Raw genomic sequence first — 72,089 nt, 5'->3', positions numbered from 1 at the left:
CTCTATCTGCAGGAATCCTTGCAAACATTAGGAGACAGTGTAAAGTGAAAAAGAAGCCTATATCAGTCTGTAAACGTCACAGGTCAAAACAAGTCTAAATTTGGCTGATTTATAAAAACCCATAATGGTACCGGAAGAAGAGCTGTTTAAGAGATGGAAGAATTAAAAAAGAAAAAAAAAAGTTTGAATTTCCATCAGTAGCCGAGCAAATATTTGTTATTATTTGGCTGCTAGTTGTGCTTGCTGGTGATACCTTGTTTGTGTGATCCTCATATTACACATACTCTGTCTGCACAGCAATCACCACTCAAGTGCAATGCAGAGCACAGTTCTAGTCTGTCTACAGCGTGTCCCAGATTTGTTTGAGTTACAGGTCGGGTTTATTCATGATGCCAGCTGCTGCAAAAAATGTGTCAATTCACACAGAACAGATTTATCCAAACAGGATGAAAAATATGAAGAGCAATGAGTTAATAGCTGGGTTTCAGTCACGTGATTATGATGACGCTTGAAGAGGGCCAGTTTCAGATGGAGGGCAGGAAGTAAAAATGGAGAACACGTCTATGGAGGAAGCCGTTGCTGAGAGTCTGTATTGTACTGATTTAGATCCAGTTTCAAGTCAGAGATACAAGCAATGAATTAACAAATATGTTGGGCGTGACCCGTATCTCATGAAGATGAGTGAGTTTTCAGCAGAACCTAAAGATTTGCCAACAGTCGAGGCTGTTGATATCACAAACTATCTGGTCCTGCAGACATCCTACTACACCAAACAGCAGATGAAAGCCTATAAAAGTATGGAGGCATATAACTTTTTTGTCAGTGGGTGGGTCCACAACCTCGGTACCAAACGGCTCCACGATGATTATTGTTTGGTATTCGCCAGGGTGAGTGTTTTTTCTTATATTGTTTTATGTGTAAAGATGCTAGCAGCTAGCAGTAGCAGCTATAATGTAAACAAACGTGCAACACATCTTTACGACGACGTTAGCCTGACAGTCAAGGATACAAGGAGGTTAATTTGTCACATACATAGAAATACTAGTGTATGGCATGTAGTGAAATAGCATTTGGGTGTTCAGCTTTTACCGTGCAGGTGTGAAATAAAGAAGGAGCAGGAAGTAGTTTCACCCAAAGCGCTAGGGCAGCCTAAAAAGTCCCAATGAAGTCCATACTAGACTACCAGTAACTTAATAATCATTACTAAGTAAATTAGCATTTAACGACAACCTAATGCTATAGAAACACAGCCACAAAAACCAAGTTAGCTAGCAAACATACCTCTGATGAAGTGGTCGCTGCAGACACGGGCATTAGCAGACTCTGCTCCTCTCGACTGCAGACGTACGTTTAAAATCCACTTTTTACGGTGTTGTTCTGTCAGCTTTTTGCATTTCTCACCTTTGTGAACGACAATTTTCGGTACCCTAAAAAAACCCTTCTCCTTTTCTCGGTTAGAACGATTGGAGCAGCCGTAAACCACACAAAACGAGGGCATTTTGATTTTTTTCATACTACAGATTCTCAAGCTACTTCACTTCCTGCCCTCCATCTGAATTTCGCGCTCTCGCGATACAGCAATGTGACGTCACATGAAAGCAAGCGATTTAAGAAATAAAACACGATGCACTGACTCCTGAGACTAAACCTCATCACCATATAAACATTAAGTCTCATCCTGTGACACAAGTCAAAGGCCATCTGTGGGTCAGAGAGTCGCTGAGGTAACACGACGCCATGGATGAAGACCAGCTAACTTTGGTGGTGGAAAACCACCAAATTTAAATGAAAGCACACATTTTCACTTTTTCTCACTTCCTTATGTACTCACCCGTGGCAGGAACCAAAAATCATGGGGTAGTATCAAAGTGAACAGCGAACCAACCTTAGAAGGGCAGAGTAATCTGGTTGCATACTAGTCCTTTGTGACTTTGATATCTTGTACCCGGTCATGCTGCGCATCCAGAAATCTAGTGGGCAAAGTTAGAGCAAACAGCAGGAGTGGAATGTGATGCAAGCAGAGAATGTGGAATTAGAGGGTGCAAACGGGACAGAAGATCTGACTTGAACATCCACTTGACGTCATCCTCTAAGACTTCAGCAGCATTAGTCGCAGTCTTTACTGACTACATTCACACAGTGTAAGCAGCAGGCCTGCCCACAAAAATGGCTAGTTCCCAGAAAACCCAATGTTCAGGACTACAGTGGGCCCTATTTTTGCACATTGTTGCTTCTATCACTTTTTACCATTTTTGCCTTTTTCTGCACATTTTTTGCTACTTTTAACCCAATTTTTCCCTCTTAAACCCTCTTCTCCCCATTTTGTGTTTATTTAACCCTTTTTGCCTCGATTTATTGGTTGGTCTAAATGATTCTAGCTCAGTTTTTTAACTTTAAACCCCTTTTTTGCCCATTTTCTCTTCTGTCACAAGATTTGTGCATCTTTTAACAAATTTTGCCACTTTTTAACAGCTTTTCACCACTTTTTCCACACATATTTTACACTCCACAGCCACTTATGCCACTTTTCACCTATTTTTCCCTTTTTTTTCCACGGTGACTACATAATTTTCTTTAAACTTGTCTCAGATTCTTCTACTTTATTTTCTGGCATTTGTGCACATTATGGCCTAGCCACGAAGTCTGACATTACTTTCCTAATGGATTAGTTGGAAAGCTGCAAAAATGCGGAGAAGAAGTGGCACTAAAGGGTATAAAGTGGAAATAAAGGGCAGAAAGTGGCAAAAGTGGGGAGATAAAGTGGTGAAAACAGTCAAAAAGCAGCGGCAAAGAGTGGTAAAATTGGGAATAAAAGTGGCGAAAAATGTCAAGAAAGGGAAAAAAATTGCAAATAACAAAAAGCAGGATAAAAGTGGCAAAAGTAGTGGAAAAATGGCAAAAAGAAGGGAAAAATGGGCTCAAAGCAGCAAAAATGTATCAAAAGTAGCAAAAAAATGTATAAAGTGAGATAATAGTGGTTATTATTCATATTAAAAATAAAACATGGATATCACAGTTTAACTCTACCGTGGACATGGTTTTGCTGACCTCTATGGGCCCCAGAAAGATCTCCCCTTTATCCCCCCTTATGTGCAGCCTTGGTAAGCAGATAAATATTGGGCACTGGTCTTGTTTCATAAATTCAGTCACAGTTTCAGCTGACAGTTGACATTTATCTTCCAAACAAAGACAAGTTTAAGAAAAAAAACTCGGTGAATGAGGCCTATTGATGATGGAATCAGAGAGAGAGAATCCAAATCAGCATTTCTAGACTTTTTTTTCCTTTAAAGGAGAATCACGGTCCACTGCAGGTCTTTGTCGTGGTTTTCAGACCTATACATCAGAGTCCTGGACCGTTTTCTTAATCCTGCTCCTGCTGGATGTCCGACCATTACCGCTCCCTCCTGGTGTGCATGTCACCCACTCCTGACTGCACCCACAGCATGCACGTCCAATCCCACACATCTAGACATAAATGTCAGAATAAGAAGCATGGCATCCAGTTAAATAAGTGAGAATGTTAAATAAAAAAAAGATAAATACTGTAAGGAGTAAAGGTGTTGAAAGTCAGACTTTTAGCTCGCCCTTGGCCTGGGATAAACCCACAGCTACATGACTAATTGAAAATAAAAGTCAGTAGGGTCCTTGAGTCTTTCCTGTTGTTGTTGGATGTGGACTGAGATTAGTGAGAAGCTTTTACGCACCATTAAAACTCAGAGAACAGATCACTGTTTGTTGTTCTTTGTTGGAGTCCTTCCCCTTAAAAACCCTCAGCATTCCTTTCATAAAGACGTCTTCTCTCTAAAACTTTTACTCTGTGATATATTCCCAGCAGAGAAAAGGACTCTGGGCCCTAACCTTATGTCAGAGTTTACCAAGGAAGTTTTCGGGGGGGTTCAGGTGTCGGCTGAGTGGGAACAAGCTCTAAACCCGAGGAAATGAGGAATAATTAATCTTACTCTGCTGCTGCTTGTACCCTGCAGTGAAGGTCAAAGGTCGGGCTCATTCAGGGATCCTGTAACGCTGTGTTTACTGGGTCGCCATGGTAACACAGCGACCAGACCAAAACAGACTGTCAGAATGTATGTTTAAAACAACCACAGATAATGATTTGTGGAGCGTTTGTTTAGTTTTCCAAAAAAAGAATAATCATGTTTTTAACAGCTGGACAGCAGATGGAAAAATGTCAAGTGGATATTTGGTTTTATGGAATACTAACAATTCAGTTTGATGCTTTTTTGCTGCTACAGCATTTTTTGTTTTTTTACTTTATTATTTATTAGTGATGATTTGGTTATTAATCCTCGCTCCCTTGTAATTTTGAGCATGGTTGAGACCAGTATGTCCAGAAATCGGACATGCAGATAAGTGTTAATAAAATAATCATTTTTCAACTTTTTTTTTTTTTTTTACTTTCACTGCTTCAAACCTCTTCAACAACTTCAACCCTGACTATAAAAAAAAAATTTAAAAATTCAATGTTACACCCTTTTTATGCCAGTTATTGTACACTATGCCTATGACTTGGATTCAGTGAGATAGCGTCCATGCTAAACAGATGAGTCTATCAGAGCCAAAAACACGCCAGTTTTACCATCCTTTTCTCGCGCCTCCTCCTCTACCAAATCATATGCGAGCGAATGCATTTGTTCATGTTAGGTTTATTTTATGTACAGGCGTAAAAAATCAGAGGAAATATGTAGGATATGAATCACGAACATGCGCATTTCCACCTCTAACTTTACTGCATATTTGAGATATGATATATTCTTACCTATTGATTGAAAGGACCCGTGCATCCTCATGCATGTCCATCCACTTGCTATGAAGTGAGGGCAAAGTTGAAATTGTCCAAGTGTCCCCCTTTCTTAGTCCCAGACTGCAGAACTCAGAAGTTGCATTTTCAACTGTAAACACTCCACTTACGGCATGTCCAGCTGTAAACATAGATGCAGATTCACGTAGGAGCACACAAACTTTTCCTTAGACATCCATATCTAGTGGTGTGAATTGGTTCATTTAATTCTGATGATGTTTAGTGGATGAAATAGCGCTTCAAACACTCTGAGTCCATGGAAGAAATTCTGCATGTGCGTTAAAGAAGGGGTTAAAATGGTGCGCTGGCACTATGTGCTGGATCACTGTGGAATGGTGAAATATAGATCCCTGGTGATCGAGTGACTGCATAGAAAAGGTTGCTATATGTTGTTTTGGTGCCATAGACACACGTTAAAAAAAAACATGTTTTTAATGGAAGTCTATTGTCCAGATTTTGGACAAACAAGGATAGAAGGAGCTATCTGGCGTCAGTAGAGTTCTATAGGCAACACTTTTTTTTTTTCAATATGAAGAAAAATAATAACTTTGGCCAAATGTGATGCCTCAATCTATAAAAATGTGACTATCAACTAAAAAAAAATGATGATAAAAATGATGAATGTCCTCCAAATGGACATAGTAGGATCCAAGGGTTAAAACTCTTTTGAACGAGGGATATCTGGAGGTACTGTATCAAGCACCCTTTGAAAACTTCCAAAAATCCTCAGAAGTGCTTTTATTACACTCTTTGCTAGTCATGCATCCATTTTTCTCATTCTGCCTGGGCACTTGTGTGTTTCCTCCACTTGCATCCTCTGTTTGTGTTAATGTCCAGGTGTGTGTTTGCTCAGGTCCCATGTCTCTTTCTGTCATGTGTTTGCATCCATTTGTGCAGGCAGGTCCTTCTGCAGTGTTAACAGAGACCAGCCAGTCTGTCATCACGACAACACCTTCCCATAACCTCACCGAGTTCGAGGCGTGTCAAAACTGGTCACAGTGCCCTGCTGGCCAGTCATGCAGGAGAGCTTCTTAACTCTGAGAGTAGACACACAGACACCACAGTACTGGCCTCCAATCAGCTCTTTAATACAGAGAAGCTTCTCCTGGACAGAAAAGCCTGGTGTGGGATTGTTCTCTGGATTTCTTTGATTTATGTGGGATGGTGTCACTTAGGTTGAATTAAATCAACATCTTGTGTTAAACGCCATCCTTTCCCCATTCTTGAACACATCCTCTCCAGTGGAAGTGTTGTCCCCCAGGGAGCTGCTTCTAGCCTAGAGTTACAGACAGGATGTGTCCCGTCTGTTCCTTTCTTCTGGAAGCACTTTACAGGATGTGCTGCAGGATTTCAACAAAAGTTACAGGGAAGTTTGCTCATGTCTGACATAGCTTTAATTCCTAGCAGTTAAAGCAACAATTTGTAACTTTTAACACCCCAAATCTTTGTGTTGAAGTTTAATAGAACAGGCACTTTCACCAGGGAGAATGGAGTCTATTCAATTTCCAGACAACACTTTGGTTGCCTGCTTTCAGTTCGATGTTACTTTTGCAACGGGCCATGGTTCTCTGATGAGAAGTGCTGTTTACAGCCCTGGTTTACACACCAGCTAAAAAGAAGCCAGTTAGCACAGCTCAGTACTGTTTGATCCAACAGCTGAAGTTAAGAGACAGAAGAGGATGGTGCAAAAAAGAGGAGCAAGAAGCCAGAACAGCGTATACATAGGTAGAGGCGACATCCAATTATCGTTGAGGACAATGCTTCCATGCAGACAAATAGGCAACTGCTTAGAGTAGCAAAATATGCATGAGAAAATGGCCAATTCCGAGTCTGCCCACTTGGTAGGCCATGCATCCTGAAAGCTCAATGAACAGCTGATAAATATGTCAATCAAGACATTTTTGCAGCCTTATCTGACCTTGCAGCACCAACTGCACTGAGCCAATGACAGCCCAGTCTACTGACACAGCCTTGGTTTGCATACCTGTTATTCTTATATTCATTATTTTGATATGCAGCTGCAAAGGCCTGCAAGGCGACTCATGCAGAATATAAAATTATTAACAATATATACACAGCTGCGTTCCACGTGCTCAAACCAGTCTGCACGCAGGGGTTCCTGTAACTTTACTGCAACTTGTCAATCTACTTATTTTTGGCTTCTCACAATTTTCTTTGATCTGTGGTTATATCTCAATTAGGCAATATGCCTGGACTAGTGCCCTCATCCCAGTATTTATGCACATAAATACTGGGACCCCTAAAATAAAGGTGCCAGAGACCGGGGACCACCACTGAACCTGAAGGTGTTTGAACACAGCCATGAACATTCAAGAACAGTCATGTGCAGATAAGGCCATCCATAAAGGGGGATAAATGAGAGAGCTATCTGGTGCCCAGCCCAACTGGGGGCCCAAGGAGGTCAGCAAAATCGTGGTCCATTGAGTTAAGCTGTGATACCAATAATTTCTATCAACCTGAAAACAATAACCACTCTTATCAAAGTAACAAATATCTTTTTTTAATCATTTGTGTACTAAATAACCATCTTAAAAAATCCCCTTTTGTTGAAAAAAGAATTAACAGGGGTGGAAAAAAAAGCTCAAATGGGTTAACAATGGCAAAAACAGTGGAAAAGGTGGTGAAATTGCATTTTTAAAGTAGCAGAAGTAAGTTAGAAGTGGCAAAAATAAGATAAAAATGGCAAAAACAGGCAAAAATGACTTAGAGTGGCAAAAATGGGCATAAATAGTGATAAAAAGGGAGTTAAAATGGTTCAAGTGGCTTGCAGTTGGCAAAAATGGGTGGAAAGTTGGTGAAATGGGATGAAAGATTGATATAAATTGGCAGAAAAGGATTAACTGAGTAAGAAAAAATAGGCAGATATTGGCAGAAATTGATTGAACTGGAAAGAATTAGCATATCAAGTAGGGAAATTTGGTCAAAATGGGGAAAAATGGGTGTTAGAAGTGGTTAACAGTGGCAATAATAGGTTAACAGAGGCAACTTTAGGCTTAAGTGGCAAGAATTGGTTTACACATAGCAAAAACAGGCAGAAAAAAAGTGGTGGAAAGTGTTTAAAATTGGCAAAATAGGTGTTAAATGGCAACAATGTGTTATAATTGGTGGGAAATAATACTGATAAGGTGTTCAAATTTGGCAAAATTGGTGCAACGGGGCAACTGTGTAATTTAAAAAATATTTATAGTTTTTTTTAATGCATCTGGAGACCCCATCTTGGTGTCTCGTGACCCCCAAGAGGGTCCCAACCCCAAGGTTGAGAACCACTTAGTTAAGGGAGTGGGTCTTTCTCCACTATGGTTGGTGGCGATGTGCCCCCTTTCAGATGTTTATCATGGACTTTCCTTCTTTCTCTCTTGTGCGAGTAAGTGGTTTACTGGTTGCATATCACAAATTTAAAATCTGCACAAAAGCAATGCATTATGTCCTCTATTTAAGGTGATATTTAAAGGCAGACAACAAGAAAACTTCTGCTATGTTCTGCATTTGTGCTCCTGTTCTGGGTCAAAGTTGAGCGTGAAAGCTGTGGAGCATGTGCAGAACGGAAAGGCCAGTTCAAGCCTAATTGAACTGTATGCATGCAAGAGTACAAGTTAATTTGGACAAACATGTTCACGTGCATTTAAAAGTCCTATTTCAGCACCAATTGTACAATAATTTGACTTTTTTTTACTAGATATAATATTATTATAACATTTATGTGTTCTTTCAGTTGCTCTGGACCTTCAGAGGATGCTAAAGTGTGCCAGACTGATTCCTAAATATTGTTGCTTTAATATGGGAATAACAGGACTCTGTATCAGTGAGTATCATTGTTAATAGCAGCACTTCACTCCCCCTTGTGTCTGTGAAGTTCAACAAAAGAGCAACAGATGTCTGGTAGCATTTACTTCACATGATTTGTCAAAGATATTACATGAGACACAAGAAAAAGCAAATAAAATTCCTCAGACGTCCTGCCCCGTGGGGAAGCATCCACTCTTTTATAATGTAATCATTAGTATCTGAATTATTTTCCTTGATCCAGATCTCCAGAACAGCCAGCGCATGCCGATGAGTTTTGCTGGTGGTAGGTCAAGCAGTAATAATGCAGCTTAGTGCTGAGTCTACAGAGTCCTTCCCAGCAGCTGGCTTATTTGGCCTCGATTGCTGTGATATGACCAAAAAAGGGCCTTTCAAAGCTGGCTGCTACTGCAGATCCGGCCTTTATCTCTCACCCACATGCTAGAGCTAGATTGTTGCAAAATGTTGCTGAAGGTCAGCGCAGGAGCTTTGGAAAAACTGTGACACATGAGGGATACGGGACGGGTGGGGCAGAGAGTGGCGGTCCCATTAAAGTACATGAGGGAATGTGACCTTTGAGAGCAGGTAAACGATGGGATCTCTGAAACAGGTGAGGGAATCATTAACTGATCCACCTGATACTGTGCAGGAATGTGGGAACAGAAAACACAGGGAGAGGAGTTATTTTATCAGGCCTGGAGAACATTTACAGCCCTGAAGATTACCTCGACAGGAAAGCAAGAGCAGATAGAGCCGTAGAGTTCTGAGCTTATTCGAGATAACAGCAGAACCAATGCCTTCTGTAATCGCTCTGAGCAAACACGTCCTTAAAATAATGAGGAACAACTTCAAACAAGTGTGAAGGATTTACAGAAAGTGAGAGCAAACCGGTTCAAATGACAGAAGACAGCTCGCCTCTCTGAGAGCGTCAAACTTTCACTCCTGGCAGAAAAAGCCGTCCTCTTACGTAAGCGAGGCTAAAGAGTGCTCCGGTCTTCCTGTGGGGCCAATATCGTGCTTCTGGACAGAGAAACCCTGAGGTTGTCCAAGGGAGACTCCTGCAGTGATCTCATGTAAATGGCACCTTGTTTTTCTTCTGGTCATGAGCTCACTGTTTGACCCCCTTATGTTCATCCTGACATCACCTAATCTGGAGCGCCTCGGGGCGGCTGGCTCACCCCTGTGTAGCCTCGACCCACAGATCATCAAATCGACGTGTTCAATTTAGGACGAAGGCTAAGCTAACTTCAAGGCTTCCTTATAAGAGCAGAGAGGAGAGCCCAGCTCAGCGACGCTTCCAACTGGGGGAGAGTGAGAGATAAAACTTTGTTTTAAGATTGCATCTGATGCAACAGCTGATGCTGTTTGTGTAACGAATATGACAGCATCGACATTTTAAACTTGGCGTTTCAGTGCATTATCACATGTGACCTATTTAAAACTAGAAGCAGATATGTGCAACAAGAAACAGAGAAAGTCAAAAACAATTTCCCACTGATTAATATTATGCTTTCTATTTCTTTACAGCATCAATAAAATTCAAAAAAGATTAAATATAAACAAATACACATTGATGTAAACTGACAAAACTTAGGAAAGCTCATGGTTCAAAAAGAATAATTTATGAAAACTTTTTTATGCACCCCATCTTTCATGAAGTTTCAACAGAATAGTAGGGTTGACCTGGAATAGTCGGTGATTCAACGATTTGATTCGGAGGAGTCTGATTCGACTATGAACCTCATAGTCAAATGTTGTTATGTAACCAAGATTGTACTATTCTAACTACATGGGGCTGCTAAGCCTGAGTTTCCGTTAGCCGGCATTTGCCAGTCATTGGCCGGTAAAAAGGGTGGAAGTTCGGCAGATTGAAATATAACCGCTCACAATGTCCGGCAGAAAACATGCAAATGACCAGGTAAGTAAATATTGAAAACTTGCATATTATATTTTGTGTAACCTAGAACATAATTTGCGAGAATGCATTAATATAAACTAAAAGTTTCCTAATCTTACTACATGTACTGTCTTGCGGTGCTGGGGTTGTTTATCTCCTCAGATAAGCACATGGCTAATTATGTATGCACGATGATGTCAAAGCAAATCTATATCTCTGCATATGCTCAGTATTGCTGGGGACTATGCAGGGAAAGTGGGAAAGTTTGACCAGAGCTTTCTCGTAAAGCAGAATTTTAATCTAAGTGAGGTTTTCCTGGTTAACCAAAGGCTTAATGTCATCAGCAGTATGGAGGGATTTTGTGTCATCACTGCGAGTAATGGAGAGGCTGAAACAAAGGGAACTGTATAGCTGAGTGGCTGAAACACCGATGCTGCAGAGAGAGAGAAGCCTACGCCGAGCAGAATTGTAGTGGACTTCGATAAACTACCTATGACCAATGGCTCAGCTTGGAGCTGATAACGAAGGCTCTGTCTCTCTTCAGAGAGGTTACAGTTCTATCATCATGAAGACTGATATTAGCAGCTGATGGTAAGACTCATTTTTCATTTGAAATGAAGAGTTCTAACGCAGTGTCCAGTTAACAGCACTTTTGTTATGTGTTTGGATGCTTCGTTGTTGTCAGTGGAGGATGGTGTTTGGCTGTTGTAAGCTGCAAAGTTATAGTAGCAGCTAATGTGCTAACAGGCTAACGGAGCTGATGTGAAGCCAACTGTTTTTTATGTGTTTAACGTGGGCGTATATTGTGTAACTGACTGCGTGTGTAAGGAAAAGCGCGCAGCTTTCATTTTGATACTTTAAACCATTTACACAAAAACATAAGAGAGATTTATGCGTTTTGCCGCTGTTAATGCTGCAAAATAATGTTAAAGCAAATGTCCGGTAGTTGTTCTAAATGGCCCGAATTCTTGAGGACTTCTGGTCATTTTGACTGGAGACAAAAAAACGTCTAGCCAAAATCTAAAGGCAAAATCTGACGAATCAGATTTGACTATGAAAATCCTTAGTCAAAAACACCTCTACAGAATAGAGCATAATTTCTTGTGTTTGCATGTGTAAATACAGTGCCCATATAAAGTATTTACCTCCTTGGATGTTTCACCCTTTTATTGGTTTATAAATAAATCATGGTCAATATAATTTGGCTTTATTTACACTAAACACTTACAAAAAAAATCCTTAATGTCAAAGTAAAAACCGATTTCTACAAAGCAATGTCAATTAAACAAAAAAAAAAAAAAAAAGATGTAACGTAAAATAAGTGACTGCATAAATATTCGCCCTATTTAAAGTGACTGACCTAAATCAACAAAGACCAAGCCAATTGGCGCTAGTAGTCTCACATTGAATGAAATGGGGATCACCAGACTGCAGTGAATATGTCTGTGTGATTGTAGTCCAGAGGGTCCAGTCACTGGGTGATAAGTATTCCTGGCCACCATTACACTACAAAGACAAAGAACACTCCAAGCAACTCAGAGAAAATGATATTGAAAAGTTTAAGTCAGGTGATGGAGACAAAATAATTTCCAAGGCTCTGAACATCCCCCAGAGTTCAGTTAAATCCATCATAAAGAAATGAAGGAATATTTCATGTGTAAATGTGCCTAGATCAGGCCATCCTCACAAACTGAGTGAGCGTGCAAGAAGACTAGTGAGAGAGGACACCAAGACACCTATGACTACTCTGAAGGAGTTCCAAGCTTCAGCAGCTGAGATGGGAGAGACTCTGCAGACAACAACTGTTGGCTGGATTCTCCACCAGTCAAAGCTTAATGGGAGAGTGGCAAAGAGAAAGACACTGTTGAAGAAAACTCAGATTCAATCTGGACTAGAGTTCACCAAAAGGCATGTGGGAGACTCCATGGTCAAGTGGGAGAAAGTTCTTTGGTGTGATGAGACATCACCAAAATCACACCATCCCCACTGTGAAGCATGGTGGTGGCAGCATCATCATGTGGGGATGCTTCTCAGCAGCCAGCCCTGGAAGGCTTGTAAGATAGAAGGTAAAACAAATGAAGCAAAACAGGAAAATCATGGAGGACAATCTTAATCAGTCTGCAAGAGAACTACAGCTTTGGAGAATATGTATTTTCCAGCAAGACACTGAGCCGAAGCCGACAGAGAAAGCTACAAAGAAATGGTTTAAAGACGACAAGGAGAATGTTCTGGGTTTGTGGAGTCAAAGCTCAGACCTCAATCCAATAGAGAATCTGTGGCTGATCTTGAAACGGACTGTTTATACCTGATCCATGTGCAACCGGACAGAGCTTGAGCAGTTTTGCAAAGAATTGCCTCCCTTTTGCCACTCAGTCTTTTTGTTTGGTAGCCTTTAATTTCAACCATAACTAACAGCCATATACCTGTCACTAAGAGGCAAACAGTGCATGTCATTGCTGTTGTCTGAAAGCATGATGTGCTCGCATTATTTCTGCTATTATTACAGACAAGAAAGAGGTTATTAGCACCTATAAAATTATCTGATTAAATTCAATCCCAGAGTGAGAACAGCAGCATAGACATCTCCCTGATCATCATTTTTACTGAGTTTTGCAGAGTAAAACAAGCACTTCTGATGTAGAATATACCCACTGATGACTCCCTTGTGTAGACGAGGGTTCAGGCTTCCAGCACAAAAACAGTAAAGCTTTAGGGTTGGGCCCTCAGCATGCACTGTCTGTTCTTAATTATGCTATAGGTGTTTCCCTGTGCTTAGCCTTTTCTCATCTATCTCAATTATCTGACATGAAAAAACATAAACCATCACTCCTCCATAGAACCCTATAAATCCCTAAATGAGTGCCTGAAGTTTCCCGTCTCCAGACAAAGGGACGTTTGTCTAAAATCAAGACAAGCTCAGGGACCTCACCCAATCTCAGATTAATCTACAGAGACTGTGAGCTGGATTAAATCGACCAAACCTTAAACTGAGATCACTGTCTGCTGTCTCCAGACTCAACAACTGAGGGGGAAACCCAGAACAAAACCTGTCAGACAGTAACAAAGAGGAAAAACAGAGGCCAGACACAATACCAGCTGGTTCTTAATGCCATGTTGGGCAATAACTGATGAGATACTGTAAAATCCAGGGTATAGTACCACTTTTAATACCTTTATTTCTGCATCCTGAATACCAAGGAGACCAGTAAATTTTAGATAAGTGTCATCATGAGTACAAGTGTCACCAGCACTATTTGATTTACTTTGGACACAGATGCTATAAAAACAGGCCGGGGCTGAAAATAGACCTGCAGCATTTCTCCAGCGATGTGCAGTGGCGATTCAGGGACGGGCCGGTGCCAGACTGGAGCGTGGGCAGTGGAACTGCTCTGATTGACCAGAGAGAGAGAGAGAGATTTACTCGAACAGTACGATTCGCCAGCGGATTGTGGCAGTGGTTGTGGCCTTGGATCTCTCCCATGATGCCATGTTTGCCCAGTCTCCTTTTTTTAATTGTTGAATTATGAACTCTGACCTTGACTGAGTCTTGGAGGCCTGCAGGTCTGCAGCTGTTGTTCTGGGTTCTTTTGTGAGCACCTGGGTGAGTCTTTAATGCAGTCTTGGAGTCATTTTGGTATCTTTGACACTCCTGGGAAGATTTCCCATTCTTACAAGTTTTCCTCATTTGTGGATAATGGCTCTCAGCATGGTTCACTGGAGCCCCAGAGCATTAGAAATGTTTTTGTTACCCTTTCCAGAATTTCTTTAGATGGCACCATGATGTGTTGGAGATCTTTTAGCCTACTTCACTTTGTCAGACAGCTTCTATTTAAAGGATTTCTGGATTCAACAGGTCTGGCAGTGATCAGGCCTCAGTAAGGATACAGTAACCCAGGGATGCCAGACTCAATCCCAGCAGGGGCTGAATCCTGAATTTGGGCCTAACATGATGGCCTAACTGGACCAAAATTTCCCATAAACTGTCAACCCTCATCTTCACCCCTAACGAATTATGGGGGGAATTAAACGTAAGATTGATGATTAATGATTTTGAGATAAACAAGTCAAAAGTTAGGATCGGGATTTTTGCAGTTAAAGTACTAAATAAAATTCAAATTCATGAGTTTAAAGGGTCAAAATATGAGAAAAAATTCACAATTATTAGTTTTAAATGTCAAAATATGAGATAATATTTTAAAAATTCATGAGTTTCAAAGGTCAAAATAGGAGATAAAATTCACAATTATGAGTTTTAAATGTCAAAATATGATAAAAAATTATATAATCATGAGTTTTTAAAGTCAAAATATGATATACAATTATAAAATCATGAATTTTCAATGTCAAATATTGTATAAAATTCTAAATCATGACTTTCAAAGGTCAAAAGAGGAGATAAAATTCAGAATTATGAGTTTTCAATGTCAAAATATGGTTTAAATATAAAACATCATGAGTGTAAAAGGTCAAAATATGAGATAACACTTTTTAAAAATCATAAGTTGAAAGGTCAATAATTAAGATTAAATGAAAACATAAGTTTAAAAGGTCAAAAAATTAAATAAAATTTTAAATATAAGTTTAAAATATCAAAATATTAGACAAAACACAAAATTAAGAGTTTAACAGGTCAAAAAATTGAATAAAGTTTAAAAAACAAATCATAAGTTAAAAAGGTGAAAATATAAAATTCAAAATATTGAGTTATAGGTCCAAAGGTGAGATAAAAATGTATGATTTTAAATCAAGAAGTTTAATGTTTGGGATTAAAATTCAAAGTTAGGAGTTGAAAATGTCAACATGTAAGAAAAAAATCTACTTTACTTCATGAGTTTAAAACGTCAAAATATGAGTAAAAAAATTAAAAAGGTGAATCTAAATGTTCAAAATATGAGATAAAAGTCAAAAACATAACTAAGTCATTATTGTGAGACGCAAATTGCAAAATATAAAATGAAAATACAATTTTCTTTTCCCACATTCCTGACTTTTTATCACATCATTCTAACTCTTCCCTCTTTCTTATTCTTATGACTTTAAACAGATATTTTTAATGGTATGGTTAAGTTTACATTTTATACTGGAGGAAACCTGCAGACCTCATACTGGTGGGCCAGTTAGAATAAAAATATGAAATGAACGAACTCTACCATGGGCCGGATTTGGCCCCCAGGCCTTGAGTTTGACACCCCTGGAGTAACTGAACTCAGCTTTCCAAAAAATCATGATTTAAATAGAGGGTGCCAATTACTTTTTTCTCACAGGGCTTGATAGGTTTGGATGGCTTTTTCCCCTTCATAAATAAAAATATTAATGAAAAACTGACTTTTGTATTTATTCAGGTTATCCAGGTCTAATTTTAAAATGAGTTTGATGATCTGAAACATTTAAATGTTCACAGTTTAAATCTCTCTTCCTTCTCAGAGAGCCTCAAAGCAGAGTTCATCTTACGAATCAGCTCAGCCATGCTGATTTATAAACTGAATATTAGTCTCTGAAATTCATGAGACTCATGCCAGCGGTTTCTAAAACTGGATTAGATGACTAACACCTGTCTCACAGATCGTTCGTTCATCACTAGATGAAATAATAACAGGACGAGTAAGAAATCTTTCCAAACCGATGATGTAAGTTTGTATAACCCAGCCCCCTCCTCGCCATGACATCATCATGTGATAACATAATCTGAGGGGGTTTTCTGGACCGGAGGGGCTCACACGTACGTTTATATGTTCAGGTGATGTAAGGGTGAGCGCGGCGACGGCCTCATAAGCTGAGAAAACATCTGAACTTACCATATTTAACCTGATCTCTCTGTGAATATTTGATCTGGTTCAGGAATGTGTTTGTTATGGCTAGGCTTTTAAGGGAAGTCAGTGACAGCAGACTCAAATAAAAGATGAATAAATGCAGGGCTATAAATGGGAAATGTAATTCCCCCTCGCTCTTATTCATGTCTTTCTCTACTTCAAGCAGAAAGTGAACCAAAGTGACATTTCCGTGCGCCGGACTTCTGGAAAACCTCATGAGACTCGTGTTGTTGCCAAGTTCATGAAAGAAAGCAGAGAAAGACGATGGGAGTGCAAAAGGAAGACAGAAACGAAGAGGAGGAGGAGAGAGATTTATAAAGTGTTGATATAAGGGAATATTTCATAATGGCAGCCGTTAATTAAAAATGACTTAGTGGCATGGTAAGCCTTCCACTTGACAAGCTTCAGATGAAGTGTAACGACAGACAAACAACATGATATCTGCAGGGAGTCGATGTAAACCTAATCATCAATACGGAAAAGCTGTTCGAGCATGTGGAGGCTCACACTCTTACACATGAACATTTAAAGGACTAGTTCATCATTTTAGTATTTTTTTTCTGTTGACATGGTTGATGTCACTATGGAGGCATTATTGCTGCAAAACTCAAGCCTGCATTCAATTGTTTTGAGAGCATGACTTCTAACTTCCCATGAAAACCTACCTTTGTTCTCACAAATGCCATTTTTTCCTTCAAATTTCTGTTTGTGGTCTTATTGTCTGCCGCTCAAATGTCCTATGATCACGCTCAAATCATTCTCTTCTCATTCTGGTTGCTTGTGAAACTGACAATCTGATTTTTCTTTGGGTACAAAACTTCCTCTGCATGTGCTCAGAACTATCTACCAACGTACGAAACTCTCTACGTGTGGTCAAAACTTTCTCTGTCCATGTACAGAACTTTTTCCTGCTTGCACTCATAACTTTCTCTGCCTACGTACGAAACCTTTAACCTGACACGGGAAAGCTTCAACAGGAAATGTTTGAGAAAAGGCAGAGGCTTTGAAAAAAAAACTTGGAGTATGACTGGATGAACGTTCTGTCCGTCACATCTCTACGGACCAATCAGAGCAACAAAACGTTACATAGCCGCTATCAAGCTGCGTGTGTGCAGCTACTGAGAAATAGCGCAAAACATGGCGACTATAGACATGTAAGTACTTGACTTTTGTCGTTTTTGAAAAGAAAACAACTCACTGCTGTTTTTTGTTCTTCTTTTAACAAAGAAATGTCGCCAAGTTCTGATAAAACTGGCGCTTTAGCAGCATCCAGGCTAATTTCTTCCTCCATAACTGCACCAGCTTTTGTTGCTGCTTGTTTACGTCACGACTCTGCTACTCCTGAAAGTACTGCCCCTTGTCGCTGATTGGTCCTGTCACTTTCTAACCGGGCCCAAATGGTTCAGATGGAAGCTTTACAAGATGGATTCGCCAGTGAAAAACAAGGAAATGGGTGTATCCAACTGCTTTGCAAGGTTAGTAACTCTATGCATGTTCTCAAAATTCATTTGCACACATCCATAACAATCTCGTCCACGTACAAAGAAAGTTTGTACATGGTCTTTACTCTCTGTAGGTTCTAAATACTGTATCTGCGTGAATTCATAACCTTTTCTGCCCACGCACAAAACTTATATTCCATTCCGTCAAAACTTTACTAAAAACTTTTTCGCTCTCACTCCGAACCTAAACATATTTCTGTAAAAGTTTTCAGCACATTTTGAGCATGAGCTGAGAAATTTTCAGGTGTGCACAGAGTAATATTGAGGAGTTGAAGCCTCACAAAAAGAAACCTGAATGGGAGGAGATTGGTTGGAGCATAAGCAACATAAGATTCGAGAGCAAGCAGACATTTTGAGCATGAGCAGAGAAAATCTAAGCACCGGAAGGCAGTTTTGAGGACAACAGCAGGTAAAATGGAAAGTTTGAAGAAAAAATACATCATGTGCCTTAAATTTTTAAAAGGGCTCTCGCGTTTTGCTACAATAATGACTCCATAATGCCAAGCTCTATCTGCACATCTATCAGGATGAAACCTGTGGGAGTTGTACATTACTTGTGCGTATTAATTTCTGTATTTTGCATGATGATAATTAAGGGCTGTGTGGATTTATGTTGCAACCAGACTAGACCATCGGGGACAATAAAGACTTTACAATCCAACATGCTCTGAACGCCTTACTGTTTAAAATGTGCTACAGCTGCATTCCCTCGCCCTGCCTTGACATCTTATCCTTATTTAACCCATTATTACTGGAGGTCAAATATGAGATCATCTCCTCCCATAGTCATTATCCTAATTATTTTGTTTGTGATCCTGGCGGAGCCGGCTGTAACTCATATTCACACATTTACAGGCTGGCACTTCAGTTTACGACCAGAAAACTACTGAGTGCCTCTTTCTGTCACGTTTATGTGGTGATAAATCAGCGAGGTTTGTTCTAAACATTCTGAGATCTTCTCTCAAATGTGTCTCCTTGGGTTTCACATCCTGATAGGATGGTGAATTATCTAACCTGCTGATGCATACACTCATGATTTCTATCATCATCCAGGAAGTTGTTCCAGTGGATTACAAGTATGGCATAGAGAGTCTTCAGGGGACAAAATTAATCCAGTTTGACTCCATAAATCCAACAACACAAAGATCATTCTGTTTTCCTCCAGCCAAACTCTTAAACCTAGGCCTTCAATAAAACCTTTAGAACAATGTAGCTAATTCATTTGTTCTGAATGTTCAGTTAAAGGACGCAGACAATGGTCTTCTTTCACTGCTCGGTCAGTCCGGGTTTCCTAAAGGGGGTAATGTGGTCGGATGAATCTGAATATCTGAAAGCCTTTCGGCTAAAGCAGTAGGGAGTTTTTCTCTGCGTCTCCATGCAGAGGAATCTAGGAGATGATTTCTGCCAGGAACCACACAGTGATCGCACTCAGACCAGGCCATGTTACACCACAGAGGATAATCGCGCTGGCATCTGCTGCCAGGACTGGATGAAGTGCCTTATTAAGCGCTCACTGCTCTGTATTCATTTTGCCTCTGATGCAGAAAAAATACGATTTAGAGATTCTTCAGGGCAATCATACGGCAGGACGAGCAATGTCTAAAAGTAGAGGAGTCAAGTTTTCTGTCTTTCGCTTGGGTAAAGCAGAGCAGGCATCAAAACTAATGTTCAGGTTTAACCACGAGGTTGGTCTGGCTAGTGAGCACTTTAACCTTCATGTGCAAAATGTTATAGTTGAGGTGGAGAGACTTTCTCGTAGTCCTCTTTTTCTGCTTGTTCCTTATCTTTCGGCTTCTCCCTCCTTACCTCCAATTTCCACATAAAGCAACCGCGCCACGATTCACCAGCGAATCATACTGTGAAGCACATTGCTCCCTCTCTAGTCAACCAGAGCATTTCCACAGCCGGCGTTCCAGACCAGCAGCAGCACATGCCTGGAGCGCCACTTCGTTCGATATACGCTGCAGGTCTGTTTTCAGTGCCGGCTGCTGCCAAACTGCGTCAATCCCCGTCGATCAGAAAGCTCCAAAAAGGAAGTCACAAGCATAGAATATCCGGTTCTTTCAAAATAAAACCAAGTGCACAGACTCTCAGTCAAAAATCATCACTACATCAACAATATGTCTCATCCTGCAGTGAGAGCAAAGGGTCACAGAGAGGTCTATGGGTCACAGAGCTACAACGGTGCCATTGGTGAGGAAAAGTTAACTTTTGGGGATATTTAGCCAAAGAATTTTCCATAAAACCACAGATCCTTAGCAAACATTAACCTTTCACCTGCCTAATGTACTCACTCAATGGAGGAAGCAATATCATGGACTTATACCAGAAAGGATGATAAATTAACCCCAAAGGTAAAATAGTCCGCTGTTGACATACTATTCCTGCGTGAACTTGCAGTTCTCCCGTGATCTCGTCCTGCTGATCAGGGCTGCACGCCACGGTGCAGCACTCTAGACTCTTTTCCAGTGGGCGAGGTCGCTTGCCTTTCGGCAGAAGTAAACCCGCGGTGCTAGGGGACGCGGCGCGCACGCTGTATATGGAAATTCGGGGTCAGAGGGTAACAGAGAGAAAGACAGCGAATCGTAGGGAGAATACCCACAATGCTGGGAGGAATAGAGGAATATTAAACCTCTGCCATGACTTTCAGTCGTCTGATGACACCATGGGTGAGACTGTCAGTGCATCTGTTGGCACCGGCAGGCAATGCTTCTGCCATGACAGTTCACACATTGCAAAGCCAATGCTTTGCCTCACCGTGTCTTCACCCCACTGGGGAGGGAGTAATCGGTGAATTAGATTTTTCGAGTGATCCGGATCACTGTCTGGATCCAGGAATGTTTTTAAAGGATTCTTCACTACTGGGAGATAGGGCTAATAGCAAAGGTCTGCGCTCTCTGAGTGCTTTTCTTGTTTGCACATGATTTCTCTTTCTGCTTCTCCTTCCTTTGTTTTACATTGACCTGTTCTCTCTCCCTGAATCTCCCTTTCCTCTCTATTTCTCCCTCTGTTCCTCTACATCTCCAACAAAACTCAGGCAGATGGCTGTTCAGTACTAGTCTTGTTCTGCTGCAGCGTTCTGTCTGGTAACAGAGAAGTTTTGCTCACTTCTGTAACTGCTACATTCATCTCGTGTTAGATTAATGTTGAATCTTTATAAATAATAAAACTGGGAGTACTGTCTAGACCCAGTCTCTCTGAACAGTGTGATGAATTGGGGCTGAAGAACAAAGAAAGATGATACCCCCTCTCTTCAAGCTGACAGTGTGGGAGGACAGCTGTTTCTCCTCCTGTAAACAAACTGTGACATATCCTCAGACATACCTCAGTTACACATCATCAGCTTTTATTACCATCATTAATACTGCAGGTGTAATTCACCATCAGGTATTGTGTAGTTTTTATTTTAGCAGCTAAACACAGAGGAGCTGATGATGTAAAAGCAGCAGGTTTTATATGAGCTTTTAATATGAGTTTCTGTTGAAAATGTACGACTAGAGCTCTATTATGAGGCGCTGATTGAAGCTTTGTCTTTATTACGATGAATGCATTTTAAAGTCATTATTTCTCACTAAAAAGAACTTTAGTTCTGGCTGCTCTAAATGAAGTTTCTGAGTGTGTACTGCTGCATGATGGGCCTCTGCAGCTGAATCCAGATTTTGTAAAGGCCCCACAGGGAAACTATGACCAGTCTGGGAACATTTCCACCAAAAACTAAGACTCATTGCTTCCATACACACTTGCACATGCACACACAGCCTATTCATAGTAAAACTGTGTTAGTCAGTCACTCTCTTTTCCAAGCTCTGTTATTTGGTTAAAGAGATTATTGGTAGATAGGAGCATTGGCAGAAAGATACGACTATAAAAATGTTGAAAAGCCTTTTGTCTGAAAAAGCCCAAACTGTGGTTGTTTTCTTAACCAGCAGCATAAAATCTCTTCTACAAACAGAAGTGCTGACAAAAGCTTTAAACACAGTTATCCACACAGAAATCGACCTGAGGCCAAACTTTAAATGCAAGCAGGCTTAACAGAGTCAGCTTTTTTTCTGCTGTGTAAACCACAGAATCATCAGGATAGCAAGCAAGTCAATGTGTAGGTAAAATGCTTGATCATAATTGTCAAAACTAAGACTATAAATATTTTGAACCACCCTCATTGGCTGAATTCATTCCAGTAATCACACTTTCAGCGAGGAGCAGATGCACTTCACCCCCTCAGCCTCCTGTACTGCTCTGGCCTCATGATGGCCATCCTCCAGGCCTGGAGGCCACGACGCATGTGGTCACCCCCTGCATCTGGACCAGCCCACTGGTCCTGAGCACCCAGTGTGTGATGGATCACGCCCAGGAAAGCCTATAAAAGCGCAGCTGCCTTCCCAGACACATGGTCATGCCAACGATATCTAAAGATTCGCCAAAGAGGACGTCTGCAGGACTGAGTAATTTTTGATATTCATCGCTCCACATCAGGTAAATCGGTTAGCCCTCAGATCCTAGTATGTCCATTTTGAGGACATTCATCATTTTTATCATAATTATTTTGAGTTGATAGTCACATTTTTTATAGATTGAGGCATCAAATTTGGCCAAAGTTATTATTTTTCTTCATATTAAAAAAAAGTGTTGCCTATAGAAATCTACTGACACCAAATAGCTTCTTCCATCCTTGTTTGTCCAAAATCTGGACAATAGACTTCTATTAGAAACACGTTTTTGACTGTGTGTCTATGGCACCAAAACAACATATAGCAACCTTTTCAATGCAGTCACTCGATCACCAGGGATCTATATTTCACCATTCCACAGTGATCCAGCACATAGTGCCAGCGCACCATTTTAACCCCTTCTTTAACGCACATGCAGGATTTCTTCCATGGACTCTGAGTGTTTGAAGCGCTATTTCACCCACTAATCATCATCAGAATTAAATGAAACGATTCGTGCCACTAGATATGGATGTCTGAGAGTGGACTACATGTGTAGGGAAAAGTTTGTGTGTTCTTGCGCATGTGCTCGGGTGTGAATCTGCATCTATGTTAACAGCTGGACATGCCGTAAGTGGAGTGTTTACAGTTGAAAATGCTACTTCCGAGTTCTGCAGTCTGGGTCTAAGAAAGGGGGAGACTTGGACAATTTCATCTTTGCCCTCACGTCATAGCAAGTGGATGGACATGCATGATGATGCATGGGTCCTTTCAATCAATAGAAGAGAATATATCATATCTCAAAGATGCAGGAGATTTATATATGCCCATAATTAGTGTAATCGCAGTCACATTTTGGTTAGAGGTGGAAATGTGCATGTTCATGATTCATATCCTACATATTTTCTCTGATTTTTTATGCCTGCACATAAAATAAACCTAACATGAACAAATGCATTCGCCCGCATATGATTTGGTAGAGGAGGAGGCTCAAGAAAAGGATGGTAAAACTGGCGTGTTTTTGGCTCTGATAGACTCATCTGTTTAGCATGGACGCTATCTCACTGAAGCCAAGTCATAGGCATGGTGTACAATAACTGGCATAAAAAGTAACGTTGATTTATTTATTTAATTTTTGGTGGTCAGGGTTGAAGTTGTTGAAAGAATCTAGTCAGTGAAAGTTAAAAAAAAAAAAAAAATGAAAGAGAGTGTTTTATTAGCAGTTTTCTCTATGACCAGAATATGGACAAACAAGGACAGATGGAGCTAAAATATGGCATTTGGCACAACAAAATAAATTTCAATACATCAAAATCAGTTTTACTACTCATCATTGACATGGCCAAGACTCTATTTATTTTTAAAAAGTTTTTTATCTAGATTATTTTATATGGGAAATAGGGTGTTTTTGTGTTTTTACCATAAAACTAACAGTGACATGGTGTACAATAACGCATAAAAAGGGTGTAACATTGAATTTTTTATTTTTTGTGGTCAGGGTTGAAGTTGTTGAGATTTGAAGCAGTAAAGGTTAAAAAAAATGTTGAAAAATGATTATTTTATCAACACTTATCTGCATGTCCGATTTCTGGACATACTGGCTTCAACCATGCTTAAAATTACAAGGGAGCGAGGGTTAAACTGTAAAAAAAAAAAAAAAAAAAACACTTTCTGGTAAAGTGCAGGAATCATACTCCATGCATGTAGATATTTCTGATGATAATTGTAGCATAGAGGTCCATTTAGAGCTGTAAAGTACTAACTTCCTCTGTTCCCATTTACTCCTAATGGCTGTCCTCCACTTCCTGACCCCCTACCGACATCCAGGATCATGTGATTGCAATCAAGCTACAGTTGTAAGCTTAACAAAGTCAACTTTTTGCAGTGTAAATCACTCATACATCCCCATGGTAATGAATGAGTTCACATTAAAACACACTGCCATCATTTTAAGTGTCAGAAACTTTCCTCCTTTCTTGACTTTTTGTGTCTTACTCACACAAATGTCACAACTCGAGCAACGATCTAACAGTGTCTGGTCCTATGGAGTACCTCTGACGTCTGTTTGTGCTCTCAGTTGTCATGGCGACTCAAAACGAATGGGAAGTGTTGCAGTTGTGACTATAGTTTCCGTGTTAAATAAAGGATTCCTTTCTCAGTACAGTAGTATTTCTTTGCCAAGTCCACTTCCCCTTGCTGCTGGTGACGTGTGCTGTGCAGTCAGACAGAAACAGTTATTTCAGGAGCGTCTCACCATGATTAAAAACATTCTTCCTGGGTGGTATATGAATAAAAAGCATATCAAACTGGCACGTCTGCAGGAGTCCAGGTCCAGCAGCTCCTGCAGGAATGTGTCAGTGTTGTCAAAACAATGATCGACATGTTTGGGAGTTACTAAGAAGTTTTGATGACCTGCGGGAAAAGTCTATGAAAAGTAAGACAATCCTCTTCCATGGTGCTTCTTTCTTCTCCTGTTTTATTTTCATGCTCTCACAGATTTGGGCCCCTATAAACTCTTCTGGAGACTTCCCCGCTCAGTCAGACAGTCATGCATGATTTGCATGATCACAAACACACGCCGTCTCCAAGACTCCAACACAGGCGCTGTTGTCAGAGAGATAACGGGGGAGTTTTAGGCAAAACAGAGCAGTCATCAAACCAGTTTCATGTGGTTATGGGTGTCTGATGGTGGTGTGATTAGAGTATAAATACATCGTTAGTCATGTGACACACTGATTCAGCAGATGGGTCAGTCCAGTTTCACTTCAGTCAATGGGGAACTTTAATACCACAAAACCTCAACGTTTCCTCCTTTCTTCCTTTTAGAACTAGCCTTAAGAATCAGTTAAATGACTGAACACAAATATGATGACTTATTACCGTTGATAGAGTGGAAATGGATGATAATGCAAAGGGTGAAAGGAGAATTTTGATGGTTTCCTTGGCTTAAAAGAGCAAAGCCCAGAGCAGAGATCAGCACATATACATGCATAGCAAAAAAAAAAAAAAAAAAGTCTAGGAAAAGTTAGTGCAGAGATCCAGGCCTAAAAATCATCACAAATGGAAGCAGTGGAGCTCAGCCATGGTTTTGCCTGTCTGATTTCCTTGCCTTTAGCGCCCTCTAGTGATGTATGACTGAAAATGTGGCCACAGCTTACATTGTGAAAAGTGGCAAAGTAGGCATTAAATGCCAAAAACTGGGTGAAAAGTAGCAAAAATAGCAACAACAACAACAAACAAAAAAAAAAAACAGGATAGAGACAAAATCTGGGGAAAACAGACAAAACCTGGAAAATAGGGGGTTAAAGTGGTAATAAGAATAAGTTAGAGGTGGCAAAATAGTCAAAAGGTGGCAAAAAAAGGGTGAAAAGGGGCAAAGTACGCATTAAATGCCACAAATAGGGGGAAAAGTGTCAAAAATATGGAGAAAAAGTGGCAAAAAAGGGCAGAAAGTGGCAAAATTTGGATAAGAAGTGACACAAAAATGAGTAACAGGTGGCAAAATAGTCAAAAAGTGGCAAAAACATGACAACAATGAGTGAAAAGTGACTTAAAACAGAAAAAAAAACGCAGCAAAGAGTGGCCAAAAAAATGTAAAAATGGGAAAATACCGGCAAAAGGTAGCTTTTCACATTTTTTGGTCTTATCTCATAACCCATGCCTATGATGCACTGTGTACACAAAGACGTTTGCACCCCTAGTGTCTATTTTGGTCCCATCTACTTCTGTGTAATTTCATTGTTTTTTTTCATTCTGGAGCCATTAGAACATAAAAACATGCATGCAATAAATGCTGGGGATTTTTCTTGAGCATTTTTGTTAAAGCTGTAATTTTAACAATCTTCAACCAGATGGCGCCATTTTCCCTACTCTGGTCTACGGGCCAAAAAAGGGTCAAAATTGTCAAAATTATAATTTTTTCACTTTTATGATAAGAAGAGACATTTCTTAAAAAAGATAACTCAACAAAGGTACGAGAAAAACTGTATTTATGATTTGTCCTATTTTGAATTGCATTAAAAAAATAAAAATGCATAAAAATCATCGTCACTGTAAATCAACATCATTTACCAGGCTCTGATACCTAAAAAAAAAATTTTTGACTTTGCATGCAGTATGTTAAGAATAGATGAAATTTTCTTTCTTTTCCCACCATCTAATACACCAGGTATTTCCACAGCAGAACCTGGCTGATGCCATACAATTGAGCTGTAAGCTTTTACCACAAGAGGCCACTGTTGTGCTCTTTCCCACAGGCTTAAAAAGTCTGCAAGTTTGTGGTAAAATATGTTTTTTTGATCAAATAAAATTATGCTGAAGACAAATAACTTCAGACTTTTTTCACCTTTAATATAGCCTTTAACTTCTCTTATTGAAATGACTGCTATCTATAGCAGTCATTGCGACTGCTATAGATAAATGGCATTTTGTATGCCGAAACCCCCCTCTGTTTCAGCCCTGCTCAGAACCAGCTGTTTCTGCTACTGTCGCTTTAAATGTTACTAAGCTGTCTGACTCCGCCCCTGACCACGTCCTTCTAAGGAAATGGATGTGCCATGATGGCTGTGGCTTTCCTGATCCTCCTCTCAACTGGCAGCTGAGGGGATGTTCACTTTCTTTCTTCTTCCAAGCAAGGAGGGCAAACCGAACTTGGGGGCGGGACTAACTCCCCACATGACATCATGAGGGGAAAATCTGAGAACAGCTTATTTCAGCACACATTTTCTGAAAGGTGGAAAAGGGAGTGGGGGGTGGGGGTTCTGGTACTTGAGGGAATTGTACAGACCAGGGGCACATAGTTTTTTAGAAAAGCCTGAAAAAGAGATTTTTGCATAATATGTCCCCTTTAAAGGTGCATCCAAAGTCTTTTCCTTGAGTCTTAAAAGGAACCCGACATGATCAGACAAATTCAACTACTTGGATATATATTTGTAAGTCTGATATGTATATTGAACTAAAAAACTCTCTAGATATCTGCATTTTGAGTAAATTTGAGCAGATAAACTCACCAGGAGGCCACCATGTTTTGGTCTGTACTGGTGTGTGACATCCTCCATGCCATTTCTATGCAGTAACCCCGTTTCAGCTGCTTTAATCTGCTGCACATGTCTGCTACAACACGCCTCGTCACAGTTTCATACCAGGCGTGTGTTTGCTGTGTGTTTGCTCTGTCTCCCTGCTGTCAAAGCTCCTCCATTCCTCCTAAGTTTTACCTCAGTAAACCTCTTACAAGTGACTGGATTCAGTGCACAGTGGAACAGTTCTGGGAGCTTTTCAAAATAAAAGTATTATGTACAAATGACGGGAGTTTCTCCAAAGAAATGCTAAAGCGGACTTTTACTTTGAAAAGCACAAACCAGAAGTGTTTTCGTACTGTGTCTATCTTTACCTCCAACATTGTGTATCGTGTGGAAACAGAATGCTTCATAAATAGCAGAAGTTTGGAGAACAACTTTATTTAAAAGGCGCATTTAAGCTCGTGATCTTCATCTGGTTCATTAAGAACACATTTCAGACATATACTACTGATGTGGATGTAAGTTATAGGCTCTGTATTTATCATTTTCCTGTCTATTTTAAATGATAAATACACAGAAAAAAATAGATGAGACTACCAATCTCAAAATTCTCAATGAGATGTGCAGCATCTCTCCAGCGTGAGATGCAGCCCAAATAAAATTTTACTTGCATTATTTTACAGAGCTGGACTATAGCATTTGGACATTTTTAAGAGATGATCAAGGGGCCCCAGTGTTGTATTTTACTCTATCTGATACAAATATTTGCCTGTTGACTGATTCATTTAGTCGCTTTTGATTCAATAATGACATTAATGACTGAGAAAAATAAATAAAAACACATTTTTAATTGCAGGCTTCTCAAGGGCCCCTTCCTACTGTGGCAAATATATGAGATAGAGACTTGCAATTATGAGTTTAAAGGTCAAGATATGAGATAAAACACAAAATCAAGAGTTTAAAAGGTCAAAATAGAAGATAAAATACAAAATAGTGACTCTAAAAGGTCAAAACATGAGATAAAATTCTAGATCAGAAGTTTCAAAAGTGAAAAATATGGGATTAAAAATCAAAGTGAGGATTTTTAAAGGTCACAATATGAGAAAAAAATGTCAAAATTATGAATTTAAAAGGTCAAAATTAGAAAAGCCAACATCCTAAGTTTAGGTCATAATCTTGGGATGCAAAATGAAAATATGAGATGAAAACAAATTAATTTCTTTCCCTCATTCCTGACTATTTCTACTCTCTACTTTTCAGATTTTTATAACATAACAAGGATTTTTTTCAATTTTCAAGGTTAAATTAACATTTTTATCCTGGAGCAAATCTGCAGACCTCATTCAGGTGAGCCACTTCTGATTAAAATATGAAATGATCTTGCAGGCCGGGTAAAACTGCACCGTGGGCCGCATTTGACCCCCGGGCCTTGAGTTTGACACCCGTGTCTTAAGGTCTTTGTGCACTAAGTCCTTTATATTTGGATGGCCTCAGTCAGTACTTTATATAAGGACAAGGATAAACTTTATTGTCCCCGAGGGGAAATTTGTCATGGACATAAGTGCAGCGCTGCTCACAATAAATACATTCATCATAAAAACAAACAGGCAATACACAGACAGATAAATGGTCCACATTGACCCAGAATAAGGAGACTTGCAGGTAGAGTATAGTATTGCACCTGCCCTGTAATATTGCACTGGCTTCCCTGCAGTGAACAGTTTGTAAAAGATGTTTCTTTTCTGATTGATGCAAAGTTTAAGAATGAAAATGCACAAAGATGAGCCGGCAGATCAGAGGTGTCTGGCGGTTAACTACAACAGCAACCATGTGGAATGAGAATTAAACTTTCTGACACCAGAAACAGAGGTGCTTGTGAAGAACTTGGGTAAACTTGTAAAAGGTTTAAATATAACTACCTCAGCCTTTGGTTAGAGACATAAATGTGTTGCATGAACTGAACAATCAGTGTTTCAACATTTTCCAACCAACTGTTCATCTGTGCAGAAGATCTGAGCTGGTTAGGGGAGAGTCTGGCATGCATGCTGCTGTCCTACTAACTGTAAAAACAAACAGCCAGCAAGAATTAGAATAATTGTTTCTGGGTAGTTTTTAACCGACTGTCATTAGGTTGACGTGACTTTCAGCTGCAGAGCTCTACTGAAAAAATCTTTATTTGTCATGTGAAAAATAACCATTAGATGGTGCTATTTACCTTCTATGACTGAAAAATGCTTCTTTCTTATTCACTGAGAGAAAACAAGATTTAACAAAACATGTTTCGTGTTTTATTGTATCATGAATTATAGATTTTGTTCTCGAAGGTAGAAACTGTTTTGTATGAGACAGAGGTGGACTTTATTTGTGTTTAGTAAGCCTTGTCTGCCTCATGTATTCTTCTTTAACTCAGTTTTGAGTGTTTGTTCTTGACATAAACTCTGCCATAAGAGCAGCTGTCGCTCCCACTCAGCAGCTGTGGAGGATTACAGGAACATGAGCTGCAGTTCTTTTGTTTTTGAAAATGTAATTCATCTTCATACCACATGATGGCGCTTGTTTCACACCAGCATGAAGTGAACATCAGTGTTTAGGCTACTTTGATATGGACTTTATTGTTACATAAAAGCAGTAAAATCAGTGTGTGGATGAGACAAATGAATGAATGAATTTCCCATTTAACAACAAAGATAAGTCACATTTTCTGCCTAACTTACGTATGCCGTCTTGGTCTATTCTCCCTACCTCCATGTTAGTTAATGTGTGACTTACCTTACCTGTATCTTTCTGTGTGGTATTTGGCTGTGGACTCTGCTGCTCCCTCCTTATTTCCTCTGATAACTTCTTGACCTTCCTGGATCACTTGAACAGGTCCAACAGTGACCAGCAGATGGAGCCAAAAGACTGACTAACATCATTAATGTTTCAGTCCTCTCACAGTTGGAAGATTTGTCTGGATTTTCAATCCAACAGCAAACCAACAGTTACAACAACAATGAGTACAAAAACAACAGATGTATGAGCACAATGCCATCAATATTGGTCTCATTTAGTTTTAACAGGAACAGAAAGGTAGGTTGATAACTGCTGTATAAGTCTGTATAAATTAACCGTATTAATCATGCTTAAATTGGTGAGAATATGCTAAATAAGCATATTAGCCAGGGGTAATGCATAGAATTCCAATGCATAGGCTCATTAAACAATGCATTATTTATTAGATCATGGTGGCCCTAAAGGTCAACTGCAAAAACATTTCATCAATAGCAAGAAAAAAATCCACAAAAATATTTTATAAAGCTGAAGAGTATTCAATAACAATTAAATTCCATGAAACAGCAATATTAAAAAAAAATGCAAACACATTAAATCAAACACCAACATTTAAATCACAATAAAAACACGTCATGAAAGAAATGCATTAAATTAAACAAAAAAATTCGTGAAGTGCAGTAAAATCATATTTTTTTGTTTAATTATATATTTTCTGTCATGATTAATTGTTTAATCAACCTATCAATAAGGTCCACATAGTGCATTAATTTTTTCCTATCATGATTGATCTCATGCTCGATTTTTCCTTTCCACACACTATGGTTAATCCACATCAGCGTCTCCCTGAACCTCCCCAAACCTTTTTATTGTTCTCTTATTTTCTTTTCAATCCATAACAAGCTCCTTTTTCCTCGTTTAGTTCATGTAAAAATCTGTGATCTACCTCTAAAAGCATATCCAAACAGGAAGTCAATTTCCCTCCGTCTAAAGCAGGAGAAAAATATAAAATAATTTTTAAAAGTTTGAATAGTGGAATCTTAAAGTATGATTCTTTGATTAATCCTGATTAACTACAAAAAATTCTGAGATTAATCACAATTAAATATGAAGCACTTTTTTTTACAACTGTAATTTTTTTCATTCACATTTATTTTATTCGTTTTATTTTCCACTGTGTGGTCTTTGTGTTTAAATTCCCATTCCCCCCTTTCTTTGAGTATTTTTGCATTCTAAAAAAGACTTAAATGTTTCATTGAAAGGTCGCGACTGCATTATGAATTCAGCCCTTCAGGGCCACCGTAGCAGCCTGACCCTAACCCCTTTCGCTAAGGAAACAGACGTCAACACTGCACCTGTATCGTTCCTTGTTGTGCAGGTTGTGCCTGTCTCTTTAAAAGGCGTGGCCTCAGCGTGACAGCGCTGCACAATGATACGCAGCTAATGAGCCAATGTACAACATCCTGGAGTGGAGGTATTTGTCTGAACTTGGAGCCTGATCCCCGGAAATCAAAACAAAGCGTCTGAGGAGCCCTCATAGCTGGGATTAATTTCCTCCAGTTCTTGGTCCGGTTTGTTTCATAGAGGTTTAAACTGCGCTTTCTAGGGTCAGGGGAGTCTCGGAACAGAGGGCTGTCTTGAAGTCTGGACGCTGTCGCCTTCCTTACTGTAACATAACGCCCTCTTTTGATTATCAGACACACAGTTTGAAAATGGCCTCAGACGAGCTCTCCTCAAAGCTCAGCCGTAGGCTCCAGATCGAGGAAGGAGCGGAGGAGCCGGTGGCCGTGGACCAGCCCGGGCACCAGAACGGGTCGGAGGAGAAGTCGACCACGGCCAACGCGGACTCGGAGCTGGGGGCCAAACTGCAGCGGAGAGAGGAGCTGAACGAGGGTCAGGGAGAGCATGTGCAGCCCAGCATGAAGGTGTTCAACCCTTACACCGAGTTCAAAGAGTTCTCCAGACACCAGATTAAAGACATGGAGAAGATGTTCAAAAAGTGAGTGTCTGATTCAGAGTTTGAACACCTTCAGATGAAGACTGGAGGCTGCTCTCTCAGAGATTATCCTAATTTAATCTGAGTCTGAACAGGGAAGTTACGGTGAGGTTGGTCATATAAGGAAGTGTTGGTGGCAGGTTCTTCACGTACGTCACATGGGCTGAAAAAGTGGAAATATTACCAAACAATAGGGCTGGGCGACGGCGAGCTTTCATTATGCATGAATGTTTTAAAATACAGGGAAGACAGTAGTGTCTGTCTATGTGGGTACTGTTGACGTTGACCAAATATCTAGACATGTTGTCTAAATGTAGTGATTTCTTTTAATATTGTTTTATTTAGGAGCATTTCTGTAATAAGCATGAGTCAGATGACACTTTTCCTTGTTTTAGACATCCAATATTGTAAAAAAAAAACATTTTCAACTATCAGAAAATTGCAGGCAAACACCTACAGGCTTAAATACACAAATATGTCAGCAATATGTGATAAAAAATGAAAAAAATGTTCATAGCTTTTACATTAAAAGTAAAAATCAAATGTTATTGATCCCTTGATACCACAGCATCAAAGCAGAAATATTTGACTCCCAGTGTTGTGTAATATTTTGACATACAATCAAAAATTGATGGCAAACTCCTGCTAACTGTTTAAACATACAAATATATTGGCACAGTTATTTTTAAGATTAAATGCTTCCTTTACTTTTTTTAAAATTATGGCAGCCAAAATAAAAGTACTGGACACCTTATATTGAGCAATTTTTCATTTTTTAACCATCAAAAATTACAGAATTCCTTACAAATGTATATGTAATATTTAAAAAACAAATTCAGGACATTTATATTATTACATTAAAACAAATGGTACTTATCGTTTGATAACAGAGCAACAAAAATAAAGGTCCTTTACACCCACTGTTGGTTAATAATTTGTCTTTAACATTCAAAAATTGCAGGCAAACCCATAGTCACTCCGTCTGTTGCATAAATCTGGCATTATTTGGAACAGCTGGTGGAACTAGCCACATTATTATAGATATTTATACTGGTTTCATACCAGGAAAACAGTAGGAAGAGTTTTGGGAAGAGCAGTTTTTCAGTTTTAGTTCCCAAAGTCTGTAAACTTAATGTTTAAATACACAGATATGTTGTAAACATTTGGAAAACAAGTCCAGAGCATTAGTAAAAATCATGTTATTGATCATTTGGTGCCACTGCAGCAAAAACAGGAGTCCTTGACATCCAATACTGGGCAATAGTCCGTCTTTAATAATCAAACAATTGTAGGCAAACTCCTGAATAATGTTGAATTTCACTAATATTTTGGGAATACTTCGAACACGTTCAAAGCATTTATACTACTTGTGAATATCACATGTCATAGATCATTCAGTACCATGGCAGCCAAAGTAGAAGTCCATGGCACCCAGTATTGGGCAGTATTGGTCTGTCACATTCAAAAACAGCAGGCAAAGTCCTTCAAACTGTCTAAATCAGTGGTTCTTAACTGGTGGGTCAGACCCAAAAGTGGGTCACGGAGCAGTTTCCAGTGGGTTGCTAGGTGTCTGTAAAAAAAGATGGTGGAAAAAAGTCCTTAAGTCCTTAGTGGACATGCATAGATACCTTTTATTTCACCCTGTTTTACTGTGAAATTGGTTAAATTGAAATGTTTGATCAACATTTCAACTAATTTATCTGCTTTTCTTGTGACGGAAAAGGTACTTTTCCCATGATAATGAAGTGCTTTTTAAAGATCTCTGATGATGGGAAAAGAGGGAATAACTAATATGCATTTTTGAAACTGTTTTGGAACCTCGGGTCCTGATTTGTCGTAAGGCATGCTGTTGGGTCCTGAGGCTGGACCAGTTGAGAACCACTGGTCTAAACTGTATGAAAACTTTGGTACCACTTAGTTATGTATACTGAAGTTGTGTGAATTTTGTTTTACTTCCATGTACTTAATGTTTAAAATGACCAAACCTCTGTTATTACAAGAATCAGAGAACTGTCTAAATTGGCCCAGTCTGGCCACATTTGGAGCAACCGTTGGAACTAGCCATAGCAGTCCTGGAGACAACATACATGAGGCCATTTTTAGTTTCAAAATATCTTAAATTACAACCAAATTCTTGCCTGCTGTTTAAAGGCGTAAACATGTTGGCAATACTTGGAAAACATTTTCAGAGCGTTTATATTATCAGCAAAAATGAAATGTTATTGATTGTTTGATACCAAAGTAAAAGTCTTTGACCACTCAGTATTGGGCAGAGTTTCATTTTTAACAATTAAAACTTTCAGGCAGCCTCCTGTGAATTGTTTAAGTATGTAAGTATAATGGCAACGTTTGGATAATGATGTTAAAGCATTCATATCTTTATTAGAATTGTTAGCAATGTTTCAAAAATAAGTTCTGAGCAATCATATTATTAGCAAAATTAAATTATGGGCGCCGGTTTAGCTCGGCTAGTAGAGCAGGAGTCCATATACTGAGGCTGTTATCCTTGAGCCACTAGTCCAGGTCCTGGTCCTGGCATATCTTCCCCTGCTATCTCTCTCCATATTTCCTGTCTCTCTTAAGCTGTCCTTGAAATAAAATCAGAAAGCAGAAAAATTAGAAATTATATTTCAATGCAACAGCAACAAAAACAAGAGACCTAGATAACCCAACACTGGGCAGTATGTCATTTCTAACACTGTAAACTGCAGGCAAAGTCCTCGAATACTTTGAGATCCATGCATACGAAGTGAAAAGTATTTACATGTTTAATGCTGCAAAGTGTACTGGTGCATGTAGTCTTTATACTTCTACAGTATTTAGTCTGCAGTATTTGTGAGATTGCAGGGTGGAGGCTTAGTGCAGGGTAGTGATAAGGAAATCAAACAATAATCTTATTGTGAACAGAAGATTGCGTTTATCAGTTTTATATCAAAGTTGTGAGTCATTAAAAAAATTACAACACCAGCAGTGGACGGATCTCTTCGGCTTCCCTGGATGATTGAAAACATCTGTCTCCATATAGAGAAAGAAATGTGAGACATATAAGGAGTGTATAGAAGCAATTGCATGGGTGTGGTTGAAACCTGTAAATGGCTTACACCCAGAGGACAAAGAATACAAGCTCACCAAAGCAACTAAGGCAGAAGAGTTCGCATGTGAAAGTGCTTTGACTTTAGCTAAACAAGGGAAATAAAACAAAGGAAGAAGCCAGAGGTATAGCCTTACTGTCGTACCCAAAGTTTAGAAGAAGGCTTTCTTTCAGAGTGGACTCTTTTAACTAGGGATGTGCACGATTAGCTGGCTTAATGGTTAAATGCCCAGTCTCTCATTAGTCAGCACCAGAATTACCAGTCGGTTAATCCCATTCACCTAACCCAATCAGTTCAGAGCCACAATCCCGGCCACACGCTCCATCTAAACATTGCCTTCCCACCACTGGTGACCACTGCATAGCTCCAGTACAGCTATCCTGTCATAATGCTCTTTAACGGGAATGTAAACAACGGTGAACTGATAGAACCGATAACACCTTAAAAGAAAAGGACAGTTTAGCACCATTCTGTTTTAGAAAATGGAAACACATTTGTACATAGGCTGTTCAGACCAGGGACTTTAACATGCAAAGAGAATCAAGGCCTGCTAACTTTAGCCACATTGTGCTAATCAGGTTCACACTGACCACCAACTCTGCTATTGTGGTTGCACCTTGAGGACATGGTGCTAGATTTCTACCATTTTCTGGATGTTTTCATTGCTTTAGGTTGAGTTAGTCAAGCGACATGCTTTGGTACAAGAAGCTTTATGCTATAAAGGAGGAGGCTGGGGTGGAGGTGGGGAAACTGTGCCAGCAGCAGTGTGGTGCATCAGCAGTGCTACAGGCAGGGATTAGTGGGAGGGACATGTTTAGATAGACCGCTGTGTTTGGAGAAAGAGCTGTGATTGGCTGTGGGAGCAGGGAGTTGATGACTGGGATCAGCTGGCTGTCAGCTGATCAAGGCTTATCAACAGATGTTGAAATATCCATTAGTAGTCATGTTTTATCGTGACTTCAGTGGTTATCATTTTTATGCCCCAACTGAGCAGCCTTACCAGAGACTTGCTTTTGTAGTCTTGTCTTGTCCCTTGAAAACAAAAAGCTTTTTATAAAGATTGATGTTCTAACCTTGGGAAATCACCTGTAAGTCAGGCCTTCTAGCTCTGAAATTCAGGGAGTTTTTCAGTCATAGTAATACCAAAACTCTCAACTATAGAACAAAGACTTGGGGCTATTTGAAGCAGCAAGTGTTGAATGTCACTTTGTGCACAGCGCAGGTGCAGAAAACTGATCTCAGACCTTTTGTTTTCCTAAAAAGTTTTTGCTCACTGGGGAGATTTCCATCCATTATATCTTTGTTCCCAAAGCTGCTGCCAAACTGGACCTTTTGTTTTGTGTAGCTGACTTTTTTATATCTTTGATGCTAGGGCTAAGAGGGAGGGCGCCTTGAGCTGTGGGAGGTTTTCCTGAAACCATGGTTATAAATCAAGATGAGTCAAAGTGAAAACTTTGAATTTCTTTGGAAAATAGTTAAGTTTTTGTTGATATTACAGTCTGGCACAACATGATATGGTTTCCATTCTGTTGAAGTCTTTAAGGCAGAAATATGAGGCTTTGAGTTGGATTTTTTTAACCAAATTTTAAAAAAGCAACAATGATAGGATTAGAAATGTTATTATTGAATGTTTCCAAGGAAGCTTCGGGCAGACAGCCATCCCTATTAGGGCTGAAAGATGTGGGAAAATAATCTAATTTATGTTTTTCTCACCCAATATTTCTCCTGCGATTTGATATGTGATGATTATTAGGTTCCTCATCTTATTTATTTACCCGCAAATTCAAGCGATAACCATACATTAAACCATTTTATTACGAAATGAATATACAGTTTTATTTGGTAGAGAAGGCTCTCCTCAATAGATGCTCCCTTCCAGAGAGTGCATAGCTATAAATCGATACCTTTATGACGATGTATACTGAAAACAAATAAATGATTTCAGAGGTAATTCATCCATATCTGAATATGAGGGTGCAACAAGCTTTAAGCTATAAAGGAGGCAGCTGGGGTGGGGGAGGTAAAGCTTTGCCAGCAGCAGTGTGGTGCATCAGAATTACTGCAAGCAAAGATGAGTGAGAAATACGTCACGTTTAAATGCATCGCTGTGTGGAGAGAAAGAGCTGTGATTGGCTGTGGGAGCTGGGAGGAGATAACTGGTATCAGCTGGTGAACCAACGCTAAGCTTCATCAATATAAGATGGAATAAACTGGGGCAGAACAATGAAACATCCTATATAACTGCAGTTATTTTGGCTCATATTGCAAATTTGCCATCAATTGCTTTTTTTGTAAGGATTATCATTTTTATGTGCCTAATATTGATTAAGAAAACAAAAAAAAAAGAAAAGGAGGATTTTTGTAAAACATCTTTAAAAAATGACACTTGAATGTTTGTATAATGTGCATAAAATCGCTGCTGCTGAAAAAAAAATGAATGAATTTAACTGGTATTTTGACACATTTCAAGTTAAAGACATTTTGCAACATCTGCGATTTGTAAACTGCAGCAGGCGATATTGCAGTTTAATCTAAGTTGTGATTAATTTCCCAGCCCTACTATAATACTACCAATACAATATTAGATTAACTAGGGCTGAACAGTTTAGAAAAACTATCCTACTGTGATGACTTTGACTTGTATCGCAAATTGGATGTGAATTATTGTACTGAATGGAGTGATAATTTTTATGCCATCCTTATGTTTATAAAAAAAATATACAAAATGAAGAAAGTAGGATTTTTTTGTTGAGCATTAAAAAAACAACACTTGAATGATAACGTGATATGAAAGGTACAAGCTGCTGCAAAAAGCTTTAAAACTGGTATTTTGACACATATTTCAGCTTAAAAAAATATTATAAATTCTATGATTTGACGATCTCAGCAGGTCATGTTGTGATTGAATCCAGTTTTTACTTAATTTCCCACCCCTAATCCCTCTGTTATATATTACTGGGGTACGTTAACAAGGAAATTTTGGTTGTTCTCTCAAGATCTCAACTTCTTTATCACATCTTCAGGATAATGATCCTCAACTCAACTTTATTTATGAAGCACTGTAAAACAACCACAGCCAAAACAACACAGGGATAAAACAATTAAAGCAATGAATAGGTATAAACACAAAAAATAATTGTTTCATTACAAACCATGGCAAATACTAAATACTAAATTTGCCATGATTTATTTATTTTTATTATTATTATTATTATTTTCTTTTCAGGAGGTTACTCAAGATCTTGAGCGGCAAACCTGCTAGCACAGGAAAAAATACCACCAGCAGCCCAAAGTGGTAGCATAAATAAGTCAGATTTTTGTTAAAACAACAGAAAATGAACGCTAAAAAGTTATAAGGCAACACTGGTGTAATTTCACAGCGAAAAATAGACAAAAAACAACTTAAACTTTGGGCTTCGATAACGGCCCCGCCCTGGAGTCAATCAGATGAAATCTTGTGGACAAGTTTGTTCAAATATGCAAAATGTCCGTCATTAGAAAAGGCCAAAATATGCCAAGTTTCTACCTTTTGGTGTCTGTGTCGTTCGTACGTTTTAGAGGATGGTCATTATGGATTTTTTTTTTCTTCTCTTACACCGTTCCAACACCAGATGGCTATTTCTCGAGGGGGACCATTTTTGAGAAAAAAAACAGACTTTTCACATATATTAAGGTCCCAAAAACAGACTTCAAACAATAGGGTCCTCACTGAGCCTTGGTCGGTGCTAGGACTCTGATAAATTGTTTTAACAGGAAAATTGTGTAAAAGCATGTTTCGGTGCATGTCTGCTTGGGGCTTCTGTTCTTTGACAAACATTTTATTGCAGAATTTGCCTTTTATTTCAATAGAAGGACATTTGTGTGGTTATAATAACTGCCTTTATACTTGTATTAGTATCTTAGAGAAGCTAATATGGACTGATTTATCAGTCTGAAGCAGATGTTGACACCTGTGGTGTGACATCTGTGTGTTTATTCATCTCTCTGCTGGAACCATAACTGTTTGTTTGCATACCCCATGATTTCCAATCCACACATCATTAGCCTGATAGCAGATCCGTTGTGCTGGCTTGTTGTTGAGGCTGATTTCAGAGTGACTGCAGAGTGAGTCAGGCTGAATCACTCTGAACGACGGGAATCCAGGGTGGGCAATCGTTCAGTATGACGCCTTGTTACAGCGAGCTGTCAGAGTGGGCGGTGGGCACTGTTGGCATGAGTGTTTATTGTAGCTCTTGTGATCACCTCATCCTTCTTTAAATGGATTAACAAACCCTGCAGACTCCTGACGGAGCGTTTACATCTCATGAAACTTAGCTTTCTCTTTATACTTGTAAATTTACCAAGTATTTCCTGAATCCATATCTTTCAAGACGTCACTCAGCGACAAAGACTGCTCTGTTCGTCCTGCTCTTCATATGGCCTTGGCATTCTTTCGAGCTGAGGAAAGTTAGTCTGCAGTGAAAGAAACAGCTTGTCAGATAGACTGAGGTTTTGTTATCACATGTATATGACTTGTTGCTGCCTCAGCCCAGATTCTTCAGCTTCCTGTCATGTTCAGGCCCGTCCACTCCTCTGAAATCCACTACTTAGTTGCAAGTCCTTTTTTTTTTTTTTCCAGCTGCTTCAAAGGGTTCAAACATTCAGGAAGGGAGGACAGTTTGAGAATTTATCTTTTGGAATAAATCCAAAAAAGCCTTTTCTTTTCCAACATGCAGACTTTTTCAGAGCTGTGCAGACAGCTGATGAGGAGGAAGGCCGGATTTATACTTCTGTGTTGGCGTGGCATAAACCGTAGTACCATGTCTCCTGAACCTTTGACCAGAGCAGTGTTACTCAACCAAAGAGCCAAACTGTTGAAAAATACCTTTACAAGAGCCAAAATCTAAGTGGTGAAAAGTGGCACTTGAAGTAGCAATAACAATAAGTTAAAGCTGGCAAAAACAGTCAAAAGCAAGAAAATGGGTGAAAACAGGCAGGAAAAGGGTTAGAAAGTAGCAAAAATGGGAAAGAAGTGACGCAAAAACTAGCTATAGGTAGCAAAAAGTGGTCCAAAAGTGGCAAAAACAGCAAAAAAAAATGAGTGAAAAGTGACTAAAATGGGCAAAAAGCAGTCAAGAGTGGCAAAAATGGGTGAAAAATAGGAAACAAATGGTATTTAATGGCAAAAGGTAGCTTAAATGGGTATAAAGTGGTGAAAATAATGTGAAAAAAGGACAAAAATGGGATTAAAGTGGCAAAAAGGTAGCTAAAATGGACAAAAACTAGGGAAAAAGTGATATTTAAGGACAAAAGGTAAATTAAGTAGGTGAAAATGGGGAGAAAAAAACTGAAAAAGGCAAAAATGGGATTAGTGGTAAAAGGTACCAATAAAGGGTCAAAAATGGGAAAAAGTAGGGAAAAAGTGGTATTTAATGGCAAAGGGTAGCTTAAATGGGCAATAATGGGCTAAAAGTGGCAAAAATTGAAAAAAAAAGTGGCAAAAATGGGCCAAAAATAGGAAACTATAGGTATTTAATGGCAAAAGGTAGCTTAAATGGGTGTAAAGTGGTGAAAAAAATGGTGAAATAGGGCAAAAATGGGATTAAAGTGGTGAAAAGAAATGCTTAAAATGGTCAAAAACTAGGAAAAAGTGATATTCAATGACAAAAGGTAAATCAGTAGGTGAAAATAGGAGAAAAAACTGAAAAAGGGCAATAATGGGATAAAAGTGGTAAAAAAAAAGGATAAAAAGTACCAAAAAAGTGACAGATATGGGAAAAAGTAAGGAGAAGTGGTAATTAATGGCAAAAGGTAGCTTAAATGGGCAAAAATGGGATAAATGTGGCAAAAAGTGGCAAAAAAGTAGGAATAAAGTGGTATTTAATGGGAAAAGGTAGCTTAAATGGATGAAAAGTGACAAAAATTGTGAAAAGGGGCAAAAGTTTCACTTTTTTAAGGTTTTCTGGGGAATAATAGTTAAAATTAAGACAATAAAGAGCCACATGTGGCTCCAGAGCCACGGGTTGAGTATCACTGCACTAGGTGCACAAAGGCGTCTTTTTAAGAATGTAGATAAAGTGCAGCTTGTTCAGCGTCTATATTTTCCATCTCCTCCAATGTCTCCTGTCTTTTCCTCTTTGCCATTACTGCTGTATAATCAACTTCTGATCAGTATTTATCATCTTCAGCTCGAGCATCATACGCTCAGATTTTGCTTCCATGGTTTCCTGTATATAAAGAAGCAGGAAACGCATCAGCAGGACCGGCTGGCATAAACTGCACTGCTGGTTAGAGGGATGTGGACTCAGCAGCACGAGTATGTTGTAGTAATAAAGGTGTAGGAGACTAGATTTAATGCAGCAGTATAGCCAGGCTAAAGTTTGCCAAATACTTTAAATACCACATACTTTAAAAACAACACAATCTCTCTATTTTAGTGAGTGATAGTGTGAAACATGCCAAAGCTTCAAGATAAATCTAGTTCAACAGGTGTGTAGGAGAGAAATAAATCCTTAAGAAAAGACATGCGAGCTCCTGCACATTTTCCAAACAATAACATACTGTATGCTTGCTTTTATTTGAGCTGAAATGTTGCGCACCAGTTTGGGCAATTTGTGCATCGCTGTTATAGGGCATTGCATCTGCAAGCTTCAAACATTGTGCAGAGTTTTACATAGTAAGCACGTAGAGGCTGAGCCATTCTGCTGCAAATTTGTGAGAAATAATAATTGTTTATGAAATTAACAATATTGAAAAAGAGTGGCAGCCTGCTGCAGAGAAATAATGTTGAGAGCAGGGGGTAAGCGCTCTGGACTAGTGAGCTCAATTAAAAGAAATCCAGGAATCTTTGTGCTGGATTGAAAAGGCCTAGAAAAACCCAGACAGATCTGAACTCATCGCAAAGTCTTAGACTTTTTGAGTAAAGAAAATCTAAGGCAACAGCATACAGAAATGGATGTAATTCAATGTTGAAGCAGAGGAAAGCATTTTGGCTGAATCTAGACCGGTGTTACTCAACCCTGCTCAACCAAAGAGCCACACTTTTGAAGAACCTTTGCAAGAGCCACAATCTAAATGGTGAAAAGTGGTAAAACTGGGTTAAAGTGGCAAAATGGTTAAAAAGCAGCAAAGAAGGGGCAAAAATGGGGAGAAAAAGTGGTAAAACTGGATGACAAAAAAAAGAGAGTTGCATGACAGCAAAATAAAGGGTGAAAAGAGATTAAAATGGGCAAAAGTGGCAAAAATGAGGAATAAAGTGTCATTCAGTGGAAACAGGCAGCCAATATAATTGAGAAGGGGCAAAAGTGGCAAAAGGGAGGGGGGGGGTTGGAAATAGAGGCAAAAACTGGTGAAAGGGGCAACAACAAGTGGCAAACTTGGGCTTAAAAAGCAGCACAAATGGATTAAAAGTGACAAAAATTAAAGGTTAATATTTTCAGTATTTAAATAATTTTAAATAGGGATGCACCATACTGGATTTTTGCCAATATCTGACATTTACAGATTCATTTTAGCCGATACCGATATCTATGCCGATATTTAACTATGTTTTATTAAACTAGAAATTCAGTCATTTTAACAATTAACAATTAACAATTTAACAATTTCAGGTTTGAGGTTGAACAAAGAAGCAAACATTTTTCTTAAACCACTCCTCAAAGTTTGAACAATGAGGATGAATAAAGACAAAGACCTCAACTTGCATAGGTCTGTTGGTCCTGCCTAAAACTCCACTAATTCATTAGTATTTGGCAAAATTTTACAGTTGATATATGCTGACATTCATGGCCAAAATATCGGAGGTAAATATCGGCAGAAATGTTGATATCTGCCGATACCGATATCATCGATACAGTCGTGCATCCCTACTTTTGAATATGACTCCCACGTCGTTTGGCTCTATTTAATGAGACCGGCGCGTTGAGAAATAAACCAATCAAAAATTGCGAACAAACTCCTCGACACCGTCCAAGTTGTAACATAAGCTTTCATTGTTTTAGCACCTCTATGTTGCCAGCATATTGGGGCATTTTCAACAATGTGCAGGATTTACCCTTTAGTTTTTTTTAATTGGAAGAAGAAAAAGTCCATAATGGTTTGCTTAGGAAATCTATTTTTTAATTGCTTCAGTGTTAAAACAGGTGTTGATGTCCTGTGAATATTAACAGTCTCAGATTGAAGTTTAATTTCATATTTGGCCATGTCTGTTACCAGCAGATCCATCTTGCGAAGCTCCATTCTGAAACAACTGTGGCCAGTCTGAGAACAAACCCAACCAATCAGCGTTACTTAAGGAGAACGAGGCGGCAGCTACAGGCGAGGTTTAGTTGTACTGCAAGCCCGTAAACAATGGTTAGCATTAGCTCAAATGTAGCTATAACATAGCGTCAGTTTTTGTCGGAACTGGACCACATTCCTTTATTACAAGAAGAGCAACGAGCAGCACCGACAGCAGAAAAGGTGATTTTGCTCTTCTCCTGACAGCTTCAGTCTAAGTGGTTGGTAGTTATGGGGAAGGTTTAGTTGGACTGCAAGCTGCTATACAACACTAGAGCGATGAGCTGGGATGTAGCTTCTGTAGCTCACTGATAGTGAAACTGTCTGATGTGCCAGGTTAGTTGCAACTGCAGCTCAAAGAAAAAGTGCTTGATTCAATGCAAGTCAAATTTTTGTTAATCAGATGTGAAGTTTTACCTTGGACCATCACTACTATTTATACTGTTGTGAAACTGCTGAGTCAGCACAGGAAGTAAGACTGACCAAAGTTCTGTTGGATAAGAGGAGGTTTAGTACTGGGTCTGCAGCTGGTAAAGCAGAAAGAAGTTTAAATTGGAGAAATGAGATACCGAGCAGCTTCCTTCATGGGAAACTCTGGGAAATCTGCCTCTCTTTGCCCCCATCCCTCACTGGGGTCCTGTCACAAAACAAATATCCCTAAAATAGCCATGGAACAGCGCCAACAAGGAAGAGAGAGTTAAGGAGCAAACATGAAAAAGGAGCTCAGGACAGAGATTATTATTAAGGAAGGCTGACGTTCTCTGACAGGATGTGTTTGTAGATGATAAGGTGTGTGAAAAGGTCAGTAATGACATTATTGACAGATTTAGTCTCTCCGTTTACTACAGCGGGACTCCTCAGGAAGAAAAGAGCTTTCCTAGACATGAACCGTCTGCCAAAGAGGAAATGCAATCTGATGAAATCAGACTTCCTTGGCGGTGAAACACAAAGAGCTGACGGTGATTGTTAGACTCTTGCTTTCTTTTCACTTACTTCTTTCATTACAGTTTTAAATGAGGCTTTAGCTGTGAACAAGACCAAAAAAGTAATTTTTTATGATCCACAGCTCAGTATGTATGTCGTTTAAAGAAAAAAAACCTTTTAGATTTGGTTAGGTTTTTCAGAAATGCTGCAAAAAAGTTCCCTAAACTGTTTCCTAATAGAAAAAACAGGGGAAATTAACTGATAGGCATTAAAGCTAGCAGCAGCCACCAGAGCCAGGCTCCAAACAGAACACTTCAGTGAAGGTCAAGGTTCAGTGTTATTGTCTTTATACAATACAGGGTTTCACAATGAAATGTTGTTTTCTTCTTAAATGGCTCAAAGAAAGACCACTCCTCAGTAAACACAACAAGTGACTGACTGAGAAAGGCAGGCGGACTTTAGGGCTGTCGATCCCACAACAATCGCTGCAGACTGACTGTCAGCTACTGTAATATAGCTAGTAGAAGAAGAAAATCCATACAGTGGAAACACAGCGGTACAAAAAGAGATGTAGACTCTGCCAAACAAGGAGGGAAGTTGAAACCTTTTTTCCTTTGGGAGACTCTGAAGAACAGACCAGGGCCTGTAGACTGCTCACTCATATTTGAGTTGATGAATACACACTTAAAAACCATCAATATTCTCTGCATTTTCCTTGGTAACAAAGCAAGTAGACAAATGATTATTATATTATTATTATATGATAATCAAAAATCACAGCATGGCCAGTATAATGCTTCACACATTCAGAACAGATCAATGAAGGTTCAGTGTGACAGCAGAGGGCGAGTGGTGATGTAAAAGTGTAGAAATGCATAACATTGCTGAGATTTCTAAATGTAGTTCTGCCAGTAACTTTGACATGCACATCCCTTACTGCTATCTTGGCTTTCATCATAATATCCACTGCTACAGATATTAAGCTGATAATATTGTGCAATCCTTTTTAAGAGGAAGTTTTTTTCCAGTCCAGTATAATTGCAGTCCCCCATTCTTACCAATCCGTGCAGCACTGGTGTCCTGTGATACAGATGTTATGGTAAAAGGCTGTCCTTTACAAGTTAAAACCTGGCTTCCTGTGTTTTTCTATTGACTGGTCTCGAGGCTGGTCACATGAGGTGCATGCCAGCTTTCGTCACCAAACCATATCACCCGACTTACTTGATATAGCGCTGTCTCAGCTCTCGCTGCCTGTGCTAACGGGTCAAACTGGTTCTTGACCACCGTGGAGACAGGTGGTGCAGGAATCCTCTACTTTAGACATTTCTGTCAGAAGAATGTGATTGCTGCGCCATGTACAGCGAAATAACCTGGCTTAAATTAGTTTATGTTTATTGAAATTACAGGTAGACATACGGTCATGTGCATAAGTTTAAGGCATGTAGGGTGCAGAAGATTCAACTAGGGCTGGGCAATTAATAACAAATTAGATTAAATCACAATATGGCCTGCTGTAATTTTCAAATCACAGAAGCTGCAATATTTCTTTAACTTGAAATGTGTCAAAATACCAGTTTAATAAATCATTTTTTTGCAGTGGCAGAAATTTTATGCACATTATGCAAACATTCAAGTGTCATTTTTTTGATGGTTTACAAAAATCCTCCTTTTTTCTGGTTTATGTGTGTTTTTTTTTTTTTTAATCTAAATGGGTGATAGTGTCCTTAAACAAAGCAAATGACATCACATTTGCAATATGTGCAAAAATAGTTAGCTCATTCTATCTAAAACTGATGAAGCCTACCGTTACTTTGTGAAATTCATACCTCAGCTGCGATCAGCTGGTAGCCAGCCTCACCTCCTCCACCCCAGCCGCCTCCTTTATAGCTTAAATCTTGTTGCACCCCCATATTCAAATTCATGCTACTACGGATTCATTGCTTCAAAAATAATTTCATTGTTTTCAACACACATGGTCTTATTTATGGAATTATTTATTACTTGAATTTGTCAAAAAAAAAAAAAAAAACACAAGATTAACCCAAGAATAATCCCGTATTAAAACGCAATATTTGGGAAAGAAATCGCAATTAGGTTATTTTTGCAAATCGTTCAGCCCTAGATTCAGCACATGGCTGATGTTCCTCAACCCAGAGGTGGGGAGGCAGCCAAGATCTGGGTATTTTCACCCCTGGTATCCCCAGTGACTGGCAGCAGTTTTTAGGGCCTTGGGACATCCACAGCACGACCACAAGCTTGTAACAACCCTCTAGCCACCCAAACACTACCATAGGCCAGAGATTTCCAGCGTTTTAGTTGTAGTATGATGCATGATTGTTCAAATACACAACACACACTTAGACGTGCCTCACTCCAACATTTGGGATCGACTGAATTACATAAATACATTTAAAAATGTATGTTATCGCAGCAAACATTCTAGTCATACCAGCCTTATTCACAGCTGTAGATTCAAGCCATCTGCTGTAGCAAGTCTAAACATTTTTGTACCAATTGATAAATATTTTTACACCAGACTACCCAAAACACATGCTACACAAAATACCACAGAATAAACACTGCCTGGCCAAAAAAAAAAAGGTCACCACCAAAAAAAAGGTCACACACTCTAATATTTTGTTGGATCGCCTTTAGCTTTGATTACAGCACGCCTTCGCTGTGGCATTGTTTCGATAAGCTTCTGCAATGTCACAAGATTTATTTCCATCCAGTGTTGCATTAATTTTAATATTGATGATGGGAGAGTCTGACCACAGCACAAAGCCTTCTCCAGCACATCCCAAAGATTCTCAATGGGGTTAAGGTCTGGACTCTGTGGTGGCCAATCCATGTGTGAAAATGATGTCTCATGCTCCCTGAACCACTCTTTCACAATTTGAGCCCGATGAATCCTGGCATTGTCATCTTGGAATATGCCTGTGCCATTAGGGAAGAAAAAATCCATTAATGGAATAACCTGGTCATTCAGTATATTCAGGTAGTCAGCTGACCTCATTCTTTGGGCACATAATGTTGCTGAACCTAGACCTGATCAACTGCAGCAACCCCAGATCATAGCACTGCCCCCACAGGCTTGTACAGTAGGCACTAGGCATGATGGGTGCATCACCTCACCTGCCTCTCTTCTTACCCTGATGCGCCCATTACTCTGGAACAGGGTCAATCTGGACTCATCAGACCATATGACCTTCTTCCATTCCTCCAGAGTCCAGTCTTTATGCTCCCTAGCAAACTGAAGCCTTTTTTGCATGCCAATGATTTGACTCTTCTTAAACAGACTAACATCTTTTCTACGACCACAGGATGTGTCTTTCGACATGGTTGTTTAAGAAATGAGAAGTTACTCATTGCATCAGCTGGGGTTAAATAACTTGTTGCCAGCTGAAAGATAATCGCCCATGCAGTGATTATCCAATAGGAGGCTCGTACCTATTTGTTTAGTTAAATCCAGGTGGTGACTTTTTTTTGGCTAGGCAGTGTATTAAGTTATTTAAAAGGATGTTTTTGGATACCCTTTGATATTGAGAGTTTTGAAACGATATCATCATCACAGTAGTTTCTAAATCATCGATAGAATCCAAAAATACCAGCACACACACATGTAGAAGTATCTTTGCTTGTTGTATAGTCATGTTAATCAGGCGTGGTTTTGCAAAATTCCCAAGGCACACCTCAACTTGCCTCAAGTCACACCAGTTTGCCTTGAACACCATTTAATAACCACTGCCATAGGCCATGCTTACTCAGCATCCACCCTTACCCCGCCCTAAAGGTGAGGACTATTTTCTCAACAGATTATTTTCCCATGTTCCCAGTAAAAAAGTACAGACATCCAGAGCAGACCGGGGTTGTGTCAGTACTCTTTTCTTCCTGATGGTACCCTGGCAGCCCACTCACCTCATCAACACCTCACTTCAGCCTCAATTTTTGGCCCAAACGTCTAAAAGTTCTGCACAGTAGTGTACTGAACTCTCACAGGACAGTGCAACCACCCTTTCATTTCTTATTTTGAACCAGTTGATGAAGATGTTCAAAAAAGGAAAGTTTCAAACATCAGTGTAGTCGTCTCAGTAAAGAAGAACAACATGACAGAGGAGAAAAACTCTGCTTGTTTGTTCTTTGTGTTTGAGAAGGTTTATTTACTCTCCTAGTGAGCAGCTCAGCATAAAACATCTCTAAACAGCTGTGAGACATCCTAAAGACATAAAGACCCATGTTAGAGGATGAGTTAAATGGTCTTCAGCGATTATTTTATTCTTGTCCCCCATTAAGGTGGAGTACACTCACTGTTATGTTCCAAAAAGCAGATGTTTATCACTTCCTGTGTGTACATTTTTCTCTGACCACTGATGTGAGCAGGCTGGAGGGACAGCGAGGGGCTCCTACTCATAAATACGGACCATGGTACATATATCCCCATGGAGACCTGACTGTAAAGTTGTCTTTTTAGTGAGTTACTATTTTAAATGTATCAATATTTTTAAGTTAGCATGTGATTTATGTAAGAAAATCATTACTTCTAAATAAACGATGAATATTTAGTCAGTTTGGGCTTAAATCTGTCAGATAGGGTTGGACAGTCGCCTGCTGACTGCCGCTCTGAATCCCTCAGGAAGAAGTGGGAAAACGTCTCTGGAGATCAACCTAAATTTTCCCCTCATATTTAGGGAACAAGATAGTGAGGAAGTGAGAGGGAGGATGTCTGACATAGCTGTGGTAGGGACTTATCCTCACCACAGCGAGTTTAACCCACTGAGCTACTGCTGTGTCCTGCTGCTATTTTGCTGTATAATGTTGTTCCAGAAAAAGGTCAAAAAGGCAGTATAGAGCAGTGATTCTCAACCTGGGTGTCGAGACCCCATTTGGGTCACGAGACACTTAAAGGGGGTCTCCAGATGCCTTAAAAAACTTTTTAAATTTCACATTTGCCACTTTGCACCAATTTTGCCAAATTTTTAACCTGTTTTCATCACTTTTTCACACCAATTTTGACACATTTTTGCCAATTAAAACCCATGATTTTTCCATTTTAAAGTCTTTCAACCAATTTTATCTGCCTGTTTTTGCCACTTTTAAACCAAATTTTGCCATTTGCTGCCTTTTGTTGCCTCTGTTGATGAATCATTGCCACTATTAACCACTGCTTACCACTTTCTTTGCCCATTTAACCCATTTTAACCACATTTCACTATTTATTATGCCCATTTTTGCAGTTTAATCCATTGCTGCATATTTTTCTGCCTCAGTTAACCAATTTTTGCCATTTTTAACCATTTTTGACCATTTTTGACCATTTTTAACCCCCCTTTAACAATTTGTATATTGTATGTATGTTTTTGCAACTTTAAACCATTTTTGCATTTTTGTGCTTTGGCTTTTTTGCCGCTTTTATTCCATTTTTGCCATTTCTAACTAATTTCTGCTAGTTTCAAAATCCCATGTAATCACCTTTCCCACTACTTTTTGCCATTTTAACCCACATTAATGTTTTTAAGCAAAGGGATTTACATTTTTATGAAGGCTACTTACTATTGCACAATAGAATTGAAAATTTTTTTATTTGATAGGAGTAATTATTATTCATGTTAAAAATATGGATATCACAGCTTAATTTCCCAATGGACTGGGATTTTGCTGACCTCCCTGGTCCCCTAGTTTAGTTTGGCCCCAGAAAGCTCTCCCATTCATCTCCCCTTGTGGGCGGCCTTGTCTGCACATGACTATTCTAACTTGTGCGTGGCTGTGTTCAGGTACAGTGGAGGCCCCCGGTCTCTGGCACCTTTATTTTGGGGGTCACGGGCTAAAAAGGTTAAAAACCACTGGTAGAGGGAATAAAGAAAGAGCTGGAGAAGGATGTTAAGGCCTTATTTTACAATCCCCACACAGCTGAGCTGACACATCACTGCGTGTGAATGCTGAAAGTCAGTTTCTAAGCTACAGCAGATTAGATTAAGCCAATTTGTCTCCTCCAGGGTTTCTTTTTAACACATACCTCGAGACAATAAAATGCATGTGAAAGAAACCTAGTTAATGCTGTTTACACGGTAGAAACTCGTGTTTAAATACTCATCTTGGAAGTATTTTTCAGAGATATTTGATCACTCACATAATGAGCTGGGTATGGTTTGAATCAGTCGATCCTAATGTGAAAACTAAGGATGTTCCTAATCCTCTGTTTTCGTATTTGGCTAAACGCTCTTTTAAATTTGTTGAATAGACTGTTCTAAAGAGGAGAAAATCCCAAGAAAACAGTCAAATTCCTCAAAGGGTCGTAGTGTTAGGGGGTATGACGTTAGCCTGACACTCTTTACAGAGTGGCTAACATTAGCAGCTAGCTCCGCCAACCTTTGTTCCTCTTTGCAGTTTTATATCATGCTTGATATGTGGACTCTTTTCACTTTGGTTGAGTAGTGTAATGGAAAATTGTGTCGTAAGCTTGTAACCTTTTATTTACCCAACCTAAACCTTTGCCTTATCTTAGGTGGCTTTCACACTAGGGGCCCGGTCCCAGATCCGAGTGCACTTGAGCCCAAAGTCCGGTTCGTTTTGGTAGTGTGAATGCAAACGAGCCGCACCCGGGCATCATCGTAAAAACTAAATTTCTTTCCACAGCGTGGCAGTTTGTTCACATTTTTCCTCAATAAAGGGCGAAAATCATCAGAATCCAGTCAATAAACAGTCTGTTGTGACTCACCTTACAGATGAACACAAGTTGGAGTCAGTGAGAGGAGGTGCAAAGGCAATAAAAGTCTCCTGTCACCTAAAAACCGCTGTATCTGTGCAGTGTGAGCCCATTTAATCCTCTGAGCTGTAGTAGATGTGCAGATACGAAGAGCAAAGGTGCTGGCATCTTAAAAGTGATTTTAATCATCCATGGCTGCAGGATGGACTTTATGCCGTGTCAAAACAAAAATAATCTTCACTCAGGTCATGACCCCAGTGGTTGCCATGGTAGCTTCTTCTTCTTTCTCCTCCTTTGCGGGGTTGTAAACCAGCTACATGCATACCACCATATGCTGTTTCAGACCGAGTGAGCAAGTGTGCCCGGGCACGGTTCAATGTTGCTAGTGTGAAAGCAAGCCGGGGGGGGGGGTAGGGGGAGGAATCGCGCTGCGGCGCCTAATGTGAAAGCGCCCTAAAGAGTAACGAAAACGTCTGACCAGGTGTTCCCTCTTGGGGAAGTTTCGGGGGCAATCAAGTGAGATATAACAAAAGGATTTTTGATCTGAGGGTTTATGGCCCTGGAGGGGTTAAAGGCTCGGTTATGCTTTCCGTGCAGACGACCACATGGACAAAAACTGATGCGGAATCATGATGCGGAAACATCTGGTGCATTTATACCTAGCGCCGGCTTCCTCTTTGCCGCAAACTGATATTCTCACAAAAGTATGGGGGCAGTGTCTTCAAGAATCATGTCTGTAGTGTGTTTAATGCCATTTTGATGTCTACCAGTCCACATCTGTAAAAAATTTTGGGGATGTGCACAGCCAGACGAAAATTGGCCACACGGGACCCCCACGAAGGGGCGTGTCTTAATATTTGACGTCACATTCGATGTGCGGACACTCGCGACCTCGCGGATGTGTCGAGCATAAGACAGGCTTAAGTGTGGAGATACGTGTTTGGCCAGGAGGGGTTCAGCTGGGGAACAGGTTTTTACGACATATTTTAAAACCTGTGTGTAACCTGAATTGTAGGCATGCAAATGGGTGTTGTAAACTGGAATACAAAAGAGCACCAAATGAACGGTTAGGGGCGCATTCTGCCACGGCCACTCTGTGGTCATGGTTGGTGTGTCCACCTGCAGGTGTCAAAATAAATCCAGAAAGTTTCTCCCTGCTAATTGTTGTTAGTGTCTTTATTTTCTTGTCTTTTTAGAAATTTTAGAAACAGTTTAAAGAGCATTGTAGACCCAGATTTTAAGCCTGCGTTTATAAAAAATGATAGGTAATTAGTTTAACTGACTCATAAATCCCACGCCGGCTAATTTGAAAAAGTAGTTTAAACGTTTAAGCGATTAACCACGTGCACCCCGAGTGAAAACACCCTAAGAGATGGACTGGGATGAATATCAGGTTTACTGTTTACACTCACCAGCCACTAGGATTGTTCGGACACCCATACCAGTATCAGAAATATGTTCGATACTGCTTAAATGCAGGTATTGGTATCAACGAGTACACAGGTTTATGTAACAATCGGTTTATGTTTATATTTTGCTTGGTTTAGCCATGCTAAATGTTAGTTCTATAACCCAGAAATCAATGCTTCACTGCCAGAAAACACTGTATGCATGAGCTACCATTTTTAGAGCAGCAAAGAAGAACCATAGGACCCACTGCAGCAGCAAAGAATGGAGGCTGTGTGACAGTTTTTCTCTGAATGTGATCATTAAAATGCCTTCCAGACTGGCGCTGTGGTACACGACAAGAAGTGACACAGTTTATCAAAAGTTAAATAACATTTGAACCATAAATCGGTGCCTTCTTATTGACACTATTGATGCCTTTGAATCCCTTACAGCAGCATTTTCAGAGAGCCTGGACTTTTGGGGACTTTAATTATTAAACCCACACCAGTAAACCCAATATTGAATGTCTTTTTATCCATTTTAATCCAGTTACAATCATTAATCACCACTAGCTTGAATGCTAGCGGTCATATTGTTTACCCTTTGTAAGGGTTTGTCAGCCAATAGCAGGCTGTTCCATAATCACATGATTCTGCCTGAATAGAGCATAATAGAGATAGAGGTAGCCTGTGCTGTAGCCCCCTGTATTATTATTTTAATATTTAGCAGTAAAACTCAATAATCAGCAGAAAACAACTTTAGTCTCACAGAGATGCTGTACATTATGATTTTATTAGTTGAGCCATGTTCTGAGTCAAATATAGGTCTAAAAAAATTTTGCTAGTCTGAACAGTCAGTCCAGAACTCACTGTCTGATTCACCTTCTCTCCAGAGTTTGCCCCACAGCAGAGAAACAGCAGAGGAAAGAAAAGTAGAACTTTAAGTTCCTGCTGAGGAACAGAGTTTTATTTGTTCAGTAGGGAGTGGTTTGAGTGAAACTGTAGACTCTGAGAGTTGTGTGATTATCCAGGTTAACAGGGAAAATACTTTTTCAGTGCAGTGTGCATCACATTAATTCTGTGTTCTGTCATAATTCTGGGTCTTCAGTATAAATCAGATATTATAAAAAAAATCCAAAGCCATTATGAGTAAAGCCAAAATATCTGAGAGTTTCTCAGCTCGTAAGCAGTGGGAGGTGTGAGTTTTCTTCTGCTCTGTAGCCAAGCTGCTACAAACCACTCTGATTTTTACTCTTACTTTGTTCAGGTACGACATTGAGAGGGACAACTTCATCGACCTGATGGAGCTGAAGCTGATGATGGAGAAGCTCGAAGCTCCGCAGACTCACATGGCCTTAAAGAACATGATCAAGGAGGTGGACGAGGACCTGGACAACAAGCTCAACTTCAGAGAGGTGAAATGAAAACAGTCTAGAATCATCCCAGGATGTCTGTATCTCTTCAGTATGCATAAACGTCCCTGTTTTCTTCCTGCCTTCCTCAGTTCCTGCTGATCTTTAGGAAAGCAGCAGCGGGAGAGCTGGCAGAGGACAGCGGCCTCAGTGTCCTTGCTCGACTCTCTGAAATCGATGTCTCTGAAGAGGGGGTCAAAGGAGCCAAGTCCTTCTTTGAAGCCAAAGTAAGACACTCCAGACTTCTGAAGTACCACAGATAACATTTCACAACAGTACAAACACTAACATGAGGTGTTTGATCAAAACTAGTCTTTGGTGAAGCATCATTCTGTCAGCATTCATCGTCTCTTCACACGCTGTTATGAAAAATACTGACAACCTCAGGTTCCCACTGAAAAGCCCACAACATCTCTGTGGGCTGCAAAGTGAAAGCCGCATATCAGCAGCAGCTTCAGCCTTCCATTAGCAATCACACAGGATGCATTCAGGCACAGCTCTGAGTGTAGGTTAACCACATTTTGGTGCTCCGAGCATTTTAGACGATCAATACAGAGATAATGCTAAAAGTAGTTTGTGGTTGGGATTATATGCATGCTTTAGGACTTCAAAATAAGAACCAAAGTGTTTTCTGTGCTGCAGAGTTGTCTAAATTTGCAGTATTTCAGTATTTTATAATAAGAGGCATTATTTTTAATGATCAATTGTACCCAGTAGGGAGAGTAGCTGGTGTAATAGAATAAACAAAGCCCAGGAGTGTTAGAGCTTTCAAAAAAAGCACAGATCTTCTGTAAATAGTGAATTCAGCTGGAAATGATGCATGGCAAGATTTTGCATGTTGTACATTTATTTTGTCAGAGTTGGTGTTGGCAGTTACATTTAAATTTAGGATATATCTGTTGTTGCTTTTGCCAAAATAAATTGATGCAAATTAAAAAAAAAACACAAAAAAAAGTAGACAGTTTGGATCAGAAGGACCTCTATTTTTGATGGCAAAGGATCAAAACAGAAATTTGTGTCGGAAGTTTGCACTTGTTACGGCCCGGATGAGCCCCCATGTACGTTACAGCCTCTTAAATAAATTAGCAACAAAATAACACAAAAGAGACCAGTAACATATAAAAATGCACACAAACAATGAATTAAAGATTCAAAAGAAAATCCTAGCTTTCCATCCATCCATCTTCTTCGCTCATCCAAGGTCAGGTGGCGGGGTCAGCAGCCTAAGCCCCGGCCACTTCATCCAGCTCTTCGACGGGGGATCCCAAGGTGTTCCCAGGCCAGCTGAGAGACATAGTCTCTCCAGCATGAGCCCCACTCCCAGGCCTGGCACCAGGAGAGGGCCCGCGTCCGGGCGAGGGAGATTGGAGTCCATCGCTTTGTTCTGCCATATAAGGTTTAGAGCCACACTTTGTCTGGTCCCTCACCTAGGACCCATTTGCCTTGGTAGACCCTACCAGGGGCATAAAGCCCCCAACACAAAAGCTCCTAGGATCATCAGGGCACACAAACCCCTCCACTGCGATAAGGTGGCAGCTCAGGGAGGGGTGGTGGACATGGCTAGCCCATAATGAGTCTTTGGAACAGCCACCACCCAAATAAGACCATCTAACCAAAAATGATTTAACTATTTACTTAAAAAATGTACTAAAACAACAAAACTCAGTAATCTAAACATGCATGGGGGAGACTACCGGAAGGAAAAGAAATAATAAATCAACCGAAAATTAAACAAACCTCCTCGCACGTTATCCAGAGTGTGTGCCAGGCTGCATGCTCCTCTCCCTTGCCACTCTAAATACTCCCCTTCCCCGCTCCTGAATGCAGATTACACTCAGGTGAAGGGCTGGGCAATTAATTGCAAATTAGATTAAATTGCAGTATGACCGGCTGCTTTTTTTTTTTTTTTTTTTTTTTTGCAGCAGAGATTTGATGCACATTTAAAATGTACTTCTCACTAATCCCTGTTTGCATTAATGCCAATGCACCACACTGCTGCTGCTGGCAAAGTCTCACCTCCTCCAACCCAGGCTCCTCCTTTATAGCTTAAAGCCTGTTGCATCCTCATGTTCAGATTCATGCTACTGTGGATTTATTGCTTCTGAAGTAATACTTCTGAAGAATTGCTTCTGTCAGGAATGTATCTTTTTATACGGGAGTTTCTAGCTATGCACTCCCTGGAAAGTCCAAGCATGCTTGACAGGGAGGATCTATTGAGCAGAGCCTTCTCTGCCAAGGTAAACTGCATTTCCATTTAGCAATAAAATGGTTAAATGTATGATGAGTGTTTTCCTGACTAAATGTAGGTAAAAATATAGAATGATTTATTGCTTGAATTTGTTGAGAAATGCTTAAGTATGGGAACCCAACAATAATTGTATATCAATTTGCAATAATGGGGAAAATAATGCTATTAGATTATTTTTGCAAATCGTTCAACCCTACTCAGGTGCGTGGAAGCCGACAGGTAGAGGGAGGAGGGAAGCCAGAGGGTGCAAGTTTTAAAATCCTGCTTTAGTGACAACCTTAACACACCAGCTTGAACAATTTTATTTAAAGAAATGTTCAAATTGGCATAAATAAATAAAAAAATAAATAGCGCTTTCAATGGAAAACTAGGCAATAGAGTAAAAGACAGGTGCATGGACAAATGCGCACATTTCACTGCTGATTCATGATTTAATGACTTTCATGCCTGTGTGCAATCACACTTGTTTAGCTAGTTAATGTCAGTGCAAGGAAGTAATTTACAAACTGAACCTGCCACTTTAATAAGAACCATCCATCACTTCACTGGTGTTCAGGCTGCATTCCAGTAGTAGCAGAAAAATATTTAGCTTGTAGCCATCATGCTTTAAGCAAAGAGAGTTGTGACAGATTTATGAGCAGGAGGTTCAAAGATAAAGATTCCATTAGGAATGAATGAGCTTGTATGTATTTTGTGTTTACTACTTGCTTAGTTTGTCATTTGTAGAGGTACTGCAGTAAAAGGAGTAAATATGTGATGGAAATCCTGGGTAAAGCTTTGCTATTAAGATTAGCTATTTCAGCTCCTGTGAACTTTGATGTTCTTGCTTTAGCTACAGAAACCACTAAAGGAGTTTCATTCAGGAGAGACTTAATAAGAAGTTAATGATTTATTTTTAATGTTTGGAAATGTTTGAAAATTTGCAATCGTGATGTCTTTATGAACTTGAAGGGGTAGTGATGCTGACAGCAGGATAAGAGTCTAGACACTAGTGATGGGAGGGGGGGATAAGATGAGGAGAGACTTCTTCCAGGCACTGATGGGATGGCTAGGAAGAAATGCAAGATGCAATGGAGAAGCTGGACGTGGAAACTGATGAGATAGCTTGGAAGTAGCAATGAAGGGATGCACAAGGGCTTGGACCTGAACATCAGTGAGATGTAAAGGAGGTAGCTGGGGTGGAGGAGGGTTGTAGTGGTTGCACTGATGATGTGAGGATGGATGTTGGATGTTCCTATGTTGGGCTTTCTTGATGAAGGAGCTGATGCTGAGCTCCCACCTGAGGTCCTGGATGATGTCCACTCCTGCAGCATGCACCTTAAATGACCAAATTCTATTGTTTTCTATTACATTACCCTGACAATCTATAAGAGATGCATCCCAACACGCCATTTTTACTCTGATGCCACATTTCTATTCTCCTTTTGTAACTCCTTTTTGATTTTCTGTCACTTTGCTTGTTGAATGGAGCCTGTTAGATTACGTGAAAACATGTAGATAGTGGAGTATTGATGACAGTCACATCTCTGGTTGAAATGTTGTGCTCTGAATTATTTAGCTCAAAAATAAAACTTTATTCGTCTTAAAAGCTTGTCAGTTCAAAGCCTCACACTGCTGTATCTCTGCCTTCAAAATTAAAGCACCAGATGTTTTGCTGTTTTTAAGGTGAAAATTAGGTTTTCCTGTATTTAACAGGAGCAGTGTGGACAATGAGCATCTGATGCCGTATGATCAATCGGTCACGGTGTTCGCCTCTGAGGTGGACTCGCTCCATCACCTAACAGCTGTTTTTTCCTGTCCGACAGGTTCATGCCATCAATGAGTCCAACCGGTTTGAGGCGGAGATCCGTCAGGAGCAGGAGGCCAAGAAGAAGCAGCTGGAGGAGCAGAAACAAAGACGTGCCGCTTTCAAAGAACTGCAGTCGGCCTTCAAGTGACCCCGCCCCCTCCGCGCCTCCTCCTCTCTGCTCTCAGGACCGGCCTCTCTCTGTGCTGCACTAGCGCTGTCAGTGTGTCAATGTGTGTTTGGATGCTTTGTGTGTGTGTGAGAGCGGGGTTGTTTCTGAGTCAAACACAGGCGGGTTATTGGTCGACGATACAGGGGACTGATGCAGCATCATAAATCAGCACTGTCTGTGCTTATTCAGATTAAAGGGATCATCACTCATGTATTCATTTAGTATTTAGCTCAGATCCGGTCCATGCAAGCTCACTGCAACTCAACAGTATTCCAAGTTTGACATGCTGTAATGAGCATAGACTGTATGTAAGAAGTTCTTCTTTGATGCTCTTATTCTGGTGGAGTATTGCGTTTTCAAGGGACCATAATTTAGAAAATAAGCATCATGTTGTGTTTGAGAAGATGAAAAATAAGAGATTTTGACATGAGAATTGTTAAGAAATGTTTACCAAGGCACTGCCAAGTACTGCCTTTTTTCTCATAGACTTCTCCCAGTGCAGCTTCTCTTTTCAACCAGTAGAGTCGCCCCCTGCTGGCTGTTTTAGACCTGAAGGCTGCACCCACTTCTTACATACAGTCTATAATAGTGAGCTGATAAATGGATCATTATTATCATCCTCTGCTGTGTCTCAAACACCAAAGAAGGTATTATTTTTCTAACCTTTAGCCCTGCAGGTGCTGACACAGAGTATCACAGCTAAAGTCATTAAATGATTGTCATTGTGACTTTTAAGTGTACTAGGATCCTGCTTTATTATATAAATAATTGCTGTGCAATGGTTGGGTATCTAATAAATCATCAAAATCAAAGAATCAGCTCCTCTAATTGGCCTCCTCAACCTGTACCTGACTGACTCTTGATTTTACTAAAAAAGATGCTTGATGTGGAATAGCCTGGGCACCAAGTGCCTGCAGGCTTTGGATGTTAAAAGTGAAAATTTTAGGAAAAATGACCCCCGGGCCTTTCTCAAACTGCTCCCTTTGCACTCGACTTGAGGATGGTGATCGCCATCTGACATCACAGCTGAGCACAGCAGCATGTTTGGGACATTTTACCCTCAACCATGTTTTTGTCACTCTGTCTGCGGAAAATTTACTCGTCAACAACATCACCCATATCTTTGGTAACACTCGGCTTAATCATGATGCAATCAAGAGCTATAATTCATGTGCTGATTTTTTTATAATTGCCTAAATCTGGTGATTTATCATCCCTTTCAGCAAACTTTTGTCAAGCCATTGCAACGTCTTCCTGCAGCCATGTTGATGAAAATAAGTCCACCACTGCTCCTCAATGTCTCATTTACCTTTAAAAACTCCCAGACAGCTCATTGGACAGGTCAGAAGTCATCTGAGCCCTGTGTTATCAATTATTTACCTATTTACTGTTCACTTATTTCCCTTTAGTACACAGCCAGTTCCTTTTTCCACAGCTGAGTTCACATCAGAATTTTCAATCTTCCCCAGAGTTCCTCATTTTCTTTCAAAATAAAAGCAGGCTGGTGTCCAAACAGGAAGTCAGATACCCTTCGATCAGGGTTGTCCAAACTATGGCCCACATTAAAACATGAAGCCTGTGCTCAACTGTACTGCACTTGGCGGTGCTACCATGTTAAATCTGTAAACAAACATTTTGACAGGAAGATATCCTGATTAATAACGTCCTGATGGATATTCACAGCAAATACGTGCACCGAAAACTTTTCCGGGGCAAAGCCAGTGGTCGCCAGGGCTAAACAGGGCTGAAATCTGATTGGCTCCCCAAAATCCTAAAAATGACTGTCTATTTGCCCTGTCAGACATTAACTAGCCATTTAGGCAGACTTAATCGCAAGCATGTATTAACTCACATTGGATTAGTCTTAGTAACTTTAAAATCCTCATGATGAGAGATATGAAAGTGGCCCCACCATCCTAATATATTTCTGTATGTGGCCCTCTGTGGGGAAAGTTTGGACACCCCTGCCTTAGTTGAAGACATTACAAAAATCCAAAATGAAAGAAAAACTTTCTTAACCTAAAATTGTGGAAAATCAAAGCGTGACATAAAAGAATGGGACTGTTTTACCTGCTGTTTTCATTTTTATCAGTAAAAAAATGCTCTGTTTTAAAAACCCCTGTAAACATAACACTCTTCAGTGTCAAACAAAAAATAGTAAAAATTTCAAGATTTGAAAAGTCAACTGTAATTGTAAAGAAAACTCTGTTGTTGCATCTGTTTGATACGCTATTTTTGGGGGTTTTCCATAGAGCATGTCCATGTGGACCTCATTTGGGGTATATGCATATGGGGCCCAAGTCCCACGGGATCTATGGCGGCTCGTCCTGTGATAGCAAATGTGGACATCCACCCATAAAGGCCCCATGTAAAGCAGAAGTCCACATGGGCATCTGCATTGGAAACCAAGAGCAAATTCCACCAGGGCCCATATTTGCAGGCCACATGGACATTTGGCCATTTATAATCATAGACTGCAGAAGATATCGGACAAAGCCTGAAGTACAGTAGCCATTAGGCTTTGAGTGAGCCTTTGAGTCCAATCCACAGGCAGCCTTCATATTTAAAACTACTAAAATTTGGATCAACTTAGAAAAAGACAAAGAGGCAGAGCTGACAAACAGCTTAAAGTTAAATCAGCCACACCCCAATGGTGCAGAACTCCTGTCCTACATCGTGTACCCATAAAGACATGAACTCACTCAATAAAAGGTGTTAAACCTCCGCCTCTGTGCAGACTAACCGCTGGTGGTTTTAGCAGCGCACTTTCACTTTGTACCCCAGTGTTTTGGATGCAACTCTGGGTAGCAGACCCTCCATGTGAGCATGCAAACTGGGCGGAAGCGCTCAGGGAGAGGGTGTTAGGATTGGTTTGAGGAAGGCCCCATGATTTCTGACTTAAAAGTCATAATTTGGAGGAAAAAAATATCCATGCTTTAAGACAAATCATCATCTTTGGGTCACTTTGTGTCAGAAAAAAAGGCTAACTTTTAATGTTAAAATTGCAAATATGCAAAAAAAAAAAAAAGCATTGACAATTAACCCATTTCCTTATGTTTGCCATGTTTCAGCTTTTTCGTAACTTCTATGTCAGCTTGCTAAGCTAAAACAATCTTTGATTTACAGACAATTATTTAAACTCATCAGAGCATCAGTTCATCTCCCCTCTCACTCATCATTTCCTCACAGGGATGCAGGGTTTGTGTGTAGATTAGCGTTGGTCTCTGACTTCCAGACTCGCGTTAAATCCTCACTCACTGTTCCAAACATGTGACATCAGTCACACACTTTGTGTTAAATGTTGAACAATGAACAAAAAAAGCTGAGCTCTTAATTTTGTACTGTCAGCTCTGTATTTTTGTACACTGGGGCTGAGCGGGTGGGCATTAGCTAGATTTTGATATTTGTGGTGTGGGATGGTTGTGAACCATGTTTGCATGAGCCATGTTCGGTACTTTATTAATATATATTTGTTTTTTGTAACTTTCTTTTCTAGTTTTTGCTACTGTATCTATCCAGTCAGCTGTGTGACTTATCCTACTTTTACTTCAGATGGAAACTTTCAAAATAAGACATCTGGAAGTGAAAGTTTTTAAACTTCCTGATTCATATCTGATGTCTCCTTTACCAAAGAAGGACAGTGATTTTTAAGGGTAAATGTGTTCTCTCTGGTTGAAATGAGCAAAATCAATGCAGACTGTTATCTTTAAATCATTCTGATTGATTGATTTGTTATCGTCTCATGCATACACATTATAACCAGCCTAAAACAGGCTCAGCCTGACAACACACAAGATGATTTTTAAGCATAATTTTGAGCCTGATTTGGCCTTTAAAAATCAGGAGATGTGGCCTGATTCAAGGCATGCCATGACTTATTATTAGTCCAGTAATCCTGAAGTGTTTGGCATCAATAGGATTATTTTACAGCAAGAAGAAAAAACAATGCCAGATCACTTGCAAATAAAAAACTGAAAATCCAAGGCACTCTGGTGTAATTAAAAGCCCTTTATTCTTTATTTAACAGGGATATCTACACGTTTCGACTCCCAACGAGTCGGGTTAAAGTAAAATAAGTGCAGTAAAATAAATGCTGTGACACCACACTTAAGAGTTATTCATCAGCAGCGAGCTTCGGCTCAGGACGTCCCCTCAGTCTTTAGAGGGGTGGGACTTCGGCCCCCAGGTCGGTCTTAGAATGATCTCGTGTGTAGCCAGCCTTAAACACACCATTATCAACACAAAGAGACCGAAATAACCTCTTGATGTTTCTTCCAGCCTTTATCAATGAATTAAAACAGAAAGTATCCCTGACTCTGATGATTCTGGAGGTTAAACGCAGCTTCCCATGTGCCATAGAAGCGTTTTTGGTGTTTAAAGCTCACAGTGACTAACGTCGTGACTAATCTGTATCTTGACCTTTTGAGAGCGTGGACAGAATGTGTCAGCTTGAAAAGGAAGAGGAAGTGTTATTTCCTGCTGATGTGAAGACATAGTTCCTTCTCTTAAGTGTAATGATGTTTTCACATCTTATCAGAACAAGAAGAGTGTTATTTCCTGCTAAGATGCCAATCAGCTCATTTCCTGCGTTCTTTATTTTTGCCTAATCGAGCTTAAAGGAGCTTTAACAATGGAGTGTCAGAGCCACAATGAAGAAAAAACAGATATTTTGATAATGAAGTCATGATTTCATTAGATGAAAAGTTGTATTTTGCTCAACTTCCCTGCTTAAGATAGAATCAGTTCCTCGCCCAATGTCTAACCAGGATACTAAAGTCGTTTCCATTCAGGTGAATGGCTGCTTTCATGACACAGTCCCTTAAAATTAACATCAAGGCTTTACACCAATTAAACATACAAATTTCTTCCCACAAAATGGAAACTTTATTCTCAAAATCTCTCGTTAGATTTTCTTTAAGGTGGCCCATATATTGAGTTTCATCATCTATAATCAGGTAAATCTCTATTTTGACATAAATGTTTGCATAGTTTGCACATTTTCAATCAAACACTAGAGCTACCACCTGATGGGTAAATGCTTCTCCCAGGTATACGATTAGCTGTCTGTACGAGTGCACTGGTGGATTTTGGCCTCGACCTCATACCTCCAAAACTGATCTAGTTTATTCTTGGACATTTGTGCAAAGTTTGAAGAAAATCCCTCATGGCATTGTATAGATATCACACTCAGAACAGCAGCCCAGTCAGAGAGAGAAATCCCAACCAACCTGCCTCAGACCTCTGGCTTTCTCAGCTGCAGAGGCGTTAAAAACAACTGAACCAGGGTAAAATGTCAGCTTTTAGTTCAGCATTATCCTCCTGTCTGAAGCATCAGCTGATAACCCTGAAGGTGGTTTTGTGTTTTGTGACTATGCATTTTCATTTGGTGAAATTCTAACTTTGTAGTATCTTTTTCAGACAATCTTCCATCATTTATTATAAAAATACTCTTATAAAACCAACCATTCCAAACATGTCTGCAAAAAATTTTAGACTTAAAAACAGTTCAAGTTTTTCTCAAGCTGATGTAACTACACTAAATGTGCATTTATAAAACAGACCAAACAGCACCACCTTCCTCCTCAGTCTGTCCAGGTCTGCTCTTAAATCCTGAAGTCTTCCTCACGTTCCTTCACTGTTGGTTCCGTGTTTTCAGCGTTGGTGTATTTTTCCTCCTGTTTCCTGATTTAGCTGCACAGATAGAGGACTCTTCAGTCGTTTTCTCTCCATGTGGTCTTGTGTTCTTGTACTGTGTTGCATTAATCATAATGTTGTTGTATATTTTTCCAAAATGCAGTTGTACAAATAATTCCAGTCGAGTGATTTCAAGCAAATAAAGCAGTAATTTTTACACCATTACTTGTCATCTGTCCCTCCATAAACCAAAGGCAAATATTCTTTTAGTGACCCTTTTAGTCCCAAACACTGTGATTGGGTCGCCAGATTCCATTAAAAAACTAAAAACATTTTTAAATGATTTCAAATTGTATATATTACTCATTTTTATGAAAATAAATGTATGATGATCGTTGCCGTTTTGCCCACTTTGTCACTTTACACCAAATTTGCCACATTTTAACCTGTTTTCATTGATTTTTCCCACCATTTTTGAGCACTTTAAACATATTTGCCACATTTTTGTCAGTTTTAAACCCTTTTCACCACGTTTTCTGCTGTTCCCCCACTTCTAAACCAATTCTTGCCACTTTATTTTATTTAACCAGATTAAAAAAAACATTGAGATTGAGATCTCTTTTACAAGGGCGACCTATTGTTGCCTCTGTTGACCCATTATTGCCACTATTAAACCCTCTTTACTGATTTTTAGGCCCACTTTTGCCCATTTTAACCACATCCAACTAGTTGTAATGCCCATTTTTGTCAGTTTAATCTATTTCTGACGATTTTCTGCCTGTTTTGCTTCGGTTGACCTATTTTTGTCAGTCACAACAATTTTTTCCAACTTTTAAAAACCATTTTACTTAATTGTCCACCCATTTTGACACTGAAATCCCATATGTCACTTTTTCATCCTCTTTTTAACCATTGTTTATACCTGTTCTTGCCATTTCTTACCCATTTTTGTCCTTTTTTTTCTCATTTTTTGCCACTTTTTTCTCATTTTTTGAAACTACTAACCACTTCTGCTGTTAAAATCCCATTTACAGCCTTGTCCTCCAATTTTTGCAAATTGTAACTAATTTTAATCCTGTTTTTAAGAAAAGTTATTTTTAAGAAGGCTTTCCAGTATGGCACAAAAGAAAAAAAAAATATATATATATATATATATATATATATATATATTTATATTTATATATATATATTAAAGACATTGAAGTATGACATCATCAAAGGTACAGGACAGAATCAGAATGTTGGTGAAGCTGGGGTGTTGGGCCTTTATCACTGCAGTCGCTTCCAGCTGCAGACCCTGAACGTCCACTGTTTCTGACCTCGTCACTAACTTTGCTCTTACTGTATGCAAGAAGCATCCTTCTCTCTCTCCTCCTATTATTTCACCTGCAGCCCCCCAACCCCCACTCCCGCTAGCAGAAATGTGAGACCACATCAGTACCTGGTGTCAAAGTTCAATCAGATTGAATTGTCAAATCCTGACCTGAGAGGTCGACTGGAGTGGAGCAGAATTTCATCTGGAAACTCTGGTGAGATGAGATACGACCGCTCAAAATTAGCATTTCAGCAAAATGTGATCCTCATGAACTTAGTTAGATAAAAAGACACAAAGAGGGGATTTCCTGTTTTTATTTCTTTTTTGAATCAGATGAAATTATGTGTTCATAAAGCTAGAGTTTTACCAGAAATGTCCTGATTCAGCTTAGACTACAGGAAGTCCTCACCTCCACACAGGAAGTAGTACGGCACATAAGAAAAAAAAATTCTCTTTTTATTCACAACCATACCAGACCTGAACATGGTGTGGATTTTATTCTTTACAGAGAGGGACATGACTTTCAGCTTCTTTTTTTTGTTTTGTTTTGTTTTGTTTTGTTTTGTTTTGTTGTTGTTTGTTTTTGTTGTTTTTTATTTACTCTATCTATCCAGAGCTCAGACAGACCGTTTATGCCACCTAAAAAATAAGAAAAAGAAAAGAATCCTAAGTCATAATTGTGAGATAAAAAGACAAAATGATGAGATAAAAATTTGCAACTATGGGATAAATCATAATTTTGACTTTTTTGTCTCATAATTTTTATTCTTTTTTTAATAATTATGAATTTTTAATTTAAAATTAATACCGGATAATTTTGAATTTTTATTACATTATTATAACTTATTTTATAATTACGATTTTTACTTCTTAATTCTAGCTTCTAATTTCATAATTTTGAATTTCAATTTCATAATTTTAAGTTTAAATTTCATAAATATGACTTTTTATTCCATAATTATGACTTTTACCTTTTAATTTTTATGTTTTGTTTCATAATTCTGTATTTTTATTTTGTAGTTATGACTTTTACCTCTTGATTTTAACTTTTAGTTTCATAATTATGACTTTTTATCTTATAATTCTGACTTTTACCTCATAATTTTTACTTTTTATCTCAATTCTGACAGGATTCTTTTTTTCAGAATTGTCTAACTTCCACATTTTTCTTTTCTAAGTGGCAGAGATGGGTCTTTATACAAACCAGCGTTGGAAGTGTAGACGGCCTTTTCCTCCTGACACGGCCCTTAAAAGCTTTAAAGTGGAGATAAGACGGAATAATTACACATGGGTGTAATCTACAACCTCACCACTAGAGGGTACTAAACCTCAGAACGGGTCAAAGACAGCAGCAGTGATCAACAAACAACACTTATTTAAGGCATACTGGTATATTTCTGTGAAACTGTCATGGGGGGTAAAATAGTTAAAATATCCACACTTTTGCTGAGAACCAAAACTTCAGAACTATCAACAGTATGTGGTCTGGACTCATCTCAGTCTAAAGTGTCTTTCTAAACTCTATAGTGTTCATGAAACTGCAGTCTAATAATCTAGTACTAAAGATAACCCTTATAATAATAAAGGCTTTCCTGATTGGACTGAACTGAGACAGAAGTTTAATGACTGTAAGATTAAATGCTGCTGTAAATAGTGTAATAACATAAATACATCTAACTCTGGCTTTATTTAAATGTAAACTGAGCTGATCTAATGCAGTCATGTCCTCTCATGTGTTTATCGTTGCGTTGTAGTGTTTGGTCCCTCTTGTTGAACAGGATCTGCTGCTGATGGTGAACACGAGGGGCCGGACTGGGACTGAGTGAGTGAGTTCTACATTCAGGCCTCTCATGTAACACTGCTCTCAATAGTATCACTGTCTGTCAGCTCCACACGATGGCTAATGTTCTCCTGCAGCAGCCTCTCATGACGGAGCCCGACAGCACAGGTAGGACTGAGGAGACACTGGCTTTTCCTTTGGGGGACACTGCTGCGAATGTGACCTTATAGAGCAACTTACAGAGCAACATAGGGAAACATAGAGCAACTTATAGAGCAACTTATGGGGCAATCTATGGGGCAACTTACAGCAAATGTCATGTTTCTTCTCTGTGGATGACACCTTTAAATTTGAACAAGCTGCTAAGACATGAGGACCAAAATTTTAGGGATGTAGTGTTTGCTAAAAATGCATCAAGTGTGCATGTTTTCTGCAGGTATTCTGCAGGTGTGTCTACATCGGCCAGTGTGATGCATTAACCTACTTCAATATTCTGCAGAATATTTACAAATAAATGACATTATGAATGATTCTCTCTGCAAGAAAAGAAGAGCAGAGGAAGATAGGATCTGAAGTTCTGCACATGAGGCTGCCTTTAAGTTTTTCTTCTTTTATTTTGAGCTGCTCGTCATCGTTTTCTTCATCAGCAACCCTACACCAGCTCTCCTCCTCTCTGCTGCTTTTGGCGCTGAATGGCTGTTATTGCAGCGTTGCTTATCTTCTCTGTGATTACATACAGCGTGGATCTCCTTACTGAGGGGGCTGAGTTACATCTTTACTCACTGAGGCTGTAGTAATCGCACAGATATTTATCAGCCAAATCAGATTTCACTTTACATGATAAAGGCCTAAATATTGGCACTCTAGTCAGCCAAATAAATCTAAAGTTTACCTGTAAGCAGGGGCGGAGCTAAGCCCACATTTTTTTTGCTTAACAGGATGTTGCATGCACCTGTTTCTCACAGTTCTAAACTCTAATTTAGGTTTGAAATGCCAACAAATCTATGCAGGATTTGTTGTAGTTCAACCAAAGAAAAATCCCTCAGTGTTAACATCATTTTCTGAATTTAATTGTGCTGAAAGGGTCATTATCTTTCTAATATTATGTAGGCTAGAGTAGTTATTGGGTGTAAAAGTTGACAGCTGGAACTTTGCATTTTCAAAGAACATAAAAAACAACATGGCTTACAGGTACTGATTTTGGTTTTTACAAAAATGTAAATTATCTTTTTAGTAAAATGTTTAAATTACCTTCTACACTGCAGTTAGAGCATGAGTCTGTCATGGGAAAAACATCTATTTGTCAAAGTTTGGCTTTAGAGTCCCTGTAAAGTGATAATGAATCTTTATTTTAAGTGTGTTGTGTGACAGGTCACTGTGTTATTAACCACCAGGCCAAATTTCAGTCATGAAAAACATCCCTAAGTTTATAAAATTAAGCTTCAAAGTCATGAAAAATGAGGCAGTAAAATCTGCTCTAGGACGGTGTGGGCGTGTCTGTTGAATGAGCTGAAGCCACGCCCACTCAGGAGAAATACAACCCTCTCCAAGCGCAGCCGCCTGGCTCTGTGCTGGAGACTGTTTTCTGGCACACATCTTGATCCTTTGAATGATCCCTAGACCACCGTGGCTGATAGATTATGGAAATTTACCACACAATAAACTAAAACAGCATTGAACTGACTGAAGGCAGCTAACTACAGACTGGACTGAGATGAACTGCTCTGTGATTTTATATCATGGGGGGCGTGGTTATTCCCCATCAAGACTGGTGATGTCATTGGCAAAAAAAAAAAAAAAAATCACTTTACTGGTGATTTCAGAAACTTAAAAATTTTTAAGACTGAAAGACTTTTAGATTTTATGAGCTTGGATTTTCATGCCTTTTTCAATAAAAGAACGTTAAAGATTATCAAGTCAGAAATGTTGAAGATTTTCTTAAAATGTCTGACTTTAAACAAATAATTTGCAATGTTGCAAACATTAAAAGTAAGTCTTTTATCAAATTAAAAAAAATAGTGGTAAATTTAGGACTTCAAATTCTCCTAATACAGTTTTATATAGAATTCATACATTTGAGTAAAAAATTTGAAATTTGAATTTTTTTGGAAAAATATCCTAAATCTTAAAACTTGAAAAAAAATCTTATTGGCCCTCTGAACTTTTAATTTTATGTTTTTGTCATTTCTGAAGTTTACACATTACTAAAGTGGAAACTGTTGAGTTCATAAAGTTTTACTTTTTTAAGGAAAAAAAAGATTTCACTTTAAAAAATGTTATTTTTACATTTTTACATTTTTACATTTTTACAAGCCTATCTCTCAGAAGTTTTTATACTGTATGAATTCAAAACTTTTCCACCTTAAAAACTTGCAATTTTTTGCCTTTTAACCCCTTAAAGCCTGTTTTATCATATTTGATACATACTTTTATGATAACTCTATCCAATCAATATGCTCAATAAATTACTCCAAAAAACTTCTGAATACAATCTGATTAATGATAAAAATGCCCTCTAGTGGATTATCAGTTACCAAAAACACCTAATGAATAAAATGAGATACTAAAAATAGAATTGTTAAATTTTATGGAAATTTTGATTTTTTAAAATTTCAGTAAAAAGTTGAATGAACATTTCAGTTCCAAAAAATTAGAATTTTCTGGCTATTATTTGTGTTTTCAGGCATTAAGGGGTTAAAGCAGAAAATGTAAAGTTCATAAACTAAAAAATAATGAATATATAGAACTCAAAAATATCTGACTTTTAACATATAAATGTACAACATGACAAACTTGAAAAGTGATGCTTTTTTAAACATTTTTTTTCTAAAATAATAATTGAAATATTGATCTGGTCTTCTTATAAATTCACACATTTACTTTAAAAAAACTGAGTTTAAAATTTAAAATCAAATTTCTCTATAACTGAAGATTTCTAAAATGTACAAATTTGAAGCTGAAATTTTATTTCTTCATTAAGGTTTTTAATTTAACAGTAAAGTAAGTTTACAAAGTGTTTTGTTTTGTCAAGATTTTATTTTTTGTGCAGAATTTAACTAATTATTTAATTATTAAATATCAAGTTTATAACCTCTATAATCATGTTTTTGTTGTTGTTGTTTTCAAATGTATTTGTTTGTTTATTTGGACTAAAATCATTCAGCCCACAGGCCGACAACATCTGACCAGTGAATTAACTACAGCCTAACAGAGATGATAAAAACACTAACATAAAACACTTCAGCCTCAGAAACAACATCATATTTCTACAATAATAGACTGTTTCTGGGGTTACACTGACAATGATGTGAAAGTTTGTTTCCATTACCCCAAACCACCCCCTAAAATCTCCGAGTGCTTACTTTAATAGCCGGCATAAACTTTGACTTTTTGGCAGGGGCGTAGCGAGGAATTCTGGGCCCCCAGAGAGAATATAACACAGGGGCCCCTTAACCAACTAGCCAGGCTACATATTTTGCACCATTTTTAAAAATATCCATGCATTTTAATGTATTTTTGAACCATAATTTCCCCATTTAGAACATTTTTACTATGGTTAAATTAAATCTACATGCATTATTTAGCTGTGCTGGACTACAGCATTTAGACATTTTAAAGGAAGGAGCAGGTCCCCCCAGTGTTGTATTTTCTGTTCACTGATTCATTTAGGAGCTTTTGATTCAGTAATGACAAAAAAAAAGAAACACTTCTCATTGCAGGCCTTTCAAGAGCCCCTCTCTACTGTGGGACCGGGTAATAAGTACCGCCCATGCTTTTTGGCATGAGCGTTGTCTTTAAACTGACAGATTAATCTGCAGAATCAACCTCTGAAGGACTTTTAAACTGAATCATGGTCTTGTCAACTGAAGATTAAAACCAACGGCGTTCATGTGGCAGCCAGCGTGTTACTCTATCTCTTTCTGTGTCTCTTCTGCTTTGGTTTCACGTTTCAATCTCTCTACTCATGATGATTACAGATGATTGACTCTGTTCCTCCCTCTCTGCTTTCTCTCCCTCCACAGTAGCTACCCAGCATGCAGCAGGAGCCTGGGCTCCAGGCCAGGTCCTCAGGTGCTGCCCCCCATCAACACTTTCCAAACACTGAGCGCCCCGTCTGCTGCTCCTTCCTTTTGTCCTCTACAGCAGCCAAACCTTCTCCTACCTGTTCCAGCCTTCTGACTCCACCTGAGCACTCCTCAGCCTCAGACCACCATGTCCTTCAATGGTTCAGTTCATCACAACAGTAATCACACCCACATGGATATCCAGCCAGCCTCCAGAAACAGAGTGACCATCAACACTCCACAGAACAGCAACCACAGGAAAGGTCAGTGCATCTGGGGGCAGTAAAAGACGTCATTAAGACCTTATTTATTCACAGGATTGGCAGCTTTCAGTATAACTATTTCAGCCTCAGCTAGGCCTCAGTTCTGCAGTGCATTGCTCCTGAAAATGCAGAACAAAGGAAAAGGTTCAGAGGTTATTTTAGGATATGATAAACTAAGAGCTAGACGAGAAGAGTCTGATGTCCCTGCTGGAGTCAAAACATGATTAGCATATCTCGGCCTACCTGGGAACAGCCCATAGATGGTGTTTAATGGCTGCAAGCCCCCCCCCAAAAGCTTCCATACTTCTGCAGAATAAAACCACATAGCAGGGACTAATCGATCAACACACTTAGTTCAGAACCTGACGACTTTTCTTTGGCACATTTTCGGGTACTGGGACGGTTTGTAGCTCAGTGCAAAGCAGTCGGGATGAGAGTCAGCACCTTTAAGCCCGATGCCATGGTTCTCTGCCAAACAAACGGTGGATTGCTCCCTCCAGGTAGGGAGCGAGTCTCTGCCTCAGGTGATGTTCTCAAGAGAGCGGAGACAGCAGCGATGTTTCTGCAGGCATGTGCATGCCTAGAAAGAAACTAGGTGTCCAGGACCAAGTGGGTTGGACCAGACCTTGGGGGTGGCTGCATGCACCGTGGAGGGATCAGAGGGGACGATACCTGGAGAGATGAGGCATGGACCTGGAGCATGCCTGAATGATGGCCATCAGGAGGCCAGAGCAGCAGAGGGCCCAGGATGACAGCAAAGCTCTGATATGCACCCACACTGTACCTGACTCGGTTGTGTATGATGTTATAGGCTGTCGCTGGATTGGTGGGAAGTGGGCAGATGTAAACAACCAAGAGGAATACATGTGAGAACTTCTAAACGCTATAAACAGTTTAATGTTTAGACCATAAACGTGCTATGCAAATGCATCATTTGTTGTTAACACACAAGCCGAATGCCTTTTTGCTCATCGCTCTCGGTGCAATCCTGGACGGCCCAGTCTAGAAGCCAG

At 39.4% G+C, this 72,089-nt stretch overlaps 1 protein-coding gene across 1 annotated transcript; it reads left to right on the top strand.

Annotated features, from left to right (window-relative positions):
- The first annotated feature begins 31,473 nt into the window (after nt 1-31,473).
- On the top strand, nt 31,474-63,876 carry efhd2 (EF-hand domain family, member D2). The gene is made up of 4 exons (XM_041798838.1): nt 31,474-32,042; nt 53,670-53,817; nt 53,907-54,041; nt 57,868-63,876. Exons 1-4 carry the CDS (start codon nt 31,756-31,758, stop codon nt 57,997-57,999), a joined length of 702 nt encoding a protein of 233 aa, XP_041654772.1. The 5' UTR covers nt 31,474-31,755; the 3' UTR covers nt 58,000-63,876.
- Nucleotides 63,877-72,089: the final 8,213 nt, after the last annotated feature.

This window comes from Cheilinus undulatus, linkage group 11, assembly GCF_018320785.1.
Source record: "Cheilinus undulatus linkage group 11, ASM1832078v1, whole genome shotgun sequence".
Lineage (NCBI taxonomy): Eukaryota > Metazoa > Chordata > Actinopteri > Labriformes > Labridae > Cheilinus > Cheilinus undulatus.
Note: the sequence above shows the minus strand (reverse complement) of the source record. Positions and strands in the feature narration are given on the sequence as shown.

Excerpts from the sequence above, each read along its gene's own strand:
- efhd2 (XM_041798838.1), top strand. The coding sequence starts at position 31,756 with ATGGCCTCAGACGAGCTCTCCTCAAAGCTCAGCCGTAGGCTCCAGATC. Across the intron at positions 53,818-53,906 it reads ACAAGCTCAACTTCAGAGAG|TTCCTGCTGATCTTTAGGAA; the intron begins GTGAAATGAAAA and ends TGCCTTCCTCAG. Across the intron at positions 54,042-57,867 it reads AGTCCTTCTTTGAAGCCAAA|GTTCATGCCATCAATGAGTC; the intron begins GTAAGACACTCC and ends CCTGTCCGACAG.